This window comes from Ochlerotatus camptorhynchus, unplaced genomic scaffold (assembly GCF_037179485.1).
Source record: "Ochlerotatus camptorhynchus isolate MF236.1 unplaced genomic scaffold, CSIRO-AGI_Acam_v1.1 ptg000151l, whole genome shotgun sequence".
Lineage (NCBI taxonomy): Eukaryota > Metazoa > Arthropoda > Insecta > Diptera > Culicidae > Ochlerotatus > Ochlerotatus camptorhynchus.
This window is the reverse complement of record NW_027040641.1, coordinates 1,485,387-1,546,079: the sequence shown is the minus strand read 5'-3', so window position 1 is coordinate 1,546,079 and position 60,693 is coordinate 1,485,387. Positions and strand designations below refer to the sequence as shown.

At 39.5% G+C, this 60,693-nt stretch overlaps 1 protein-coding gene and 1 non-coding gene across 2 annotated transcripts; one reads left to right on the top strand and one right to left on the bottom strand.

The window, feature by feature from the left end:
- Positions 1 to 1,297: 1,297 nt before the first annotated feature.
- On the bottom strand, positions 1,298 to 1,370 carry TRNAF-GAA (transfer RNA phenylalanine (anticodon GAA)). The gene has a single exon. It is a non-coding gene; the product is annotated as a tRNA-Phe (tRNA).
- Positions 1,371 to 42,415: 41,045 nt separating this feature from the next.
- AsnS (asparagine synthetase) lies at positions 42,416 to 44,349 on the top strand. The gene has a single exon (XM_065221973.1). The coding sequence runs from the start codon at positions 42,550 to 42,552 to the stop codon at positions 44,233 to 44,235; it is 1,686 nt and encodes a 561-aa protein (XP_065078045.1). The 5' UTR covers positions 42,416 to 42,549; the 3' UTR covers positions 44,236 to 44,349.
- Positions 44,350 to 60,693: the final 16,344 nt, after the last annotated feature.

Genomic DNA, 60,693 nt, shown 5'->3' with positions numbered 1-60,693 from the left:
CGCCAATTCTCGGCAGTACTCCTACAAATCCAGCTGGTGTTTTGTAACACTAATAAAAATAACCAATCCAAACCAATTGTGGGATAGCTGTACCATACGGATTACTGTTCGCTTATGGTATTTGTTTATTAGGGAAGTTATTAAGAAAGTTAAAGAAATTTTCTTCCATCGACCTGATCCACTCAATTTATTTTAGCAGCTGAGTCACCCACCGTGCTCTTCGGGGTATTCCTGTAGCGCTATTCATCACAGAGAGAGAGAGAGAGAGAGAGAGAGAGAGAGAGAGAGCACAGCGAATGTGTTTTTCCGTTTGATAAGAAAGGCGAATCGACCATGCTAGAACGCCACCTGTGTCTATAGCTGAACTCGTGCAGCTCAATCGAGTGGTATTGAACTTGAGTGATAGCAGGCGGGAAAAGGGAATTTTAAACAAACAAGCAAATCCAATGAAGCCGGTTGGCTGTTGTTGCCGTAGTAGCATTTTTCGATCGGCGCAGAGAGAGAGAGCCAGAGAGGGATGGGACAAACTGAATATGATGATGATTCATTTTCGTATTGTTGCGTCAGATGAACAGTTGTGTGTGAGAAAGTGGAACTCGGATGTAGAATAAGAGCAGGTGTGTTCAAATTTGAACTGAGCATAAATCCTGATATCGATCGCATGAATCTTCAGATGTTTTGATGTTGTAAATGTTTAACGTGTCGTAATAACCCATGCTTTAATAGAACCAAACGCTTTCGAATAATCTTCTAACGGTTTATTGAAAGCCAATAAAACAATCGCGTTTATTTTCGTATTTAATGCAACTGATGTTTTATATTTTTTAAAAGGAGAAATCGTTCGAGCAGAAACAGGCATAAGGGCGAATCTTTTTCTCTTTTAACAATCTGCATCAAATTACTCAATCGACTCAATAATCGTACATTCAAACGGTTTAGCGATGTGGTGCTGGTAAAAGCCGGCCTGATCTGCGATTTCATTCGAGGAATGGTTGAATGATGCGAGTACAGGAATACAGATAGCCTTTGCCACTGTAGGGGTCATAATATACTAGCGCACACAAATGGGTTACATTTTCTCCGTAACAAAGGGAATTTGCACCCGTGTATGTAAAATACACTTGACCCGATTTATTTTTAGATGATAACTTGTCTCAGTCGCTGTGTACGTGAAAGTTGCTTATTGTTTGGATATAAAAGTGGTTTATATAGGACCAGGCCACTGTCATAGGCGGCGTGGTTCTGAATTTCCACAATAATTGATGTGGGATAAGAAATAAAGGTAAAAGAAAATCTCTGCCGAAACCCGGGATTGAACCGGGGACCTTTAGATCTTCAGTCTAACGCTCTCCCAACTGAGCTATTTCGGCTACATTCGCTTTTGTATTACAAAGTGATACTATAGACCTAATAGATCAAAAGAATCATCGATATTGAGGCATGTTTCAATTTGTGTTTATTATGTAAATGTAAACAAACTGCTATGGTAATTCGCTGTGCTGGTTTGTTCTTGTAAATTGCAAGAAGAGGTTGTATAGGATTGACACATTTTTTTTCCTCTGTTCGGGACATAAATCCACTGCGACCATTTATGTGATCACCAACTTTCTAAGGCCCTTTACACGCGAACGCCCACGCAAACCAATACCACTTTCGGAAAGGTGATAGTTGCCCCTATCCGACGATGTTCTTGGTTTGCGTTGGCGTAGTTTGTTTCGCGTGTAATGGGCCTTAGAAAGCTTGTTTACAAATGCTTTTGTGCCGTTATCAAATGTTATGCCTGAGTTCTCCATTGACCCTACTCACATGCAAAAAATCAGACCGACTGGTTAAAACCCCGCCGAGAAAAAGCGGTGGGTGCAACTCAGTGGGTAACGCGTTCTTTGGGGGATAGCTGTATAGGACAGCGAATAGAAGAGTAGGAATCACGTAGCTGAAAAATAACTACCAAGCTAATTTTTTCCTTGCTGCAAGATCATCCTCGGTGGAAAAAGCCGAGTCATGTCACTATCAACAACCCAGGTAACAATTTGATGCTTAACAAGTGTTGTTCAACCGATTTTAACTAAGCCTTAGTTTGAATAATTGTTCTACATAAACCACGTTAACCTTTGTCCAGCTTTTAAACATCTAAATTTGGTGATTTTAATCAGCCAAAAGCTTAACAGTTACATAAATCATCAGCTTTTTAAGGCAATAATTTAACAGTCTTTTCCAACCCTTGTTCAGCCTTCTAGTTTTATTCAGAAAAAAAAATTGAAGACATATCTTATATATATTTTATGGGACCGCAACAAGGTGCTGCCTAACTAATTGGATCTACATATTTATATTGTTATTGTCTAAAAATTACCTTTGCATTTTGGGATTTGAACTGGCAGTCGCTCATACCTACTGGACCTGTGTGGAAAAATGTATGATCATTAACTTGAAACACGTCAAATTTAAGTTGAATAACAGCAACCGGAAGAGTATTATACTGCAATCCAGAATTGTAAACAACAACTGGTGACAGTAAAACATTCCTCTCATTTTCAAGTGTAGTTAACACAATGTGGCTAAAAGTGCGCGATTTATTTCGATCGTCATGTGGATGCTGTTTTAGTGCCATAATTGAGTTATATTTTTGGAATGCTGTCTGAAAATTCAGTGCAATCTTCTTCTTCTTCTTCTTCTTCGCATTTCAAGCTTATTGCGTATGGCATATTAGCTTATTGCGTGCTCTCAACTTAGTGTTCTTGATGCACTTCCACAGTTATTAATTGAGAGCTTTCGATGCCTGTACCATTTTTGCATTGATATGATTATGTGGCAAGTCCAATCATACTTCTATGCCCACGGAAGTCGAGAAATGTTCCAACCCGAAAAATTCCTAGACCGAACCGGGAATCGAACCCAGCCACCTCCAGCATGGTCTTGCTTTGTAGCTGCGCCTTTACCGACTGAGCTAAGGGAGGCCCCAAATTCAGTGCAATATAGCAGTCAAAATACAGACATACACATGTTAATGCTTGCGACGTCTTCACAGCCTACTTCTACCTGGAGCTATTCCTAAAAAGCTCCTCTACCTTGTCTCTACTGCTGCCGCTGCTTGGGATTAGAAATGCCGGAAATGCAACGAGTAGAGCGTAACATTATTCACTGCTTACGCTGAGTGTGAAAGCACTGCACTATTCAATCCATTGCTCTGTGGAGACCGTTTGTACCAAACGGTAAAGGACGAGGCAATAAAAGAGCCAACAAAAACATTCAGTCACTCACGAACAGGCGACTCACACCGCTTGTCTTCGCTCACACAGCATGTAAGTGAGTCATTTTTCCATAGAAAATGTACGCTCAGTCATTTAAAACAAGTATTGAGTACCATCACGGCTAAATAAACGTGCTGAATGAGCTACTGACTAAGTGCTCGGCTGTCAGTGACTCGTTTACCTCTCAATCATTCAGACTCTCACGAGGTAGTGAATGATGAGGCAGATGGCAGTTCATATTCATACGAAAATAACTCAATGAACCTGACTGTTTTGCACACTGGCAACGAGTGACTAGAATAAGGCTTGTTCAATCTTTAGATCAGCTAACTTATTGAGGTTGAATTATGGGGATACAATTAGCTTCATGCACTACTAATCAACTATATATTCAGCCTGCTGCTAATCAGCTTTGTACACCTTAAATCAACCAATAATCAGCTTCTGTTCTTACTGTTAAGCTTGAATTGTTACTTGGGAAGGCATAAAAAGTAAAAAGGACTAAGATATGTTCCTTTGATTGCAGTTTGAAGTAGCTCGGACTAGGCTTCGGTGGTAGATCCTAATGCTAGTAACGCACCACGAAAAGGTTATCTACCAGGCGTTACTGGTTGAAACATAAAATCTGATGGGGATGTCACTGATGAAGACTGTACATTGTTATCGATATATGTATCAACCTGGATACAAAATACTAAGTGGAATTTAATGGAAAATAATCACATATAATTTGTCAATAGGGTGTTTTATTCTGGAAAAAGATTGATATTTTTGATAGGCCACCCCCTAGTTCAGTTCATAACACAAAAACAAACATCAGCTAAATTGGTCAATGTTAAGAGGTCGCGCCAACGATTTCAATATCGTTCGGGATTTTCATCAAATTAGTATGGGAGAAAATGATGACCCACTAAAATCATTCTAACTTTTTTTCTAATTCACTGATTTGCATGAAATTAAAATATGTTATACTTCAAACTATAATAAACAACTTTGTTCCAGGCTGCAAGTCGATTTGATGCTTCAGAAAACAGAAAGAGAGAAGAGAGAAGAGAAATCTGGCTCAAAGAAATGAATCAAATGATCGTGGGAGACCAGAACACAGGAGTGACCATGACTCCGATAAGACCCACGAGGAAACTGGTGATAACGGAATGGTCGTAGATCATTCAGATAAAATCCCAGGATCCAGTGGTGTCAAGGACATGGAAGAAAAACTAGATTCTGGTCATACTACAAATACAGTTAACGAGAGAACAAACGATGATCGAGTGACAAATACAGGATCAGCGCTGGGATACAGAGAAATAAATCTCCAGGCGAATATAAATCCACCTATCGGTAACCGCAGGACCAATGTTGGGGAGAAAGTTCGACCCAATAAGCGCAGCAAATCCAATCAACAACATGAAAAGTAAGCAAATAAAATGTATTCAAGTGAATCTGCACCATGCAAAGGGAGCAACCGCTGTACTTTACAAACGATTCACAGAAAGTAAACTGGACGTAGCGCTAATCCAGGAGCCATGGGCAAACAAAAGTAGGATTCTAGGAATTCCTACAAAATCATGTAAGTTAATTTATGATGAAGGGCAGCTATCTCCAAGAGCTGCCATTATAGTAAATGAAAAAGTTAAACATTTTCCGATTACAGAATTTATTAAAAGAGACATCGTAGCAATCATGATGGAGGTGCCAACAACCCACGGCAAAACGGAAATTTATGTTGCTTCAGCATACTTTCCTGGAGACGTGGGAGATGTACCACCACCAGAGGTTGCACATGTTGTGTCTTACTGCAAGAAACAAAATAAAGCATTCATAGTTGGATGTGACGCAAATGCCCATCATACAGTGTGGTCCAGTTCAGACATCAACAGCAGAGGTGAGTGCCTTTTAGACTTTATCTCAAAACATGAAATAGATATATGTAATAAGGGGGATGATCCAACTTTTATAAACACAATTACACAGCAAAAAATAAATTTTATTATTACATCCAAGAGGATGCACTTCAATTATGTCGAAAATATCATGTAATTTTTATGGCCACAAAAATAAACAAATGCAGTAAAAGCAACGTAATATGAGTTGATGCACTGTATTAATGATAATTTTGTCCTTTTTGGCAAGTAATATTAAACCATATTTTCGACACGTTTGAAGTGCATCCACTTTGATGTGATATCAAAATTGATTTTATGCTGTGTAGGCAAGAAGTTCTTGACTTAACACTATGTAGTCCAACGATTTCTGACAAAATCAAGAATTGGCACGTATCGGATGAAGTATCTTTGTCCTATATTTGATTATGAAGTTAATCAAAAAATCATTGAAACTATAAGAGATCCCAGGAAAACTAACTGGGAGCAATACAACTCAAAGCTTATAGTTGGAGTTAATATCTTGAGAGGATGTTCAAAAACATGCAATGAACTTGAGAAAAAATTTCATGAGCTTTCAAGCTTAATCCAACAAGTTTATTACGACAGCTGTCCTGCAAAGGAACGCTCTACGAATAGGGATGTACCTTGGTGGAATAAAACCTTAGAGAAACTTCGGAAGAAAACCCGGAAGCTATTTAACCGGGCGAAAATAACAAGACAATGGGATCAATACAGGGAAGCCCTCACATGTTATAATAAGGAAATCCGAAGATCTAAAAGGAAGGACTGGAGGCATACATGTGAAAACATTGAAAATACTCCAGTTGCTGCCATATTGCAAAAAGTCCTTTCAAAAGATCATTCAAATGGCTTAGGAACTCTTAAAAATGAAGACGGCACTTTTACTAAGTCTGTGGAAGAAACATTAGAAACAATGATGAAAACACACTTTCCATGTTCAATTACCAACATAAATGAAGACCAAAATACACGTGCAGCGCAAACTGGCTCTGGAAAAATCAGGACGGAAGTTCAGACACCAATGAATGAATCGACTGGGTTAGAGATTGCCAGGAAAGACGCTCGTAATCTGGCCAATAAAATTTTTACAGAAAAACGAGTCGAATGGGCGATTGATTCTTTTGCTCCTTTCAAATCACCAGGTAGGGACGGCATTTTTCCAGTACTACTTCAGAAAGGAAAAGAAACTTTGACACCCATTCTAACAGGCTTGTTTAGAGCAAGCTTAAGATTAAGTTATATTCCGATAACTTGGCGTCAAGTAAAGGTTATATTTATTCCGAAGGCTAATAAAAAGGATAAAACTTCTTCTAAATCCTTCAGGCCGATCAGTTTATCATCCATTATGCTAAAAATAATGGAGAAAATAATAGATCAGCATATAAAATCAACGTACTTGATTACAATTCCTTTGAGTAAATATCAATTTGCATAAAGGGTGATACGGTCAAAATTTGGTCAAGGGAAAACGCGTGTAAATCGGTGAAATCGTTTATTTAAAAAATCAAATTAAATTTCTTTTTCAAGTTCAATTAGTATAAAATTCAGGAAAAATATTCAGTTAGGCTTCCGCTTTTCCAAATCCGAATTGCCGGGCCTTACGCTTGACCCCTGCCATCAGATTTTGTACAGCCACCTTGTCCACCTTCTTCGCCGCAGAAAGCCAGTTTGCCTTGAACTGCTGCTCGTCCTTAGCAGTTTTTTGGTCTTCTTTAGGTTCCGCTTGACAATAGCCCAGTATTTCTCAATTGGGCGGAGCTCTGGCGTGTTGGGAGGGTTCTTGTCCTTGGGAACCACCTGCACGTTGTTGGCGGCGTACCACTCCATGGCCTTTTTACCGTAATGGCAAGATGCCAAATCCGGCCAAAACATTACGGAACAACCGTGTTTCTTCAGGAAAGGCAGCAGACGTTTATTCAAACACTCTTTCACGTAAATTTCTTGGTTGACAGTCCCGGAAGCTATGAAAATGCTGCTTTTCAAGCCACAGGTACAGATGGCTTGCCAAACCAGATATTTCTTTGCAAACTTTGACAGTTTCATGTGCTTGAAAACATCTGCAACCTTTCCCCTTCCTTTTGCCGTATAAAACTCCTGTCCCGGAAGCTGCTTGTAGTCGGCTTTGACGTAGGTTTCGTCGTCCATTACCACGCAGTCAAACTTCGTCAGCATCGTCGTGTACAGCCTCCGGGATCGCGCTTTGGCCGTCGTATTTTGTTTATCATCGCGATTTGGAGTCACTACCTTCTTGTAAGTCGATAGTCCGGCTCGTTTTTTGGCTCGATGCACGGTTGTAGACGATACACCCAGCTTATTTGCGGCATCTCGGAGAGAGAGGTTAGGGTTTCGCTTGAAACTACCGGCAACTCTCTTTGTCGTCTCAGCGGCTTCCGGTTTTCGATTTCCCCCCGATCCAGACTTCCTGGCTGTCGACAAACGTTCCCCAAACACTTTAATTACATTTGTAACGGTTGATTTGGCAACTTTTAGCGATTTTGCCAACTTTGCGTGCGAGTAGCTCGGATTTTCGCGATGCGCGAGCAAAATTTTGATACGCTGCTCTTCTTGCTTGGACGGCATTTTGACAACTGAAGAGTGAATTCCAAAATCAAAATAGGAGCAACATTCTACACACACACACCTTCAAAATGAGGGGTGTTCAGGTTTTTTAAATGCAAAATTGAAAGAAATACGTCAAGTTGATATTGACCAAATTTTGACCGTATCACCCTTTATCAAGCTGGTAAATCAACAGTAACAGCTCTTCACACGCTTGTTACAAAACTAGAAAAATCTTTTGAATCAAAAGAAATGTCACTAGCAGCATTCATTGATATTGAAGGAGCATTTGATAATGCATCTTATAACTCCATGAAAAACAATATGTTGAAGCGTGGATTCGACAAAAGCATCGTTAAGTGGATTAATGAGATGCTTTCTAAAAAAGAAATCTCAGCAAATCTTGGAAGCTCATCCATAACAGTTAGAGCTGTAAAAGGGTGTCCTCAAGGAGGTGTGCTTTCACCTCTTTTATGGTCTTTAATTGTTGACGAACTTCTCAGAAACTTAGAAGCAAAGGGCTTCGAGATAATTGGCTTTGCTGATGACATAGTCATAATAGTACGAGGAAAATTTGATAATATCATTTCAAATAGAATGCAAACTGCTTTAAATTATGTTTCGTCGTGGTGCGCTAAAGAAGGGTTGAATATAAACCCTTCTAAGACCACTATTGTACCGTTCACACGGAAAAGGAAATTTTCTATAAATAACTTAAAATTGAAAGAAACCTCTTTAGAACTTTCACGAACAGTCAAGTATCTGGGAGTCATTCTTGACAGTAAACTTAACTGGAATTCACATATAGAGCAGGTTGTTAATTAGGCATTAAATGCTCTTTGGATAAGTAAAAAAACATTTGGTAGGAAATGGGGCCTAAAACCAAAAATGATCCACTGGATTTATTTGACGATTGTAAGACCCAGAATATCCTACGCATCATTAGTTTGGTGGCCGAAAACTAATGAAAAATCGGCTCAGAAGAAGCTGGGGAGACTGCAAAGACTAGCTAGTCTCTGAATAACTGGTGCAATGAACAGCACACCGAGTATTTCACTAGATGCTCTACTTTATCTGATTCCGTTGCATCAATTTATCCAATTAGAAGCTGAAAGGAGCGCTTTAAGGATTCAACGAACAAAGTACTTCCTTGAAGGTGATCTTACAGGACACCTTAGCATTTTAAAAATGTTTGATATTGATTCTCTTGTATTAAAAAATATAATTTCGATCGTTTATACAATGCAGCAGAATTTGATCGTAATGTTTGGGAAACCAAACCAAACATCCGTCCAGGTTCAACTGTTTTTTATACAGACGGTTCAAGATTGAACAACCGTGTGGGAGCAGGGGTAACTGGTCCAGGGATTGATATCTCAATATCCATGGGTTACTGGCCAACCGTGTTCCAAGCAGAAATTCAAGCAATTCTTGAATGCTCTGTAATATGCTTGCGCAGGAATTATAAACATTCGAATATCTGCATTATGTCTGATAGTCAAGCAGCATTAAATGCTTTAAAATCAGCAACATGCAATTCCAAACTCGTATGGGAATGTGCAATGTCACTTCAGAAATTGGCCTGTCAAAACCAAGTAAACTTATATTGGGTTCCTGGCCACTGTGGAATTGAAGGGAATGAAAAAGCCGATACGTTAGCCAGGCTAGGATCATCACAGCAATTCATAGGACCAGAACCATTCTGTGGAGTTTCTACTTGTTCTCTTAAAATGGAGATCAAGAAATGGAAAAAAAAATGAAAGTGGAGACCAATTGGAACAACACTTCCATTGCTAGGCAGTCGAAACGGTTCATAATTCCGAACATTTCAATGACTAGCAAAATTCTTGAATTATCAAAGAAAGATCTCAGTGTCTATACTGGTTTGATAACAGCACATTGTCCATGTAAATATCATTTGAAGCTAATAGGAAAACTTCAAGAGGATATGTGTCGATTCTGTGGTATAGAAAAGGAAGACTCTGAACACCTGCTATGCTCTTGTGCAGCAATCTTCAATAAAAGGCGTATTTTTCTGGTTAAGGGGCTGGCAGAACCCTTTGATATTTGGAATGCAGGTCCCAGTAAAGTAGTACATTTCATTCGAAATGTAATACCTGGCTGGGAAAATGCTTTTGGTCAGTCTATGTCGGTCGCTTCACAAAATAGTGATACGACATAACTGATAAAGCAAATAAAAACGGGGAATATCACAATAGATCAAAGTAATGGTCGCAGTGATGAATACACCCAACATGGAAAAAAAAAAAATTGACGAAAATCCCGAATAAAATTGAAATCGTTGGCGCGACCTCTTAACGTTGACCAATTTAGCTGATTCTTTGCACAGATGTTTGTTTTTGTGTTATGAACTGAACTAGGGGGTGGCCTATCAAAAATATCAATCTTTTTCCAGAATGAAACACCCTAATGTGTCAATTTTGCCTTCAGATAGTTACAATCAGAGATTTTATGATTCATGAGCGCTCACTCTGAGTGAACGTTCATTAATCATAACATATGATTCTCTGAAAGGAAAATTGACAAGTTTTATGAGTCAAGCACATACATTTTAACCTCTTTTTGTAATTTACATGTATTAATCATTATGCTATCCGATGATTCCATAATCTCATAAAACATGTTTTATAGCTAAAGGCAGACTAAAAGTAGATTGATACGCCCTTCGCGCGCCGCTAGCACGTCTCTAGTGTTGGGAACCGAAAATCTTTGACAGTGGTTTGTTTACACTTTTATAGAGAACAACTGCTGCAAGTTTGATCAAAGTAGTGGATTGCGTTCAGAAATAACGTCAAATGGAACTCGATAGAAGAAGGTACAACGCCAACTTTCAAACGGTGTGGAACATCCTTGCAAGCGAAGGATACAAGTCGTACGAAGCCAGTAAACATCCGAACCGGCACATGAAGCAGAATTCCGTGGCCAAAAAGCGTGCAAGGCTCTTGTACGACCGTGTTTTGACGAAACACAAGGGCTGCACTTTGATCGATGATGAAACATACGTCAAACTCGATTTTAAGCAGCTTCCCGGTCAAAAGTTTTACATCGCGATTGGACGTGGGGATGTGCCGGGAAGATTCAAGTTCGTGTTTGCCGACAAGTTCGCGAAGAAGGCCACGATTTGGTCAACGATTTGCACTTTTGGCCTGAAAACGGAACCATTCGTCACATCCTCGACGATGACATCCCAAGTTTACATCGAAGAATGCCTGAAAAAGCGTTCATCCGCAAGCGTAGGGGCAAAATCATCTTTTGGCCCGATTTAGCCAGCTGTCACTACTCCAAGGTGTTTCTGGAATGGTATGCAGCCAAAATGCGGGAAAAATGGAAGAAATGCGCTGATTCCGTGTCCATTTCCACACTGAGCGCTGATGGGCTCCATCAAGAGGAAGGTTCGAGATTTCATTCAAACTGGAGAAATGTAACCATATAACTGCTGTAACTTTGAAGTTTTAATAAAAGTGCTGTAAAGCAACCATTAATGGACTTTTTAAACTTATTAAATAACGAATTACAGGTCTTTTTGTGCGTACCAATTAACTTTTAGTCAGCCTTTATGTGAGTGGAAGCAACCCACCTCATGATGGGTGTATGTTTAGGTGGCACAGTACTCATGGTCCGCTAGTGTTGGTGAATTATTTGCCGTTAATGCTCATGAAAAGTTCACTATTTTGCCATAAGGAATGCCAATAAATAAAAATACGGACGCATTTGGGCAGGTTTGGGCGACCGGAAGGTGTATGTATATGCCTTGCCAAATTGATTTCCTACGTAAGTGATCACGTTTTGATGAGAATTTCGCGAATAAACACGAGAAGAATTTCGTTCAGCAAAACTTGCCATACAAAACGGTCATAAAGGATGTCCACAGTCAAATTACATCTCTTTCAAATAGCTGTAACATTTTGCCCTTTGACTACAGGAATAGAGATGAACTAGCCTAAGGCTAAAAATCTCTTTAATAAAGCCTTAAAAAAAAAATGACTACAGGACGCTTCCGGGAGACTAATACCAATATGAAGTTTTTTTCTCAAAATTCCTTTGAAATTCTCATGCCATTTCTTTAGCGTTATCCTAAGTGAGGATGAGGAATCGTTTGCATTTAAAATCTTCCAGGTACTCCCTGTAGAATTTTCATGAGAAATATCTTGGAATTCTCATTAAAATACTTTGACAATGGTTTTATTTTCATGATTCTCTTTTTTTTGACGTAGGACTACGTCTTTGATTTCTATATGGGGGTACACTTTGTGAAATCCGAAAATGGAACATGTAACAAATTATGAAAGATTTTGAGCGTTAATAACTCAACTGCCCCTGGTTCAATTTCAATAATTTTATCACCAATTGATCAGAAATATGGCTACGCATCGATAACAATGATTCCAAATGTTGATTTTCAACAAGAAACTATTAAAAAACTGGTAAATGTCCAGCATTGTCGAAAAGCGTCGAATTAACTAACAAATCCACCAATTACCTACATGCATACGCTGTTTCCCCAGCACAGTCGTCAGAGAGTAGTAAGTAGACGAAACAAGTCAAAGTGGCATTCGCCTCCGATCCTCAGGCGCGTGCGAATAGGGAGGATGGAATTGCGTAATATTTTGCTTACTCAGAACCACACGCTCCCAACGACCGCACCACTGTGTGGTGGTGTTGGGTCGTCGAAATTAGTAGCAGCAGTAGCAGTGCTTTCGACGTGTGGCGTTGAAAATTGTTCTCCAGTAACAACGAAAGGCTGCCTGCAAGCAGCGAGCTGCAGAGCCCACATAAGCAACCATCAAAGGAGGAAGAAGCTGCACCGCTATGCTATGACAAGCGTGTCACCCTCGCTCCAAACGACATACAGCTCAACAGCCTCATCCGTGTTGAACACCCAGCTCAGAATTACTCAACCATCACTACAAAACGGTCCTTTTCAGGGCCACCAAAAATTTGTTAAAGAGTATTATTTGGACATTGATCAAGGTCATCAGTTCTCGCAAGCAGCTAGCTATCAAGGCTCAACCTGTCTATAGAAGGTGTGGAATTGTAGGCCTGAATATATTGGTGCAATTAGTTTTTCCTCGGCTTTCATTCTTTATTTATTTATTTATTTATTTCGTTTCGTTTCGTTTAATCAATCACCCTTGTAGTGACGTCGAAAAGATTGTTTCATTTGGCGCTTACATATGAAATTTAATGTGGATTATAGAATTTTTTGTAAGTTCCCAAAATTTATGAGGGGCTGTTCATAAACTACGTAGACAGTTTAGGGGGGGGGGGGTTGAGAATTATCCACGGCCCATACAAATTTTAAATTTTTTGTATGGACAATTGTCTACGCAGGGGAGGGGGGGGGTCAAGAATCCCAAAAAAACTGTCTACGTAGTTTATGAACAGACCCTGAATGGTTTGCCACTAAATGTTGAGATAATTGATTGATTATTGAATTATCACACTGTATACGATGAAAAAGCAGCCTGTTTGTGAGTTTTTGCCTGTTTTCAAGTAAGGAGTTATCATAATAAACAAATCGCCAGCTGGTATTTCCCGGCGACTTTACAAATAAATAAAATCATCATGCAGAATTAGCTAGGATTTGCTTTACTTCATATTTCACAAAATTGCTTTCGAGTGTTAAGACATCGTCTCCCGCAAAGTTTACATTTTTCCCTCTACCAACACATACATCAGGGCTAGATAGATCTCCACAGGATCTATAGAATCCACGCAATTTCAAAAAACCAAAATGCACAGCATTACGAAAAGAGGTCAGGTTTCGACCAATAGCAGATAGATTTTAATTCTAAACAAGCCAAACGATTGTAAATTTATCTACCAATCTGCTAAAATGAACACTTAGTTAATTTTCAATAAGTCACTATTGAAAAATACCAAATGTCCAACTGTTGCAATGGTGATCAAAATTATCACCGAATGTCTGAAAACAGCGCATTCCCTAACACAGACTTAAAAATCGAATTCGATGCAGTCCCACTGAACGGGGCTCATTCAATCACCGTAAGTGGTGGTGTCCAGTCCAGCACCAGCAGCAGCAGGAGGAGTGCTTTCAACAACAACGAAAGGCTGTCTGCAAGCAGCGAACTGCAGAGCTCATATGAGCAACCATAGAGAAGGAGGAAGAAGTCCCACCGCTAGGCTAGGATCGGAATCAGTAGCTCGTCGTGCTCAGCTCAGCATTACTCAACCATCACTACAAAATGGTCCTTTTCAGGACCACCATAAATTTGTTAAGAGTATTATTTGGACATTTTTCAAGGTCATCAGTTCCCGCAAGCAGCTAACTATCAAGGCTCAACCTGGTCTCTATAGAAGGTGTGGAATTGTAGGCCCGAATGTATTGGTGAGATTAATCATCGTCCGACCATTTTCCAGAACACGCTGGTAGGAAGTGTTAAAAATCCATATAGTATTTGAGATAAGTGGGAATAATTCGCTTTGGGTGTATATTCAGTCAATAAAATCAAATTTGTGAAAAAATTAGCTCTCACGAGTTCATTCTCTCGAAGTCCCTCCTTTTTTACATATTCTGCACAAACGATACTTTCCGCCCAGCCACATTCATATAATTCGGAAGGATATCCTGTGAGGGGTGAATTGAATACACTTTAATACCAAAATGCACGAAACTTAAAAATTCATAAATATCAAAAAATTCAAAATACACCTTTTAAAGTCGGGTAGATGAATCGAAAATACTCAAGTTGACAGTCCCTTGGATTCTTTTCATCAACTTTCTCTTTGAAATAAATACTACAAATTTGATACGCTTACAAATAAAAAACGGAAAGAGTTAAGATAATTGATGATTGATCAATTAAAAGAATTAAATATTCACATTTGTTCCGTCCACTAGCGGTCCTACGTCAAGCTTCCGTTCGTGCCCTTAGGTACAGACCCTTCTACTTTTTTCTTCACAATTACCGTGGCATTAGGGTGTCCCAAAATTGCACTATGTCTGGAAATCTGGGGGTTCACCCTCTAAATGATAGCTAAGGGTGTTACAAACAAACTTTTGTATGGCGACAACTCTGGGAAATGTCGTTTAGAGGTCGCCCCGACGAGATTTTTGAAAAAAGTCCATTTTTCATAGTTATTATCCAATAAATATTTTTAGTTCTTTAAATTTCAGTGAAATCTTTCTCTTTTATATTTTTCGCAGATTACCAAGGGTCAAAACTATAAGAGAAAAAATTGCTACGGCATGTTCTGTGCCCATTTTGTTAGTTACAATTTTTCAAATTCTCTAAAATGATGTTTTTTGTTGTACATCACTGCATTCAATCATCAAAAGTGGGTACCAAACATAGCGCTATTATCAATAAAATGATGCAGAAATATGGGAAAAGCAAAAACTTTGCTGAAGACACTTTAACCTCATTTTTAACCGTTAAAAAGTTATTCGTGATTTACTGTGGAAAGCAAAGTTCAGAATTTCAATACTTGCAGTATGTACACCAGCAAATCAAACTATCATTGAAATCGATAAATACAAATCACCTACTTTGTTGCAAATCACTTGATAACATTTGTTTAGAAGTTTCTAGAATTCATTAGGAGGACATATGAGCGGAGAGGGATTTGATTGGAATTCTCCACGGAACTTCTATGGAATTCTTATCAGAACTCCCTTGGATTTTTTCTTCTCAGAGTTCCCTTTTAATTCTCGTCATAATTACAGACTGTAGATTGTCTGTAGTTCTTTGAATTATTTTCGGACTTCTTCGACAATCTCCTCATTGCTCATTTGGAACAATCCTCAGAATTTGATTCACCAGAAAACCTTTCCTTTGAATTCTCTTCACAATTACCATGGAATTCTCTTCGAAATTATCTTGCAATGCTACTCCGAACTACTTTGGACTTCCCAAACAACCAGAAGTCGTATACCAGGGTACAAATAGAATCGTAAATTGGTTTTGATAAAGTCAACATCACATACAAGAATGAGATGCGTCGTATGAAGATTAAGTAAAGTTGCAAAGAATGCAAACTTTCGTCTTATTGACAATGATCCTTTTGATGCAGGACTACGTCTGTGATGACTATATGGGGGTACACTTTGTGAAAACCAAAAATTGGACCATGTAACAAAATCATGAAAGATTTTGAACGTTAATAACTCAGCTGCCCCTGGACCAATTTCAATAATTTTATCACCAATCGATTAGAAATATTTCTACGCATCTGTTGAATTTAAGACTTTGTGCCACTGTTGCTATGATAATTAAAATTATCACCTATTGGCTGCGAAAAGCGATTTCCTAACACAGATTTCAAAGTTGAATGCCATCCTGTCTCACCTAACGTTGTTTATTCTATCACCGCGTGGTGAGTGGTGGTGTTCTCCAGTACAACACGAAAGGCTGCCTGCAAGCAGCGAGCTGCAGCCCACATGAGCATCCATAGAAGGAGGAAGAAGCCTCACCGCTATTGATCGGAATCAGTAGCTCTTTGTGAGTCAGGCCATCTATGCCAAGCACGTCATACTAAAGAGTATATACAGAGAGAACCCCGCTCAAATTCCTATTCCTACACAAAACACAAGCTACTGCTGCAGTTAACAAATAAAATGTATTTTATTAGACCACGTAGTCCTACGTTACCATTGCGTACAACCGCATAGGGCTGTCCCTTGTAGTTTTTTTTTATCGTACCGTGTCACAAATAAACTCGGATGGAGACTAACATTGTTATAACAGATTAGATCGTAAATTATGTCTAATCAAATCGATGTAAATTAACTGTCAATTAACTCGTATATGGCTTTTCCAGATAACCACAGCTAGCAGAGGAATGTGCACACTAGATCACATTTGAGTTTGCCGCAAATTAAAATCCCATAAGACTATAAGAGATTTCGATTTTCTCAACTGCTCTTTGAAAGATCGGAGGTGCCGTGGAATCTAAACCGACTCAAGATCCAATCGTTAACATAATCTGATGCTTTTCATCAACATCAAAATCTTTCCAAGTCCAAGTAGGCTTTTTGAAGCGCATAATTTACCACTGATATAATCCTCCGTACTTATAAGTATTTATTTGATGTAGTGGATTCAGTACTGGTTTCTGAATACGAAGGTAGGGTATCGAGACTAGCTCCAGGAAATGCTTTTATTGTTTAATTTTATGGACACTTTGGAACGTATATATCAAATCTGTGCATCTTATACGACTTGTATGTGTATGTCACTGTGTTTATCCAGAATTATACGGACTAAATGGTTGTATTTCAACATCACCAGGAGTTGTCCCTACTAATTCCTCTGATTTTCAGAATTGCCTGGGAATAATCCACATTGAATTCTCCCCCAAATCACTTATGTCTACTAATCAAAACCTTCATTGAAATTCTTCTAGTAAAAGGACTGCATCAAAAATTTGTTTTAATCGTAATTTTCATTTCAAATCGATAAAACATATTTTAAAATGAAGAAAGTTTCTAAAATAGTTTATGTCAATTGTTCTTTTAAAAAAACTTAAGCAAAACAAATACCTCAATATCCTGTAACGTACTCTTATGATCCTAGATTTTGCTCCTCTTAAAGAGTGTCCACGATGAAATTGCCACACACAAAATTGATTCGCAAAATTCGAGTTTTCATCCGATTGCCATCAAATTTTCAGGGATTGAGAAATAACTATTAAACTTCATTTTACCATTTTACTCGTATTTTATTTACAGTCCATACGCAAATGCCCGCACCTTGGCCTTAACCCCGGCCATAAGATTCTGCACAACCTGTGAATCAACCGTTTTTTGCATGTAAACCCATACTTTCTTCAGTTCCTCGACTGTCTTCACTACCTTAGGTCGTTTAAGAAGGTGCTGCTTCATAATCGCCCAGTACTTCTCGATGGGGCGGAGCTCCGGAGTGTTGGGAGGGTTGAACATTTTCGGCACGAAATTGACCTTATTGTCCGCATACCACTTCAGCACGTCCTTGGAGTAGTGGCATGAGGCCAAATCCGGCCAGAAGATTGTTGGGACGTTGTGGGCCTTCAGGAGAGGAAGCAGCCGCTTCTGGAGGCACTCTTTTATGTACAGCTGTCCGTTCATCGTGTCCTGGGTCACGAAAGGTGCACTCCGCTTCCCGCACGTGCAGATGGCTTGCCAAACCAGGAATTTCTTCGCAAATTTGGACATCTTCTGAGTGCGGACATGCTCCGGAACGCTGAACTTATCCTTGGCCGTGAAAAACAGGTTGCCGGGGATCTGTTTGAAGTCGGCCTTCACATATGTTTCGTCGTCCATGATGCAGCATTCAACTTTCGTCAGCATGTTGAGGTACAACTTCCTGGCACGGGTTTTGGCGGACTTGTTCTGCTTCTCGTCGCGATTAGGGGCCTTTTGTACCTTGAACGTTCGAAGCCCAGCCTTAGTTTTGGCCTTCTGGACAAAACTTCGGCTTAGGTGCAGCTTCTTAGCCACATCCCTAACGGAGGCGTTCGGATTTCGGTTGAAGGCCCCAACTACGCGGTTGTGATTTTTGGTGTTGTACGGAATACTTTTTCCTTCACTTCTGGGCTTCCGATCGGTGGTCAACCGTTCCTCGAACCGCTTAATCACTCGCGACACCGTGGAATTCGCGATTCCCAACGTTTTAGCGATGGAACGATGCGAGAGATCCTTGTTCTCGTGATGAATGCGCAAGATTTTATCACGCACGAGCTGTTCTTTCGACTCCATTTCCGCGAGTTTTTATCACAGGACTTTAAAACTTGCAGGATGTAAATAATGCACTATGAACTAAATCCACCCAAATTTTCATTAAATTCTACCCAACGGTTAAAAACTTAGAGCAATTTCATAGTGTGGCAATTTCATCGTGGACACCCTTTATAAATTTTGCAGACTGTGACAAAAAAGAATTTCGTACTTTCTCTAAACATTGGACACATTTTTTAAAGCTATTGCATGATCTGAGTAGTCTTAGTATCCATGGAAAAAGTTAGGAATGAATTGCTTTGGCATAATTTGATATCAATTTATGAAGTCCTGGTTTCTAAAAAATAGAAACCAAATGATCAATTTTGATTTTTCTGAAAACGACATCAATTCAATTTACTCGCAACTAAGATCTATAGGCTTTTTTAATGCACCACCAATTAGAGGGCGCCAGGCGGGATCGAGAGTAAACGTCAACCAATCCGTTTGTTTACAACATAATAAGGATGTTTCACAAAGCAAATTAAAGCATTTTTCATTGAACATCTTACCAATTTCCATCTATAATTGTCTTATTTTACGATTTTCCGTTGATTTGAACTGATTTGCACCTAAACTATAGGTTTTTTTCTATGCACCATCAATGTAGAGTGCGTTAGGCGATTATAGAGCTTTTTGACGTTTAATGTGTGCTAGATAGAGAAAGACGATTAAACGTCAAAAAGGTCTATGAGAGGAAACGTCAACCAAACCTTTTGTTTACATCAAAATTACATTTTTTTATATCTCAAATTAACGCACATTTTTATGCATATCTTGCATATTTCCATCGGGAGGGGTCTAATTTTATTATTATTATCAGTCTAGTAATCATTTGGGATTCTCAGGGAAAAACATAATTGATGGGATTTTTTTGAGTGTGTCGTGTTGGCGAAAATGGAGTAGGGATAAAAAAATAGATATGAATAGATCAGGTAATGGATGTGATGTGAAGGGTGCTAAAAAGTTTCAGAGGGATACGAAGCCGAACGCGAAGAGGATTAAAGCCCTCTAGTTAAAGTATGGACGACTGTCACCACAAAACTGAAAAAATCTGTTCCAATCGAGCAAAGCGGTGCATTTTGACGGTTCGATTCGAACAACTTTTGACAGACGTCCATTCGCCTTAACACCAGTCCCGAAGTGACGTTTCTTCACACACCTTTTAACAGTTCCTTGTAAGGTTTTGCTTTGGAGTTAGTGAATAAGAAAAAGTCCGCCATGTTTTACATATAGACTGACAGTTACATATGAGATTTCTTCATAGGAGTAAAGAGTTACAGAGCTCTCGTCAACGCCAATACTTTTACTGTAGGGTTTTAAAGAGGATAGTGTAACCTGCGTGTTACAATTTATCCCGTTTTGTGTAGTTTTGCCGCCGAGTGTAATATTTCCGTATTTTACACGAGTGTGTGCCGTGTTTGTTATGCTTTGTTTTTGTTGTCATGGCACAGCCGGCGACATACTCACCACTTTGCCTTCGTGAATAATTTTAACTTGTAAATTTTGCGCGTTATTTTATTTATTTGTTGTTGTTATTAGTTTAGTTAGATAGGAAAAAAAATTATCGTTTTAGAATGTATCGTGTCTCAAATAAAATTAGGTCCCGTTTCTCCTCCCGCTGCAAAAGAAGGCGAATCAGATCAACAGCATAAAAAGTCGAGCGCGGTTGCAGGAGCGATGGCGGTTTTGTTTTGTTTTTGTGACGTTGGAAAAGGAGAACAGTTCGAGCCACGGTGGAGTCTACGCGGGTTTTTCGTTCGGAGACGTTTTTTTTCTTAGTCCCGAGAAAACGGACTGGACCTGGGAAAAGTTTGCCCAGCCGCGACGCGAGTGCCAGTACGCATCTTCCCAGTGCACCGCGAGTGGAAGCCGGCCCCGTGGCTGCGAAAATTAGTGTTGTTGAGTGCAACAGAGTGTCGGATCGCCATTGTGGGAAGCTAAACACTAAGGAGCTAATCGCTTCCCCGGCTAACCACAAAGGATCCGGTAGACACTCGCCGTCCTGACTGCGGTGGCTCAGCCAATAGAGCCAGTCTCGCCACCGCAGTTAATCGTCAAGCAGGACGAAGCAGGCGATACCAGAGGTGAGTTCGCCTGGGCAGAAACACTGCGGTGTCTGTCGGGGTTGCCTACGGCGAGTAGGCAATCCGGTGATTCGTCACCAACGTCGCCGGGGGGGTTCCAACAGACGAGCCCAGCTTATCCCCCCGCTAAGTGTCAAGGACAGCTGCTAAGCAGCCGAATAAGCAAACCGCTCAGCACAGTCCGTGCTTTGTAGCAGCAGAACCGCCGCCATACCGTCGTCGAAGGGCCCCACCGAAGAGCAGCAGCAGCAACAGCGAGGAGGAGAGGGCAGAGATAAGTAGCGAATAGACGTCTAAAATTGCATTTCTTTTTGTTGTTTTGTCCCACCCAAATCCGAACGTCTTTGGGGGAAGTACCCTTGCTCGAGGCCGCCCCGCCGGGGTAAAATCGGGCCAGCTATAGGCTGGCAGGTAAGCCGTAGCTTACAATAGGTGTAAAAAGAAGAAAAATCTGCTGCAATGCAGTGTCCATAAATTACATAACGCTTATAGGGGAAGATGGGGTCACCTATATCGTTACGAATTATTACATAGGGGATGAGTAGTAAAACTTTGCGTTACGTAACAAAGAGAACATTTTTTTTTCTTGATGCAAAGTTTGAAAATACAGGTCAAAAAATTTCATTACTAAATGTTGCTTGCAAAATGGATGTGTTTTTATGTTATATGTAAAGATTTTTGCTATCCTTAAACTTTTGAAAAGCAGGTACTAATATAATTATCTAGAAATAACAAAGACATAACTAAAACAAAAAATATTGAAATGAAAAGCCTGGGGGGTATTATAGAGCGTTACGTAATAAATAGATGGGGATCAATTTCAGTGTAACGTTTTGTTCCATAGAGGGGGGGGGGTCGAAAATATTGATTTTTAGCATAACGTAATTAATCCCAAGTAACCAGCAAGCCCGCTAACTACCCGATAATCGCCCTTTTGGCGATATAAGGTAAATATAGGGTTTCCGAACTTTATATCAATCGTAAAGCAGCCTTATATAGCAAAAAGGGCGATTAACGGGCTTGTTGGTTACTTGGGATGGACACCGCCCAACAATAATAATCAAAGCTCACAGCTCAAGCACAGAAAACGGTTCCGTTCGGAATAGGTCGAAACTGCACAGTAGGAGGAATGGGTGGTGGCGATGGATCAAAATATACATAATACATAATACAATACGATGAATACAAAATCCATCGGCAACAATACTATATTGCTGGTTTAAATTAAATACCCTCAACAATAGATTTTTGCTAAAAACAATTTCATTTAATGTTACTGTTATTTCTATCAAAATAACTTCGCAATTTGAGCAAGCATAGTAGTTTTGCCAAAGTCATAGTAAATGTGCTTATATTCATTGTAACGTTACTGAAATCAAAATAGATTTAACGGTAATAAGCGTGGTTATATTGAAAATAAGTGTTTTCTGCAAAATAGAATTCCTAACTATAGCCCTTGTTTCAGTGAAGGTTCCGGTTAATATTCCCAGCTGTATTTGGACGGGAATTTGATTCGCAATATTCTCGTACAGAAGCTCCATCAGCCGGTCTTACTTCCCCATAATCTCCTTCTTATCCAAACCCTTCTCAACAAACATTGAATAAGAGCTTATTCAGGCAAAAAGGCTTCTTCAGATAAAAAATGGCTTATTCAGCTGTTTTTAAACTCAGATTGTTTGTTGGGTTGGCCAGCAGCAGCGACGAGTAAAATTTGGACCGAGTGGAAAAAAATGACATGAATTCCTTTTCCACCTGCTTGTCGTAGGGGGTTTCATTGGTGTGGCTTTTCCCAGGGCTACAATCATCAGTTCGAACGAAATCAACAGTTGCTTCGCGCCTGTTCGGCAACTTCCATGCTACAAAACACAGACAGCTGGGCTCTTATCCGTCGAATTCGATCGGTTTGAGTCCGGGAAATGGATGTGCGTTGCCGTCTCCTCCGTGATGGATTTGATGTTTTTGCCCCCGAGACCGATTATAGACAAGTGGTCCGTCATCTTTGTTTAGTTTTCGCACTGATTTTTAACCGGCATGGCCAGCTGACATACGTGGTGTTTGTTGTGGAGATTGTTGAAAACTGACAATGAGTATGGCAGAGTGCTTCGCGGTCGACCTGAAAACTTCGAGAAACTGCACGGCTTGCTTGACAATTTGAGTGCATGCAGAAGGGATAAGTTGGGAATAGAAAGAATAGATAGGATGGATTGAAATTTTGTGCACGTTGAAAATGTTATGAGAGGCTGGGGTAAAAATGGGATAATCCTGAAGTGTCGTTCCCCCTGCTCTCATCACTCCTTTGATTGTTCCCCTATTCACCACCAGAGGCTCAAACGATTGCTTAGTTTCTACTGGATTCTCCTATAGGCTCTTTTCATGCACCATCAATGTAGAGTGCGCTAGCCGATTTTGAAAGGAAATGTCTTCCAATCCATTTGTTTACATCATAATGACGGTTTTCAATACTCTACATTCTTTTGCGCAACTTGAAAATTTCCATCGGGAGTGGTCGTATTTTTCGATTATCTTCAGAGCTGAACTGATTTCCAGCAGAAATAGCAACACATTAAAAATCCGGAAGATCATAATCGCTGGGACAATTTAATAAACCTTAATTTTTCTCATCAAAAATATATGGAAGCACCAGCCGGATCACTGCAAACCCGATACGGAAAACAAAATATTCCACGTGGATGCTGATTTCAAGCAGTTGCGGTGGATAAATTAATCAGGAAAGGTGAAAATATGTTCCTCTTCCTATGCTTCACGGTGAAAATTTCCACGCTCATCACTCTTTTGAGGGTTCCCCTATTAACCACCAGAGACTGAAACGATCGCTTAGTTTCTATTGGATTCGCCTACACAAGATATCCGGAAAATCATAACCATTTAGGTACTATTGGAATTTTCCACTTTCCTAAAAAAAAAATATATATATATATATATTACTGAACACTAGTAGGATCCTTGCAAAAATGATACAGAATTATTTTTTTAACTATAGATCAAGCTTTCGAACATCTCAGATGAATCAATTTATCAGAAAAAGTGAAAAGGTGTTCCGCTTTCTATGTCTCGCGGCAGAAATTTCTGCTCACAACACTCTTTTTGACGTTCTCCTATTCACCACCAGAGGTTGAATCGATCGCTTAGTTTCTATTGAAAAGGTGTTTTGAATTCTGACTGAGTGGAACAAAATATGATACTTGGCGGCAGTTCTAAAGAGCGTCTACAAAATGATATTAAGACTTCTAAAATATTGAAATAGTTAACTGGAATGATGCCTCAAAATATATGCAAAAATACACTACCAAAATTCTCATAAGAGGAACTAAAAGTAAGATGATACCAGTACCTTAAAATAAAATATTTTTGTTTGATATCGTCAATTTGAACGGAAATCCAGGACATAATAAATCGACGAGGATTTGTTTTATTGAAAATATTTTTTATTGATTCAGACGAGGGGCGATTCACTTGTGTATTTTCGATTCATGCCAACGTATTGATGAATGTATTAATGTATTTTTTATCGAATAAATGTGTATTTTGTGTAATAATGTATTATGCTCGGTATTATCACAAACGAAGTGACAGACGGAGCGGCTCGAAAACTTTGGTGACTAACCTGCTATTGCAATTTTTCAGTGTACCACATGGCAACACTACTACTAGATTGAACTAGCATTTTCATCAAATGTACTAGAATGTTTTGGTTCTATCTCTTTCACTCTACTCAAAACTGAAATCCATAAAAAAAAAATGACAAAATGATACGCACTCTTTGCACACTGTCAAAGAATCATTGTACACAAAATCAACTTTGTTCAAATCAAAACAAAAAAACTAACCCATCTGGTGGAGGATGGCACAAGCTTCCAAGAAAATTCTATTACAGTGAACCACATTATTTAAATGGATTTCTTCGCCAGTTAGTCGTCTGTCACTTCGTTTGTGGTATTATAGTGTATTTTAAGAGGAAAAGTTATTTTGTGTGCATTAAAAAAATAATAGTGTATTTTCCTAGATTTTTCTTGCATGAATGCATTGAAATCAGTTAACTCCAACCGGTACCTATTATCCTCTAATTAAATCCTGATCCAGAGTGCAGGGTTGATTTGGTGTTGAAGTCGGTGTTGATCAGTTTTATCTTAAACCAACATTTGGAAGATCTTCCAAACAGAGACGGTATTAAAAGTTAATCCACCATTAGAGTGTATTCTCTCATTTCAGTGCTTGTTTACATTTCGACCGGTAACTAGCGGCTTGATATGCAGTGCAGTGAAGAATGTTTATTGTTTTCCGCGAGGTAATTTTCCTAGTTCATACGATTTATAGTGTTCGGCGCAATGCTCGGTGCCAGCTGGTGAAGGTATGCATGTGCATTTAAGAAACCGCAGCTGAAAAGCCAGCTACTACAAGTGAGTTTAAAATGATAGAATATAGTGATGGATATTACCTAATTGACGAGAAGTTTTGGGAGACATTGGAGTTATTTTATAAATTTAAACTGCCAGTGTACATAAAAAATGTGTTATCTGCAAATGGGTATGGATCTTTATCATCCTTCCCTAGAATCAGAAGCAGTAGTTTTGATGAAACCGAGGCCACAATCCGTTCATTTTATCGGTGTGAAGAGAAAGGCTCACCCGACACTCTACATTTGTATCACGATTCGCCAACACTATTCAAAATAGTTCCAGGGCATCGTGAGCTAATTCTGGAATACTCCGCAAAACTAGGATGTCAGCAAAGTGAATTTCGTCAGGTATATTGCCTTAATTAATGAAGATAAACACATAATTATTACTTTCTTATTAATTTCAGTTCCAGTTATCACGATCTTCGGGACCTTCATCCCAGCCCTCGCAGTCTATGACATCTTCACAACTGGGAAACCAAGTGCAAAACTACCATGACGCAAGTCACATTCGGATTATAAAAAAACTCATTACTATGAACATGAACATTCCGGAAGATGTCCGGTTCAACGTTAGGATTGTTGACAGCGATTTAGCCACGGTTTCCTGCTTTCAATGTGAGCAGGAGATTGAAATCAAAACAAGAAACTTATCATCAACAAACCGCCAATGGATGATTGGAAAATTTGTCAACCACGTCGAGCTGCATTCTTCATCTCAAGGTAAAACTAGTGTTTTATACTCTTCTTGCCAGGAAGGATACTCGAAAGCTAGCTTGAAAGGTACCGCTTGCAGAACCGACTTTCGATGCGAGGGCCAAAAGGCCAACCGCTCTCTATTCATCGAATCAGATACAATGTTTTGTGTATGGAGGATCTGATTTTTTTTTCGGAAACGAGAATAGGGATGCAAATGTCATACCATTCAACTCAACTCGACGAAGTCGTTAAATGTGAGTCCGTGCTTAAGATGCAATTTACTTTGGAGCGTTTTTTAAAAAAATCAGAAGCTGTTTTCTCTGAAGCATCACTTCAGATTACAAAAAAAAACTCGCATCATGTTATGTAAAATGAATAATAAAACGAATAGAATGACGCGTGCTTTTATCAATCGGAAGTGATGTCGAGGCGAAAACTGCTTTTGAATTTTTCGGAAACACTTGCACAGTGACTTGCACCTTAGCAAATAAAAAAGATCATGTGACACCCCAAATCACATCAATATTTAAAGCCAAGGTGTGGTTATACTGAGTGCCCTGAGACGCATAGGCCACATCCGGACATGGTTCGGAAGTGGAGTAGTTTGTAAAGAATCAAAATTTCATAACCATGGTGTAAAAATTTATATTTTTGTTTTTCTGAAAATTGGTTTCACACGTTATTCATACTACTTTCTACTTTCTTCTTCTTTGCATTTCAAGCTTATTGCTTATCGCATATTAGCTTATTGCGTGGTCTCGACTTAGTGTTCAAGATGCACTGCCACATTTATTGATTGAAAGCTTTCAAGCCAACACCATGCACGAATTTTTATATTCCTCTTTATTCTGTGCCGTGAGTGAGGTGACAAATGTTTTAGTCACCTGGTGAGGTGACAAAAGTCACCGCAAGTGACGTGATTCTCCATGCAATTCAAATAGGGAGTCACCTCACTCGCTGCACAGAATAAGGGGGATTGTGTGGTAAGCTCAAATATACTCTATGCCCAGTGACATTTATATAAGGTCCGGGCCTGTTGGCTTGCTGGTGTTGGAAGCAAAAATATTGTAAACATTGCTGAGCACTCAAGTGACGACGTCACACTACCATAACATTCCATACTGCGAACAGTGAGATTGACGTCACTGCCAACAGCTATGCCGTGTAAAAATCTCCTGAGAGATTCCACTGCCTCTCGACCTCTAGCTTTCAACCAAAAATAAATAAATTTATAAATAAAGTTAAACAGGTAGTATATTCTAAATTCTAATCAAGGTTTTATTGTTTTATATTTCAGATAATAGTTTGATTGATAAAAGCGATTCAGAGGATGAGCTGGATTTCTTAGACGAGCTAGATCGCCGTGTACTTGAATTGATACACAGGCCAAATGCTATAAACTCTACAAGCAAACCTACAATGACCCGATCCATGAAAAGAAACGTAAAAATGACCACAGAAATTGCGCACGACATTAAACAACAGAAGATAACAAACTTTTCACCTCAACTACGGCAACACAACCAAAAGTTGTTGGGTACTTGCCAAAAGTTGCAGCAAAAGACGACAATCAATATTTCTTGGCCTTGCTTGTAAAACTACCTCTGACTTTCATGGTTAAAACGATTTTAACAGAAACCATTAATAATGGTTACAAGAATATTCTCACAACAAAATCAGAAGCAAAAGGGGCTCGTTATACAATAGAAGCTAAAAACATCGGAGCTTACCTTTATCTTATGGGAGGCAAAAAAGACTACGAAGAACTGGTGCTTAACCTCGGTCTTCCTTCTCTAAGTACAATTTTGAGACATATTCATAAATCTTGTAATAAAATTGTCGAGGGACAAGTACGTATTGAAGAGCTCTTGCGATTTCTAGAAACAAGAAGCCTACCAAAAGTAGTTTTTATTTCCGAAGATGGAACAAAGATCACATCAAGATTGAAATACGATATTGAAAATGATCAAATCACCGGTCTTTGTCCAAAATTAAACGAAAATGGTATTCCTGATGTCAAATCGTATCCTGCTACAACTCCGGAGCTCATCAAGTACCATATGGACAACAACCCTAAAAGCTCAATTGTGTATGTCATACTAGCGACACCAATGGCACCAAAAACACTTTCTTTCAATCTGCTCAGTTTTGGAACGGACAACAAGTTTACTATTGGAAAAACAAATGCATGAGAAAGGTATATGGTGCAGACGGTGATTCTAGACTAATTGGTAGCATGAAAGTTCGAATGGGATTGCCTAGAACCGTTTCAACGCATCCTTCTGAGATTCCCAGAACCTGGAGTAACTGGTATGCAGCTAAGGGACCAACTGGAATTATCTATATACAAGATACAACTCATATAATCAACAAACTTAAAAACTGTTTGTTGTCTTACACTAGAAGTCTTCAAATTGGTGAGTTACCATGTGCGTAATAAGAACTGTTTTTCAACATGGTTACCGTAAATGTTCAATTTAACCTTCGCGTACTCAACCTTTTCCACCTAAAATCTCGACTTTGGCTTCCATTTTGTAATTTATTTACCGAATTTTGCAAAATAACTTTCAATCAATCGATTTTTTTTCTCTGGCTATTGATTTTATAACGGTTATTCTTGGTTTTGGCTTAGTGTGTTTATGTTTTCTTCATTAAAGTTCGTCATGCTGTTATTTTGTATACATATTTTTTTTTAATGTTGAAAAACTCTGTAACATGTGAATCGCAATATATATTTTTTTTATAATCCTTACCATTGACTCCTGCTAAGATCGATGCTGCTAAAATTTGGACATTAATACTTTGTTTTTTATAAAGTTTAGTAAATTTTAATGACACCTAAAATTTCTATGTGAAAGAATAGTCTAGACCAGGCCAGACCTAGAATATATAACCACAAACAAACAGACATAACTCTCGCAAGTTGTTCATCGAACAAGCATTTAACGGTCAATTTAAAAGTATCATAGTTGGTAGTACCGTCACCTGTGGCGCGCATAGTCAATTCCTTTGCGTTTGAAGTTTGCACACTACCGCCATCTGTTCAGTGTACTACCCACCACAGTGTACTCAACAGATGGCGGTAATGTTTAAGCGATAATGTTTTACAGTGAGAAATATTCAATGTGTTATGTCTGTTTGTCTGTGATATAACATTCATAGAAATAGATCTTAAATAATGAAAAAAAAAAATGATCTCTGTAGAATAGAATCTGATTAGTTTGGCATGCGTTTTATACTTCTTAATGAATAAAGATCTGCAGACCTGAACTTTAGGATTTTTTGGATATCCTGAATGGTATGATTATTCCCATACGTTTACTCACTTCAGTGAACCTATTAAGTAAGTACATATATGCTGGTATATATTTTATATATTATATATGCTGGTATATATTAATACTGGCTGACTTTGTTCAAAACATAAGAACGTTTTAGGTGACCTGAAACATAAAAAAAATATATTTTTACACGTTATCGTGGTTTTTTACTATATTCAATAGGATCTTTTGAGAAAGTACGGGCATAACGTTGGATATGTTCCCGAAAAAGTTAAGGTCCAAGGAGCTAGGCAACCCTAAAAAACGAATATTTTTTTAACTATTCAAAAACAAAGCACAACCATCATAAAAACTAAAACAAAAGAAAGTTTGATCAAATAGAAGCTTTTTTTAATCGGTCCTTAAATGACAAAAAGAGTGCAACATTATTTTTATAGGCACGATTTGCACATCAAAATAACAGCAAATCGAAATCATATTTTGTTATTTGTGGAAACGGAATCTCCTTGCCTGCTGTTTTTACATATTTAAATGAACATTACATTTTAATAAGTTTCACATTACTTTATATCGCTGTAGTTTTGATATTATTGGTTTAGCTGAACATCATACTGAATAATCGTATTATTATCAGCAGGCAAAGAATAAGTTTTCAATTTGTTCTCACCAACAGCAGAAATAATTTTCGATTTGATGTCATATAGAATTTTGTTGTTGCTGTCGATTATAATATTTTAACTGTTAAAAAGACAGCATTTTGAGAGCAAACAATCTTCCAATGACATCAAATTGATAACAACTTCTGCTTTTGGTGAGAGCAAATTGAAAACATAATAAGATATTTATTTTACATAACGATAACGAAACGAGTATTCAATTCGGTGTTCAGCTATGGTAATATAATCAAAACTCGAATTGCATATGATGAAAGTGTAATGAACTATATTTTGATACATAAATACAGTAGCCAAGTGTAGCAGTAGGTTAACTTTTCAATAATAACATATTTCTAAGTACAGCAAAATGAAAACAACATTATTGTCATTTGCCAATTGCAAAATAAAACCAAATTAAGATTCTAATTTGCTAAAGACGTCACAATATGATCCTGATTTCCTCGGATTTGCTATCATTAAGATGTTGAAGTTTTCTCGATTATGGCTCGTGTCCTCAAATTCAGGATGGCAGCCAAATCTTGAACCAGATTTGGTGAACTTCGTATTCGCACGCTATGCTATTTCACCTATTCTCGTTTCACCAAAATAGAAACAGCTGCAGTAAATAGGCACTAATAATTTATTTCTTATTTTACCTTTCAACAGGAAAGTTTCCTGCATCTCGAGGACATCTGGAAATAATAGCAAAGGATGGAAAAGAACACACAGGATTATTGGAATCCGATCTGGAACAACTTGATAAAATGAGCGTTAGAACATTTCACAAATTAATCGATCCTCGGGTATCATCGTGGCTAAAGAAATATCCAGGTACCAATGGTACAGTAGCTTACATTACTTTAATGGATGCAGTATTTAAATCATATGAAAATGATTCTCTAACGCCATTAGAAAGAATCGAGGAAATATGGTACGCCACATTTTTTATCAGAGTTTGGCATCATTGGATTAAAGGAAATAAAAAGCTAAGGTTGAACGAAAACTTCATAACAGATAACGCAGAGCTTGGAATTGAGATTAATGCACATTCATTGATAAACTATTTGTATTTCTGTAGAGAATTGAATCAACCTGAATTATTCTTACCAACGCTTTTGAACTCGCAGCATAATGAAAGATCGTTTGCAAACGCAAGATCCATGACTGGTGTCCAAAACACGGTGATTAATTTTGATATTTTGGAATATTTGAGCAAGGCAACGCGATTCGAATTCTTGGATGAACTGAGGATTATGTTAGAAGGCAAATTTTCTTTTGCAAGAGGGAGTTTCAAACACGTAAAATTCAATGACTTCAGTTTTCCTTCGAACGATGAAATAGCACGAGCTGTCGAGAAAGGCAGAATAAGAGCTAAAGAACTTTTGGATTACACAGGACTGGAATGGGAAGAGATGGATTTCGAATGCGTGATTTCGGCTTCAAATCGTAATGATATTTTGCCAATAAATGAAGTCAACGTGGCTGCATTCGACGAGCACATGGAACTTGGAATTGATGAAATAAGGGACACCACTGGAAGTGAAGATCTCGGTGAAGACCTAATCTTCGAAGCAAATACACTATTTAACCAGATAGGATCAGACTTCAACAAAATATGTAAATACACACCAGGTAATAAAAACGCTGAAATGACATTATTTAACATTATTAGTTTTTTTTTATTCAGGTGAACAGAAAACACCACGCGGATTCTTCAAAATACTGACTTCTACAGGAGAAGTTATGTTGGCTCGTAAGGGAACCGTAGTGTGGCTACTTTTTACGAAGCATGCAAAGATAAGCAACGATAGACTAATGAGATTTCGTGATACCGGTGATTTGAAACGACCTCTGATCTCAGATGACAACCAAAAGTTTGCGTACATTACCGTTGGTGATTGGTTTATATTTAAAGAAAATCAAAAAATTCTTGCTGCTCAGGTGCTAGGATTTGCATACTTAGATGGAAAATTCAAAAGAGAAAGGGAGTGCAGCCTTAAATCTGTTCCAATTGAAGTTCCAGCTCACGTACGCAATCCTAAAGGAATAGGTATTGTTTGTAACAAGTTTAACATTCTTTCTAATAATAAGTTAAGCATTGAATCAGACTGGTCAAAGATAGATATTAGTAGATATGTGTCTCATATGGGTCATTCCGCGCCAAGTGGTCACAAAAAATTGCAAAAGTGAAATTGACCTCTTCCGATTTGGACCAAATTTGGAGGGAATGTTCATTTAAGTTCGAATTCTAAAATTCCAAAGTTGTATGCTGATCGTAGCACCCCTCGATCAAGGGGTGCATTTTTCATTTTTCATTATTTTTAGAAACCACTACTTTCTTTTGTTCATATCTCCGGAACAAATAAAGCTACAAATTGCATTAGGTATTGTTTTAATAAGGAAATTAGACAAATAATGTAAATCTGTAACTTTTGTTTCTGTACAGTGTTGCCAAATATTTTTTATTTTTGTTTGAAAACTTTAAATGCATTTTTCTCATAATACATGTCGTTTAATTTTCATTTTAATGACACCATCGTGTTCTTCATCCTTTTTTACATAAGAAACACTTAACGACAAAAAGTAATTTGCGTAGTTCCTGAGATATTGCATTTTGAATGAACGAAAGTCATAAATTATGAGGGTTATTTTTATAACGTTTCCTCGTAATAAGATTCATTCTCATGACTTACTTTGTTAAATAATACTTGATGGAAACAAAATAGGTATGATAAGACCAATAATAGTTTTTATGCAGTGTTGACAAATTTAAATATTATTTAGTGGCTGAAAACTTTACACTAGTAATAATCTAAACGAATTGCATTATAAATTAAGACATTCCAATAAAATGTTGTATCGAACACTGATCGATTTGTTTCTTACATTTTATTATAACAATGTAAAACATAAATTACAATTTACTTATTTTTTTTCTCAAGGCTAGCACTTCGTGATGATTTCTTCCCATTATTATTCGAATCCACTTGCTTTGCACGTTTCGTTGCCACAACTCTAAAAGCTGAACCAGTTGTGGCACCTGGAACAGTTTTCATAATAATGGTATCAATACCAGAAGGAGCTGCTGCATTTATTTAACGAATACTGGGAATAGATGCAGCTGATGCAAAACGGTGGAACAGTATTTGTTTTTCTTCGGAACAGATCTCAGATGACACAAATCTAACGTTTGTATTGCAATTCTTCATTGCCCAGTCATAGAGCTCCTTTGGCGTGTGAATAGTGGCTCCTTGTAAACTAGCTCGCGTTTCCAATCTCTTCAAACTTCATCCCAATCCGTCGCTTGGTCCTTTGCCATGTGCCGTAACAAAGTAGTGCCACTGAGTGGGCACCCCAAATTTGCTTTCGTGGAAAACCAGGGTACCGCACCATCGGAGAAGAACGAGATTTTGGACAACTGTGATACCTAGGATTTGAGATACTATTTGAAATGGCGCTGGAAAGCATGAAATGTTGTTGTGCTGTGGTCTAGAGTATCGGACATTATGACGCAGTTCAATGGTACAACTTTATTCTGGTGTACAGTGTAGGCATCAAAAGTGTGAACGGTTGCCAGCAAATTATTACAATGAATTCCCTGTACACTTTAAAAAACAAAAGAATAGTTTTCAGAAAAATCTGCCACTACAACGACTTCACCTTCACGTAAGCTATGACAAGTGAATTTGAAAAACTCGGATTGTTTCGCTACAATATAGACGTGCTTTCGTACGGCTGGGATTGAAATGAATAATTCAAGATGAATTTTATCTGCAGATGGCTGGTCATTATCCATGTTTTTTTTAACCGCCAGATGACATTGCACGCATACTTTCCGACCTTCGATAATTTTTGGCAAAGTTCTTATTGTACTCGTCATGAAACCGTGCAGAAATTGGTTTCAAACTCTTGCGACGAATAACTGTATGCAGATTCAATGGGTTGCAGCACTGCCGTTGCATTGTCGCATACAGGTCTCCATATTGCTTAGCATGGTCATCACAAACACTTTTCAGTTCCGTAACACCAGGACGAAGATTGTAATTGTGTTCCACTGTTCGGGACCTAACACCACTGCGACCAGTAATTTGATCTATTGTAGTATTTCCCATGTCCTTAGTTTAGTGCATGTCGCATTACTCCGTCACTATTGAGAAATTATGAAGTATTTGATTTTTTTTACAGTTGTCATTCTTGCATTTATCTCAAGGATCCGACTCTAATTGAAAGGTCCCGCTATTTATACCCTTCGGAGTGTTGAAACACCCTCCAAAGGCACGCCCCTTTGTCAGTCAAAATTGGATTCCTTAGCAACAAAATTAAGGAATGACACCGATATTGACCATGCATCAGAACCCTAGTCTTAAGCACTTCAAATTATGGAACAACGAATATAAGATTAGGAATCACATAGATGAAGACTAATTAACCCCCTTTTTCTTTGTTTTTCAAGATAATCCTCGGTGGACAAAGTCGAGTCTTATCACTATCAACAAGGCATAAAAAATAACAAGGACTAAGATGTGTTCCTTTGATTAGGGTAGGATGGTGCAAAACGCACCGTTTAAGCAAAATCGTCAATGGCTGGCGAATGGAAGCTAAAATCAAGAAGAAAGTAATGGCGTTTGGTTGATTACCATGTTTTCTACAAAGATCAAGTGATTTAGAACTACAAAAGGATGATTTTCCATGACTTTCAAGGTATTTTTTAAATTGCTTCCAAAATGATATCGGGGCAAAACGCCTGATTCATGATGCAATATGCACCACAACATTGGGACAAGACGCACGACAACAATGGCCAAAACGCACCACAACATTGGGGTAAAATGCACCCCATGGTAAACAAACCATAACCCCTGCAAGTAGATAATGCAAAGGGATGCGGTATTTCAAATGATTATTTCTTTATGTTACATCAGAAATAAGGTCTCAAAATCTCAATAGAATGTTAAACTGTGATTCATCAAGTAAAATATCTAAAAAATATACGAAACGTAATTTTTTTAATTTTTTTTTTGTGGTACATGATGATAAAAGCTTAATTTACAGTCGATGATTTTAGCAACTGTGTCCTGTTTTGCACAAAATGCAATTTTTTTAAGGAATCAGTAGGTCAATACATGATTTTATGATCAAGAATTATTTGTTAAACCTCCAGTTGAAAACAATCACAAACCGTTACCCGGAAAATGCATCTGAGGAAAAGTTATCGCTGTTTTTCTATAAGTGGGCATTTTACCCCAGGGGTGCATTATGGGCTGTTCTCCCTTACTGAAAAATCCTGTTCCCCTAGTTTGAAGTAGTCAGGACTAGGAATCGGTGGTAGATCTTACATCCCTTATCGTACCACGAAAAGGTGATCCACAAACGTTACGGGGGGTAATTGTGTTTCTTGTGTGTTTTAGGGTGTCGGAAGGTGTTTATGGGTGTTTCTGCATGTCGACCTAGCTGTCAAAACGTTTATTGAAAATTAATGCTTACTGGCTAGCATTACATCCACTTTTGTTTATAATCAGAATTCTTTTTTTTTTGCTCTCCAAAAATTTACCAATTTAATCATCCACTTTTGTTTATAATCAGAATTCTTTTTTTTTGCTCTCCAAAAATTTACCAATTTAATCATGCACAGTGAAAGCACGGAATTTCAGAAATAATGCACACGTCTATGCAAGCAACTTACAGGAATTCAAATTCGCATCCCTGATCGTCATCCGCAACACCTATCTAAAAGAATGTGCTGTGTATGTATGTCTGGAGTTCCACTCCGATCTCAAAAAGTACTCCCTCAGCCGTCGCATTCTTTTGTCATGATGCTTGACATCCTGGTTCAAACCAGTAAAGTCTTCTCGAATCCATCCCAACCGAATTCCAGTCGCAATCAAGCCCAGATAACCAAACCGAGCACGCCCCTTGCTAAGCAATCTCTGGATCTAAATTTCGCAAAAAAAACGAACCTATTTGCAAGCGGCAGCTAGTAGGATGGATCTCTCTGATTTGGTATTGTGTATATGAAATCCACGATGAAAGGGCATCAAACACATTAGAAAGAAATATCTGTCTTCAGCTATCGATCAATAATTGATATGATAATTACTATCCGCTTCATTAATATACAGTTACAGATATTCTAGCTCGTTAGAGGTTGAAATTGTCTGTTTTTCAATGTTGAGCTTGATATTGAATCTTCTTTTCTAATTGCGGGGGTGAGGGCTACTTCGGTGTCCCGATCAGTTTTTTTTTTGTGGAATCCTACCGATTTCTGGAGGTCCCTCCTAAAGAAAAAAAAATCAACAAAAACGAAAAAGGGCATCAAATGAATGGCAGTGCTGCCAGAAAAGATTGAAAAATTGGTTCTCATGGTGGTTGAAGGGTGTTTGAGTGTGTTGAAGAGTGTCGAAGAGTGTTTTTGATGTGTTTAACACAAGGTGGCAAAGTGGCTTACCCCCTGAATAGAACACACCATTTTCCACTCGGTATCTGCAAACTTCTAATGTACTAGACAAATGCGCCAGAGATGCTTAAAACATTAACGCCTAATTTATGAAAAAAAAAAATCAAAAATGTCATATTTTATACGTTAATAGATGACATTTTCAAAGACATCTATTTGATCTCGAAATTCTGGATCGTATGCAAAACATGAGCAAATTACAGTTTTGTCCTATATTTCACATTTTTGTCTTGTTTTATGGCTGACCATAAATAGTTATTTTGGCGTTCTTGTACCAAAAAATATAGATTTAGGTCCGTTGTGTACTTACCTTCTGAAAACTTTTAAAATAATAGGTTTGGATATTAATTCAATTGCTTTAGAAAATGCATCAGAAAAATAAAAAAACACTTTTCTTTAATTTGTTTTCCGAAAATGTTACATTGCGTTGAACTTTGTTTTAGATAGTCTATCTCATGTAAAAATGCTGTGGGACACGATGGGGCATCAAACCAAATATTTAGATGCATCAACTTAAAAAAATCACGTTTAAAGTTTTTAGTTGCTAAATAATATTTAAATTTGGCAACACTGTTCTTGGTAATGTAATCGATTTTTTTTTCTTTAAATATTATTTCACACAATAAGTCATGAGAATGAATCCACTTATTAAGAGGAAATGAAAAAAAAATTAAAAAAAAAGTTTTACCCTCATAATTTATGACTTTCGTTCATTCAAAATGCAATATCTCAGGAACTACGCAAATTACTTTTTGTCGTTAAGTGTTTCTTATGTAAAAAAGGATTAAGAACACGATGATGTCCTTGAAATGAAAATTAAACGACATGTATTATGAGAAAACTGCATTTAAAGTTTTCAAACAAAAATAAAAAATATTTGGCAACACTGTACAGAAACAAAAGTTACAGATTTACATTATTTGTCTAATTTCCTTATTGAAACAATACCTAATGCAATTTGTAGCTTTATTTGTTCCGGAGATATGAACAAAAGAAAGTAGTGCTTTCCAAAGAATCACGAAAATTGGAAAATGCACCCCTTGACCGAGGGGTGCTCCGATTAGCATAAAACTTTGGATTTTTAAAATTTGAACTTAAATGAACATTCCCTACAAATTTGGTCCAAATAGGAAGAGGTCAATTTCATGTGCTGTGTACACTTGGCGCGGAATGACCCATATACAAAAGCCAGAATTATTGGAAACTACTAAATCGTTTGAAATAACACAAGAAACACGTGTATATCTTGGAACTTTACTAAAATAGGCATACTTGTAGTCGCGTTTAAAACTAAAAATGGACTGACTTTGCTAGGAAAAATTCAAGACAAAACGTTCAAAAATGACCAAAGAACTGAAAATAAAGCATCACTTAATGTATTTCCCAATCACATGTTTGTTAGCAAATAAAAGAGTAACCCTAAATGAATACTACGAAGAAAAAAACTTGTTAAGTTTATGCAAACTGTTGGTATAGAGTCGACCGAGGCCTAGACAAAACATTTAATGAATTGTTAAAGAACAATGCCATTATCAAAAACTAACTGTGCAGAATTGAGGGAGTGAAAAAAAAGTGTTGCAAGTGGTTTTGATCGATTTTCTTCATCGAATATCTCTTTCGTTATTAACTCAACTACAAACACATTCCTTGATATGTTCGCCATTCTGGATGCCAGATGAGAACCTCCTCCTTGAAAATGGTGTAATAATATCCCTTGCGTAATTAATGGATGGATCCTTATGAGTCGTTTCCTAAAAATGCTGAAAAGTTACTCAGTGTTTTAAAAGCTGATTAAAAGTTATAAGCATTGGCGTAAATAGAGGGGAGCCAGGGAATGCCTAACCCTCCCCAGACCTGTTCGATTATTTTATCATATTACCGGGAGGGGGGCGTGTCCCCCTAACCACAACATTCAATTTACGCCAATGGTTGTTTGCTTATAGGATTTTGCAGATGTTACTCAATACTGAAAAATAGTGATACGTGCTACAATTAAGTTTTAAAAAGGGTAAAAACTACAGGTTTAGGATGGCACATATTTGTTATATTGCTCACAGGTTTTATGCGTTTTTAGTGACAATGTAGATGGAAGTAAACATAAAAACAAGACATTTTAAAAAACAATTTAAAAGCAAACGTTTCCTTCGATCAGAAGGTAATTAAAAACAACTCTCGATTATATTCTTCCTAGAATTTTTCCTCGTCCGACTGCGGATCATACTCGATGAAGTCCTCCAAGTTGTAATGGCCTTCACCATTATCAATCTGTTCTTCAGTCTGTATCTCGGATTCTCCTTGACTTGAGAGGTTTTTCTCTTCCTCTGCTACGCCCTCTGATCGGTCCTCAGCTACGTCTTCCGGCTTCTCATTGTATGTTACTAACTCCCTCTTAGTGTGACCAAAAAAATCGTTTATGGTTGCTGTTCGTTTTGGGCGTTCATGCTCCGCCAGGTGTTGTGAATAATTTGAAATTATCCATCGACAAGACCCGTTCTTGTTTATACGGGTACTTAAGGTGACCATTTTAGGACAAAAGCAGCATTTAACTTTGCTTTGCCGTGGTCCGCATATAGTCACCTCTGGATGTTCCAACTTAATGTTCTTTGAATCCGCCCAACGTATAATTTTTTTTAGCAATCGAAGCGGCCTGGACTGCGGATTCAGAATCCATCCCTGTATACGCTGAAAGGACATTGAACGGAGGCTGCGAGCGATGTTGTGAGCACGACTGTGAGTTGACAGCGATGTCGCTGGAATGACTGGATCCAACGAAATCAGTCGGTTTCACAGAGGGTGTGCTGTCGGGTTTCATAAACCGAGGACAGTTTTTACGATAGAGCTGAAATTTATATAAAGATTTGTTTTTTTTTTGTATTTCAATCAACTTTTATGTATGTGTTTCATAATTTACCTTTATAGTACGTTCAGACTGCAGAGTTATAACATGTTATAGCGCTAGCTTGATGGTGGTTTCTGTGTTGCAATTATTTGACAACCGTTATAACATGTTATAACTGCTCAGTCTGGCCAGCGTTTTAGGAAAATCTTATCGTCTGGCAATTTTCCTGCCGCTTCCTTCAGCAGCTCGATATGTCCTGGGACGATTATAAACTTTTCGGGATTTTTGAACTAGAGGTGGAAGTTTTCGGATGATGCTTCACAAAGAAGTGGTAGCTGTTCCCTGGCAAAATTTTCTAGCGACGTTATTAATCGGTCATCAACAGATTTTAATGCCGAATATCTCGCGTAACCCGCCGCGGTTATCAATTTTTTTTTAGATATTTGGGTATGATTTCGCCGGTGACATCTTCATACGACACCCAGAATGCCTTCGTATCTGAATCATTCATATTATTGCTTTGGCATGCAACTTACACTCGCGCTTACTTCAAAATTATGTAGCTAATATGCAAATATCGAGGCTCGTGTCAAGGATATAACCGAAACTTTTCTGACGTCCTGGAACCAAGGACAACAACTCACAAATGTTGTTGTGTTGATGTAATTTAATGTTTTGTCTAGCGTTTTGTTTGGCAAATGCGTCAATCAAACGCTAACTTTAAAATACCCAGTGATGAGAAGAATTACATGCAGTTTGAGAAATTATTATATCACACATAATCCATTAATAAGCTCGTGAATTAGCATGTGTTATCCACTCGGTTATCCATTGATCAATAAGTTTTACTTATACAGTTACAGTTACTCATTAATAGGCAATTAGTTACTTATTAAATTAATAAAGGCGTTTTTCATAAAATGGGAGAAATCCTACACATAAATGGGTAGTAAAAATTAAGCAGGTAAAGAATGAACACCAATAATGTATTTTTAATGCATTTTTGGTGATTTGTGCTTGAATATAAATACAATGACGCATTTTGTCTGTATTAGGCAGTTGTATTGCATTTTTGTATTTTTTGTGCAGTAGCGCGTAGCGTTGTGTATTTTTTTTTACTCGTCGAATATTTATGTATTTTTTTTCGAATTTTGTATTTTTTTTTCCAAGTTATGTATTTTTTTCGAATTTTGTATTTTTTTTTGCATTTTTTAGCAATGACGAGTAATGATGAATTTTTGTGTATTTTTTTTCATTCACGTATTTTCGATTCATTCATCAAGAGCAGTGAATTGCCCCTCGGATTCAGAAGCAAAAATTTGCTTATAACATATTTTCGATACAGTCCTTAGCTAAAGGAACTTAGCAAAGCGCAAAGTGAAAATAGTTGAATGCCCGTCAAAAAAGCTTCTAAAGAAACGTTACAAACCATAAATGAATACAATAGAAGCATAGAGGTAACTCTAAGACCAGAAGGTCCCGAAAAAACGTGCTCAACTTTTTGGCTCAGCTCTGGTACTATCTTCGGTCCCAAGCTAATCGATTCACCCCTCGAAACATAGGAAAATCCAATAACCCCTCATTTTATCTGTCAAACTTTCATAGCGAATCAAAACAAACATTGTGTAGTACTAGAATTTTGACTAGAATGGGGCACGTTAATCGATTTGCTTGGGACCAATAGGCTAGTCAAGTAGTGAGCCAATTTAAAATCGTTAGTTTCGTATTGATTGTTGATAGAAGCTCACACCGTAGCTTAACTACTCTAATAATAAAAATCGCTGGCAGGATAAAAATCCTGAATGGCGACGCACCTGAACACAGCATCCCAACAAACAATTTGAACTGATTAAGAGCTGAATAAGCAATTTTTCAGCTGAATAAACTTGTTTTTGTATGAATAAATTCTTATTCATTTTTCAATGTTTGTTGGGATTCCACTAATGTTTATTGACCAGTTTTCCTCCTAGTTTGAAATTTTGAGTATTTATTCTTAGTCTAGGATGATCAAATCTTACTAGATCTGAAATTACAAAACATTTTCCATGATCCAGTATCTATGGGGTTATACGCAATGGTGACGTAGGACTACGTGGTCTTATATAATAAATCTTATTTGATAACTGCAGCAGGAGCTTGTGTTTTGTGTAGGAATGTGAATTTGAGCGCGGTTCTCTCTGTATATACTCTTTAGTAAAACGCGCTTGATATAGCTGGCCCACAGCAACTCACGAAGAGCTACTGACTCCGATCAATAGCGGTGCGACTTCTTCCTCCTTATATGGATGCTCATGTGGACTGCAGATCGCTGCTTGCAGGCAGCCTTTCGTTGTGTACTGGAGTACACCAAACACCATCACTCCACTCACCACGCGGTGATTGAATAAACACCGTTTGGTGAGACCGGATGGAATTCAACTTTGAAATCTGTGTTAGGGTAATCGTTTTTTGCAGGCAATCGGTGATAATTTTAATTATCATAGCAACAGTTGCACATTCGTACAATTTTTAATAGTGACATTTTGAAAAATGATACATATAAATATATCTGATCGATTGGTGATAAAATTATTGAAATTGGTCCAGGGGCAGCTGAGTTATTAACGTTCAAAATCTTTCATAATTTTGTTACATTTTCTATTTTCGATTTTCACAAATGGTACCCCCATATAGAAATCACAGACGTAGTCCTACGTCAAAAACAAACATCCAAGACACATAATGTTGAAAACCGTAATTATTACAACAATTAATTAATTTAGCTTTATTTAGGGTATTATTACAACAATTAAAATTATTAGACTGTAATCAATATTCATAAACAAACCCTACTCTTACCTATTCAGTCCAGTGGCCTTCGATAAATGTTTATGGATTTGATTCTAAGATGCATGAATAAATTCTGAGATTTACAAAAAGTATCTCAATTCTGGGACTTTTAGAACAACTTTGTTGTGATTATAAATTTAGCTTTCATTTAAATTCGCCCCCTGACACCCTCTTGCAACGCCCATGACCTGACTAAAAAGAACTGGAGTAAACGCATCAATAGTGGAGGTACGTTAGTGCAATGTGTTCTTAAAGTGACTTATAGAGCCTCCATAAGCCACTATAGGAACACATTGCACTTACGTATCTCCACTATTGGAGCTTTTATCTCTGTAATTTTTTTTTTAAAATTTTGTTTATTTGCAAAAGCTGCTCCTCCGCACCCTGCCTCCGGCCTAGAATACATTCACACTTGACGGTCACCCATATGTAGGTATAAATAACCGCAAATTGAAACGATACACGATCACAGCACTCGAAATCCACACAGGCCTAGAACTTGGAATCAGACATATTTCTTCAAAGCATTGGGTATTATTATTTCATGCACCAATCACCGACCAACCGTAAAGCGCGCGCGCTCTCAGCTAGAACCCTCTCGAAACGAAATCACCCCACCATCCGGTCGAACCAGTTAGTTTATTCGATAGCTCTCCCGCGCCCTCTCCGAAGGACTTTATAAATGCATTGAGCGTACCACTGACCTGCACTAGTATCACCTTAGCCGTTCAGCAGTATCATTCGAAAGCAGTTCATCAGCCGCTGCCATATCGGATGATTGCATTCAATAAAGGCATTTCATCAGATTAATTTATCAAACGAAACGGAATCAAACATGTGTGGCATCTTTTCGATATTCCTCAACACCGAGTACGACAGTGCATCTCCGTTGTACCGGTATGGTAACCGCTCGGAATCACTTCGAGAGTTGGCATTTCGGCAGTCGGCCAAGCAAAGACACCGCGGACCGGACCATACCGGCCTGGTGGTGGACAATGGCGCTGGGTTCGTGATGGTCCAGGAGAGACTGTGTGTGATTGGCGTTAAAACGGGAAGCCAGCCATTTTTGTCCCAGGATGGGCAGATACTGCTGGCCGCTAACGGTGAGATTTACAACTATCTGCAAATGGCTAAGGAAATCAACGGTGCGCTGAAGCCGGGCGAGGAAACATACATTCCGAGAAGTGATTGCGATGTTATAATTGCGTATTACGAGAAGTTTGGTGTGACAGGACTGATGGAGACGATTCGTGGCATGTTTGCTTTCGTACTGTACGATAGGAAGAATGGAAAAGTGCTGGTGGCACGAGATCCTATCGGGATTGTACCGCTGTATAGTGGAACGGACTGCGAAGGAAACATGTGGGTGGCAAGTGAGATGAAGTGTTTGGTGGAAAAGTGTCCGGAGATTGTCATTTTCCCACCGGGTCATATGCACTACGGTACAAGGCAAAAATTAGAACCATTATGCTACTATGAGCCCCAGTGGATGTTTGAGATACCTCAGATGCATGTGGATTTGGAGAAACTGAAATCCTATCTGGAGGATGCTGTAGTTTCGCATCTGCAGTGTGACGTCCCCATGGGAGCTCTACTGAGTGGTGGCCTGGATTCAAGTTTGATCGCATCCATCGCCACCAAAGTCATGAGAAAACGTCACGGCCCAGATTATCGCTTGAAAACCTACAGCGTCGGACTGGTCGGTGGTCCAGATTTTGCATTTGGACAAATGGTTGCCGACTACATTGACAGTGACCATACCGAAGTTTACTTCACCATTGACGAAGGCTTGAACTACATTCGCAACGCAATCTTACATGCGGAAACCTACGATATAACGACCGTTCGGTGTACCATCCCACTGCTACTGCTCTCGAGGTTCATCAAAAGCGAAGGCATCAAAATGGTCCTCTCCGGTGAAGGCGCAGACGAACTATTCGGAGGTTATCTGTACTTCCATCAATCTCCAAACGCAGCGGAATTTCACAAAGAAACGGTTATGCGAGTCAAGAACCTGCACTATTCGGATTGTCTCCGGGCCAACAAAGGCACTTCCGCTTGGGGACTTGAGTTGCGCGTCCCGTTCCTCGATACCGATTTCGTCAACTACGTGATGAACATTCGACCGGAAGACCGAATGCCACAGGTCAAAGTCAACGGAAAGGTGCAATCGATGGAAAAGTATATCCTGCGTCAAGCATTTGCCAGCGATTACCTACCGGCTGAAGTCCTTTGGCGTCAGAAGGAACAGTTTTCCGACGGGGTCGGATATTCATGGATCGATACCATTACCGAGTATGCAGCGTCGCACATTAGTGATGTCGAATTCGCAACCGCCACCGAGCGATTCCCTATCAATCCTCCACCGACGAAGGAAGCTTTTTACTACCGGCAGGTATTCGAGGAGCTGTTTCCGAGCCACAGCTGTGCAGCTACCGTCCAACGATGGTTACCACGGACCGACTGGGGTTGTTCTGCGGATCCATCCGGTCGGAAGCAGACCGTGCACAAATTCAATTAAAGATGTCGAACACAGGAATTCTAATGATTCTCAAAATAGAAAGTAGCTGTAGTTTTAGTTAATTGCACTCCAACCGGAAAATGTAGCAGATTTATATTAAAGATAGTCAGAATCTGTCATGAATCACCGATAAAATTAAGTTTCAAATTATTTTTAAATATTTAATGTTAGCTTAAAAAAAATATCATTAATTTATGTTTGGTATTTTAATGAATAAAATAGATTTACTTTGCAACTCTGAACCTATGAAATCTTCGAAAAAGTCCGGACACATTAAAAACGCTGTCTAAGGGGAAGTTCACCGCTCAAAAAAAATAACGTTTTGATTTTTCTAAAAATATTGGAAAATATACCAAAAATCCAAAAAAAAAAAAGTAGAAGGGTCTGTGCCTAGGGGCACGAAGAGAAGCTTGACGTAGGACCGCTAGTGGACGGAATAAATGTGAAGAGCATTAAGTTCTTTTAATTGATCAATTATCTATTATCTCAACTCTTTCCGTTTTTGAATTGTTGGCGTACCAAATTTGTAGTAATCTTTTTCAAAGAGAAAGTTGATTAAGAGAATCAATCAAAATCACTTGCACCCCTGCTTCCAAGTTTGGTTACAAGATTACAACTCTGGAGAGCATTTTGTGTGGTCGTTGGGGGCTTGTAGTTCTGAATATGGACAAACAAGCACAGATAAATTCTATTCCAACTGATGTAAGCTTGATGGCCCTGAAAAGGGTCGTTTATTGAAGAGGACATCCATGGCCACTTACGCTTGGCGTGTTTAGTGTAGGTGACAGCGTCACGGACCTCATTTTCCAGGAAAACCTTCAGCACACCTCGTAGATCAGACCGGAGATACGTTTGACACCACCACGGCGAGCAAGACGACCGATGGCGGTTATCTCGAAGAACTTTGCGATGACGCTTGGCGCCTCCTTTACCAGACCTTTTCCTCCTTTGCCACGACCAGTCAATTGTTGCTTGTTAGGTGTGAAGGAGTGGACTAGCCACCACCTTCCTACAGCTGCTATTGCTGTTCACCACGCCGTCCGAAGCGAAAATGAGCTAATGCCATTTTTTTGCCATTTAAATGATCTTTATTTCTTGTGTTTGTGTGGTTTACATGTATGAATTTTTCAAGTGACACAGATGCGTCTTTTCAACTTTAGTCCATTTGAGATTTTAATTATTATTTACAGTGCCTAGTTCTATCAGGCCTATTTTAAAGTATGACCACCTTCGTGGGATTGGTTTGATTTCAATTGGAAAAAGGAGACTACTTATAACTACTATTTACAACTACAACTAATCTACAACTACTATATACACCTAACCTACTATATACAAATTGTTTATCAAAGCATGTTCTGATAAATTACATTTTTGTGAAAATTTAGTCTTAATTTCGTTAATTTTGGAATCTATTTTGGCAATGCCTGCCTCTTCATGTAAATTTGTTATTCTAGTGTCGAAAGGACGATCAAGAACCATCCTCAGCACTCTATTCTGAGCTACCTGAATTTTGTTCCTGTGAGTCTGTGCACATGATTCCCACACCGGAGCTGCGTAGAGGATCGCAGGTGCTACGATTTGTTTTTAGACGGCCAGTTTGTTCACCCTTGAGAGGCGGGATCTGCGGCAAATCAGCGGATACAGACACCTAACCAAGGCGGAACACTTGACTACGGTTTTCTCCACATGCGAGCGGAATAGGAGCTTTTCGTCAAACAACATCCCGAGATAGGTTACTTCGGCGGACCACTGAACCCTTGTGCCATCCATGATTACAGTACAAGAGGGAGCCGGTTTTAGTTTGGGTGATTGTCGATGGAGGAACATGATTGTTTGTGTTTTGGAAGCATTGATTTTGATTTTCCACGTGGTGGCATAATCAGCAAAGGCGTTAAGGCATCGTTGAAGTTTGTTCGTTATTTCGCGAGGCATCCTTCCTTTGACGGCTATTGCGGTATCATCTGCGAACAGGAAGAACACGCAACCGTCTCCAAGGGGAGGAATGTCGGAAGTGTAAATGCTGTAAAGCAAGGGGCCCAGCAGACTGCCTTGCGGGACTCCTGCTGGGATGGAAAACGTGTCTGAAAGACAACCATTCAACGATACCTTAAACGACCTTTGCTGGAGGTAGCTACGGGTGATTTTAACCAAATGTAATGGAAAGTTGAAGTTACAAAGCTTGTATACAAGCCCATTGTGCCAGACATTATCAAACGCTTTCTCAACGTCTAACAATGCCATGGCTGTGGACTTGGATACAGCTTTGTTACTTCGGATGTTATTCATCACCCGCACTAGCTGGTGATTGGTGGAGTGCCCCTTTCTGAACCCAAACTGTTCCGGAAGGAGAATGTTATTTTCCTCGACAAACTTGAGCAAACGATTGAGAATGAGTTTCTCGAACAATTTGCTCAGCGCTGAAAGGAGGCTGATTGGTCTGTAGCTTGAAGCTAGCGTTGGGTCCTTCCCGGGTTTGCGGATAGGTATGATTTTCGCTGTCTTCCAGATACTTGGAAAGTAGTGCAGTTCCAAGCATCTGTTGAAGATAGCAGTCAGCAGAGAGTGAACCTTCATGCTGAGATTTTTCAACACTAGGTTGAATATTCCGTCAAACCCGCGGGCCTTCATGTTTTTGGTGCATTTCAGCGCTGAGCAAATCTGTTCCACTGTGATTCTATGCTCCGGAGGGATGGCACAAGGGGAGGAATCAAGGTTGAGTACGCATTGCTCAACCTGAACTTCGAGCGGACTTTGGATGTTGGAGCCAAGCAAGTGCGATTTGGCAATATGCTCACCAATCGCATTTGCTTTCTCCTGAGGGGTGATTATGAGCCGATCGTCATCATTTTCATCTTTTAGTGGTGGAATGGGTTTAGGGTGCGTCTTTAAGACCTTGGCAACTTTCCAGAATGGTCTGGAGCGGTCGTCCAGATTCTGGACAAGCCGCCCGAAACTTTCGTTCCGGAGTGAGACCATTCTGGAAGCAATCTCCTTGTTCAGATCGGCCATTAAACGTTTCCTCGCTTGATCTCCAGTCCTCTGAAACTGGCGTCTACGAACATTTCTCAGGCGAATTAAGAGTTGGGTGTGGGAATCAATAGCAATAAACTTACCCCTCACAGGAACTCGTCGGACGCACGTCTCGTCAGCCACGGTTATGGATTGGTGGAGTCCCTCCAACGCTCGGTCGATGTCCTCCACGGCGTCAAACGGCGGGTTGTCGATGATGTGCTTGTCTACCATGCGTCCAAACTGGGCCCAGTTTACGTGATGATAGTCCTTGCGCAGGCTTGAAGCAGGAGCCACGTTGCATCCCAGCTCAGACACCACCGGTTGGTGGTCGGAGCTGAGTTCGTTCAAGGCTACCGGCTTGGACAAGCCGATATTTGTCAGGAACAGGTCTAGCGTCGATGGGTTGCCCGCCGGTGAGATAAATGTTGGCTCATCCGAAAACCAAACGGAGTACAGCCCATGCTGTGAGCTGGTGCGATCAAGCCGGATAATGTTGTGGTCAGGCAACCAGAAGCTGTCGCCGGACTTTAGATGGGTCTCGGTTAGAAGGCCCACGTCGATGCTGTGCTTGCGGAGGAAGTCGGCAAGCTCAATCTCTTTTGCTCTTACAGAGCAAGCATTCCAGGTGACGATACTTAGCGGTTTAGACGCCATACTGGATGATGAACTTACCGAGCACTTGGATCTGTTCGGGCTTATTGCGGCACTTACGAAGAGCACCGGACATGTTGACGAAGATTTCCATCAGTTCATCCGCTGAGAACAGATCAGGGTTGTTGTTTTGCGCTGTTGGTTGTCTCCAGAATCCAGGGGGGATGGAGAGCTTTGGCCAGCAGAATCACCGGAAGTTGCTTGAGCGGAATGCACCCGCGAATTCACTTGCCTTTGCTGAGGAGCACGAAGGGGCGGGAAATCCTCCGTCCGAAATGCCGGGACTTTGTCCTTCTTGCGTCCTGGTTGGTTGTTAGTTGCCGCCTGTTTTCGGATGCGTTTGAAGTCCTCGTGTTTGGAGCACTGTCTGTCGGAACCTTGATGAGCACCACCACAGTTGGCGCATTTTAACGCCACGGCTCCATCCGCAGGGCAGTTGGAAGTGGCGTGTTCTTGAGCGCAGTTGCTACAGCGTGGCTTGATGTTGCAGTTGCGAGTGCCGTGTCCAAAGTTCAGACATCGTTGGCACTGGGTCACATCGCGATGGCCTCCACGGTATTGCTCCCATCGTACGATTATGGAGCAGATTGAGCGGATAGCCTGCAGCGCATTCAGTATCACCGTTCCCTTCTGGAAGTGCACCAGGAAAAGACAATCCGGGTACGTCTTCACGTTTTCGTCTCGCCTCGTCATTCGAAAGACAGCGATTGGGGCCAGCTTGTACCGGTCCTTGAGTTCTTCTTCGATCGCCTTGGGATCAACATCCGGTAGACCCCTGATGACTACCTTGAAGGGCTTTTCACCGGGGATGTCGTGCGTGAAGTATTCCGCATTGGAATCCTTCAGGAATTTGACTGCGATTTCGTATTCCGCTTACGTCCGGAGCATCACCTTAGTGCCGATCCTGCTGATCTTGTACTCAGCTCCGATGCCCAGCGATGCGAAATCGCCAATGAGCGTCTTGAGTAGCACTACCTTCACCACCAGTGGAGGAAGCTTGACTTTCGCCGTACTCGGGCCGGCAGAATTCTCGGTTTCGACGGCATCGCGTCCGCTCGTACCATTGGCCTGTCCTTGGTTCTTCTTCCTCTTTTTCGTCCGCTTCACCGGGATTGGGTTGGTATTTCCAACATCGGTGGGCAGAGTAGCGTACCTATTTGAGGTAGGTACCGAGTTACCCTCACCACTGTTCTTCTTCTCCGCTTGGTCACGAAGTCGGCTCCGAGAGCGCTGTCTTCCCATCACGCGATGCGACTGACACTACTGACGACGCGACGTGCAGTATATCTGCGAACGTTTGTAACAAACTATTGATTTATCGAACAACTCGACAAAGCGAGCAAAGACCGAACTGAACTGCTTGACGTTCAAGCAGAGGAAGAGCTAATGCCATACAGCAGCGCTCTTTTATATCTATTCAGGTTAAAGCAGAATGATGTGCAACCAAGTGGTATAAAAGCTACTCCCATTATGAGTAGTTTGCTATCAAGTAACGACACTGGCTCTTTTCCTTTTGCGTACACGGCGAATGAGAACGACCCAAATTTGAGTTTAGTTCACTCATAATCGCCAATAGTGCAGGAACTCAGCGATGAGTAAATTTGTCTCATGGTTTCCTGTGGAAAACCTAAAAAATCTGCAAGAAAATGAGGAAATTGACGAAAACTTTATTCAGTCTCAGAGTAGTACCAATAGATTGAGTGAATCCAATCTTTACTTTTCACAAATTCTGGAATTTTTCCCTGGAAAATCCTGGAAAAAACCTGGGAAAACATGAGGCAAATGTACTCATCGCTGAGTTCCTGCACTTTATTATTATTTCTGAGATAACTAAACTCAAATTTGCGTCTATCTCATTCACCGTGATGTCACCTTGAAAGATATCGACGCCGGTGGTTAGCGTGATTACCTCTCACCCCAACAGGCCTGGGTCCAATCTCAGTCGACGCCACCGGCATGTTCTAAGGCATAACATCTCTGATCACGCCTTCCTTCGGGAAGTAAAGCCGTTGGACCCCGGTTGAGTTGATGGGTCGATTGGTAGGGTCCTGGTGCGGGAGCTGCCTCCCTGGCGTCGGGAGCATTGGAGCTCAGTACTGAAAACAAATCTCGCGTCAGTTTTCAGTAGCTCCTATCTACATTGATCGATTATCTTCATCGACACTCTCTTTCGTAAATAACTCGGCTTCACAAATGTTTCCTGCCGTCTTGGTCGAATTAGATGCTAAATTGTTGCTTCTTCCGTCGAAAATATCCGGCCGTGGCGAAATCAAGGTGGATCAAAATAATTTGTACACCTGCTTCCAGTTTGATTACATGAGCATTTTGTGTAATCGTTGGTTCTGAATATGGACAAACAGGCAGATGAATTCTATTTCTACTCTTTACTGTAATAAGCTTGGTGGCCCTGAAAAGAGCCGTTTTGTTGCCAAAGTTGGTGATGATTTAACCTCCGAAACCAAACAGAGTGCGTCTCTGTCACTTCAAAGCGTAAATGACATCCATGGCTGCTTACGCTTGGCGTGTTTAGTGTAGGTGACAGCATCACGGATCTCATTTTCAGGAACACCTTCAGCACACCTCGTAAATCAGACCGGAGATACGTCAGACATCGCCACGGCGAGACAGGCGACGGATGGTGGTTATCTCGAAGAATTTGCGTTTGGTTCTGAATATGGCGATGAGTGTTCAAAATATTACGCAATTCCATCCTCCCTATTCGCACGCGCCCGAGGATCGGAGGCGAATGCCACTTCGACTTGTTTCGTCTACTTATTACTCTCTGACGACTCTGCTGGGGAAGCAGCATATGCATGTAGGTAATTGGTGGATTTGTTAGTTAATTCGACGCTTATGGACAATGCTGGACATTTACCAGTTTTTCAATAGTTTCTTGTTGAAAATCAACATTTGGAAGCATTGTTATCGATGCGTAGCCATATTTTTGATCGATTGGTGACAAAGTTATTAAAATTGGACCAGGGGCAGCTGAGTTATTAACGTTCAAAATCTTTCATAATTTGTTACATGTTCCATTTTCGGTTTTCACAAAGTGTACCCCCATATAGAAATCAAAGACGTAGTCCTATGTCAAAAATTCAAATTTTCTGAAGAAATTAGTATGTTAGTGTTAGTGTTGTTATGATATACTTCGTAGATTGGATACTAACGACACTCACGTCTCTTTTGAAATTCTCAGTTAGACTACTTTTAGGAATAATGCTGGGGAGTAAACATTGGTTCCAATCTAAACAAGAGTAACAGAAGCATGACTGTCGCTATTCTCGGCCACGCCCATCTTTACCATACCTAGGGATAGGGAAGGAAATGTTGATGTAGTACTTACTTAACGAGAGGCCACCGACTTAGCGACACCCTCATAAGTGCTACGGAGTTGGAGGGTTGGGAAGGGTATTCGGTTAGGATTCACCTCAAGTTGGCGATGCAACCAAAAGTATGTATTTGCTGTTTATTTAATCTCTCGATAGCCGGCTATCGAAAGAACATATTCATTTTGTTTAGTGATCATGAATTTTAAGAGTCATGACGGAGAGCTTGGGATTAAAGCCATGATTTTCTGCTCAGTAAGCAAAAAAGATCTCTCCAGGGTCATCGAGCATCTTAGCAACAAACTGGGAAAATTTTCAGATCACAAAAAAAAAAACTTTCAAAGGTTATTCCAAGTAAAATAAATATTGATTATTTTACGCAAAAACGAGCAAGTAATATTAAATCTCTTTTAATGCTAATCTAATGCTAATTGACTGTAACAAAAATAATATGTTTAAATAAAATAAAATATTAATAAAATTGTACACAAAATTTACTAGAAGATCATTACTTTATTGGTGAGAAGTTTCTAATAAGCCCTCCCAGTTCTTCTGTATACAGAACAAATCTGATACTATAATCAAAATTGCTCAGTCTGCATGAAGCAGCTGATTTCATCAAGGAAGTTCTATTAACAACCAAAAATTAATCGTTTGAGGCATACTGAAGTATTAAGAAGGTGATATGTGTCACTATAGGAAATCATCATCTTTGCAAATATAAAGAAACTAAACATAACCCTTTGCTTCAGTACCGTCAACCTTCATGTCCATGGGGAAGGTTCTAATTTTCTAAAGAAATTTTACGTGCAAAAACATTTTTTGTAAGTCATCATGGCATAAAGTTGGACTCAAAAAAACCACAAAATTTCGGTTTTGATGGAAACAATATGTGTAAATTTTCCTAGGGGCAAGACAGCTGTACTCAGAGTAAATATATTTGCTGCGAGTAAATTTGAGTTACTCACATTTACTCAAAAATTATCAAAGTAGTCTCTATTTTCTGATCAAATAAAATATGATATGACAGCATATTTGGTTTTCAATATAAACACAGTTTTCAAACATTAAAAGATTCAAGGCAGACCAGGGATCGATTGGTTAAAGTGTTGTTGAAGATTTTTGATGTGGTGGTGTTATTTCAGGACTATACATGTTGGTACTTGACCAGAGATTTGAGAAGTTTCTGCCCTGCGACTGCGAACATAAATTCCTTATCTTGCACAGTCTGTAAAAGATCCCTCTCATCTTGTTGAACTTATTTCAGACATGATGAAATCCAACATACATATTGAGGTATATCGTGAAAAGTACAACTAGGTTCTAAAGTTGTAACGTTTAACTATTCCTTCGTACCGGCAAGTGCAGTAGCAAGAAACTCCTCGAGCTGGGTCTCAGGGTTTACTTATTACTTGGTAGTCCAAGGGACTTATTGAACAAGATGTGCAGTGTACGGTCACCTAAATAGAGATCATTGCGGAGTATGAACTGAAAGATAAGATATGAATTGGCGGGAAACAACTGTTTGTTTTTGTTGGGATTTTCCTTGGTACGTACTACCGCTACCTTGCTGCTGATGCCGACGATCTGGCGACGTACTGCAATTACTCGCTGCTACTGCTGTCGTGTGTGGCTTGGAAGCCTTCCAGGCGTCTTCCCTCGTTGGCAAAACTTGACACGCCCTATGACGGAGTGACCGTGCCAAAAGGGGAATGCTCCTTTTCGGTTAGGGGTAACCTCCCCGAGTTTCAAACCACCTTGGTGGTCAGTCGGACCAGAGGTTGGAATTGGTCCTTGACTGTTAGGCGAAGTGAAGCTTGATCTGAGGTCCTGACTAGTCCAAAATGGAGGTATCTGGTGTATAACACACGAACGGCTGATACATGTAACCGTGCTGTTACGAACCTTCAATTCGATGTTTTCTTAATTGTACCATGTGATCGATCCTTCAGGTAAATTTAAACTACAGCGATAAAACCCACTGGGAAGACGACACGGCCATGTTGTTGAATAAGGCGTGCATGGCCACAACAAAATGGTGACACGGAGTCATGGGGTGATGGGGTGAAAGGTCCTGCGATGCTCATCGAACGGCCATCGCTTTTAAACAGGTGAGCGTGTAGACCAGAAGTTAGTGGAGTAAAATTAATACCTAGGGAATCTAGTGCAAGTAGTGAATCGTAGTGACCTGAATCCTGATGAACGTGGGCGTCTTATGTCGAACACCGAAAAAAATCAGGGTTTTAAGCAGTGTTAAGCAGTTAAGCAGTGTCAGATTTCCTTTTTTTTTATGAGTTATAACGCCTTATGAATTAAAAATATTGTTTTAGTTTATGCCGAGACATTGTAAAGTCAATGGTTTCGCAGTATTGATTGTAAGAGGCCATCATGCGGTTTAATGACCCATATTTTGCATAATTTGTGCGATGATGTTTTATGGCAAATAAATTTCGATTTCGGAGTTGCCGAGTAGGTGCATGGTAATTTAATTTTGATAAAAGTTCTTTTGTCGTAGTTATCGTAAAAGTACTAGTCCGAGTATCCAACACACCATATCTACTACTCACTCCTAAGTGTATTGAGGAATGTTTGGACATTATAGTGGTTAAGTTGATCCGCTCCGGGTTTTAATTAATTTGAAAGCTTGAGTACGCAAAGTCCCTCCAGTTTTCGCGGTAGTGCGCCGACTCTGAGACACAGTTCGCTGAGTTTCATGCTGCTGAGTCGTTGTCGGGCAGAACATTAGTTTCATACAGTATGAGGCAATGGTGGCTTATCAAGGATTTTCAGGCCATCTACACCGTTCCTCTTCTCCTCATCCCACTTCATGGATTGGGAGTTTGTTATCAGTTTTTTTTTTTTTAGATTCTACCAACCAGGATATAGTTCTTTTTCTATATCAACTGTTACACACATTCAACTGGCTTGCATACAACACCCATACAGTCCAAAGTTATATCTCTGAAAGATTATACATTATAGATTATAAGTTTCCTTTTTTAATTAATACTTTCATCGAGGTTCATCATTGAAAACTGGAAAGCACGTCAACTTACTTTGCTTGACAGCATCGGTATCAACCTTGTTTTCAATATAACAATCAGGTTGCTATGTGAATATGATATTGAGCATCGCGAGTTACTCAGAGTTACTCAAAATTAACTCCGATTTTACTCATGATCGAAAGCTGTCTTACCCCCAGAAATTTTCTCCAGAATCTAAGAAACAAACGGATTTTCTTGGATTTCTGATAATTTTTCCCGGCGAGTTTGTCATGGTAGTCGTAGCAACCGTTTTGTCTATATCGTTGGTTGCTTGATGTGCTTGGATTCGCTGATAGCGGCATTGACTTCTCGACGCAAGATCTCACTAATTCAGCCTAGCTAGTGTAGGCGTGTAAAATCAATTTGTTTATTATTTTCAACCACGAAATCAGCTGTCAAAGTGTTCGAATTGACAGCGGTTTGTATTTTATTTTCAACCAGTAAAACGCATGCATTAGTTAAACTGCCCACTAATAGCATAGAGGTAACTCTAAGACCAGAAGGTCCCGAAGAAACGAGCTCAACTTTTTGGCTCAGCTCTGGTACTATCTTCGGTCCCAAGCTAATCGATTCACCCCTCGAAACATAGGAAAAGCCATTAACCCCTCATTTTAACTGTCAAACTTTCATAGCGAATCAAAACAAACATAGTGTAGTACTGGAATTTATACTAGAATGGGGTACGTTACTCGATTTGCTTGGGACCAGTAGGCTAGTCAAGTAGTGAGCCAATTTAAACTCGTTAGTTTCGTATTGATTGTTGCTAATACTAACTAGTGGAAATCCGTTTGACAACCCACAATGAGCGCGTTGCGGCAAAAGCTGCATTGTACTAAAATGCGTATTTTTTCAACAACTTGAAAAAAAAAACGTGGTGCGGTTGAGCCGCAACCTGAGAAGTGCTGAATGTTTTCAGTTGTATTTGTTGTAATTTTGAAAAGAACCAGAACCTTCAAGTCGTGAACTAAACAATCATCCAAGGTCGTATTAAGTAGTCAGAACCATGTTGCCACATCCGGGGACGTGATCAGATCCTTCTCGAACCAAAATCCTCATGTTACTCATCAAACTACATCAGAATTCATAAATAAGATCATTGGTGGCCATATTAAGTACTCAGGACCACGTTGGGCGCATCCGGGCCTGTTCCAGAGAAGTAGTTAGATTTTTCTTGAACCAACACCTACATGCGAAACACCAAATTACATGAGAATTCAAAAATATGGTGATTGGTGGCCACATTAAGTACTGAAGGCCACGTTGGCCACATTCGGATATGTTCCGGGTACCCCCGGGGAAGTAGCCACATTCTTCTCAACACATTTATTTGAAAATTTACGTACTGCAAATATTTTAAACATTTTTAACTATTATGTACATTTGTTAATTGGGTGGGGATTGTTAGAATTTTGAGAAATGTAAAATTTAAATTCTAAAAATTAAGCTGAATTGCAAATTATTAGTACTGCTATTATTTTGAACAATTTTACCTGTTGTCTTACTTTCCGGCAGGTGCTTCCAAAAATTTAATATTTTGCAATCGTAAAGTTGAACATATTTGTAGTTCTTTGGCGAGCGTTTCAGCTCAATTGATCATAAGTTAACAAAGTTACATCATGTCAAAGTTGACCATTTTGTATGAAAATCGGCATGCATTGCTATTTTATCGAACATAACTGTAACTGTAACAAAAAATCAAATGAAATTCTTCAGATAGGTATTAGTATATGCATTTGAATTACATGAAAATTATTTTAATACTGTATTTCCCGTGTTGCGCTTCGTAGTCCACCTGCTTGAATTTTAGGCTGCTGCAATAACAGTTAAAGCGAAGACAACAAATCAAGAAGACTGGCAACTCTTCTATTTTGTCATACGAACGCTATGAGACAGGTACAATCGCGTCATCTGCCGCTCAAAGGTAAATGCTTCGAACGAATTTGATAGCAAAGATTACATCCTCAGAAGAAAGGTTTGTGTATTTGATGTCTTCGGTTAAAGGGTCGGTCAAAAATTGGTCAGTCATGATTAAGTGCCCACTGTTATTGTATAAATTATCAAACTTTATTTCTAAATACAGGAAAATATTTGATTAGGCTTCTGTTTTTCCATATGCAAAATGTCGGGCTTTACGTTACACACCTTTCAGATTTTGTTCCACTGTTGTATCCAAGGGGAGGGGGGGAGGGGTGGGGAGGGCGTGCTGTCAAATCAGCCTACTGATCATTTTTGAATGAAATTGGTTTCAAACGTAAACAAACCCTGTAGGTTTCTTATGGCTTGTTTACGTTTCGAACCAGTTATGCGAGGTAGACGACGATTGTTCGTATTTGATACCCACCTCCCCCCCCCTTGGTTTTATCCACCTTATTTGATTCTGAACGTCAATTTGCTTTGAACTGTTTCTCATATCCAACTGTTTTGTGAGTTTTCTTGAGGTTCCGCTTAACGATTCGATTGGGTGCAGCTCCGGCGAGTTTGGAGGGTTTTTGTCCTTGGGTATGACTTGCACGTTGTTGGCGGTATACCCTTCCTGAGCCATTTTTCCGTAGTAACAGGAAGCGAGGTCTGGCCTGTGTTTCTTCAAAAAAGGCAACAATCGTTTTTGCAAACATTTCTTTTCATAAATATCTTGGTTGTCAATGTTAGTTGTCACGAAAATTTTGTTTTTCAGCCCACAGTTGCAAATCGCCTGCCAAACCATGTATTTTTTGGGGAACATTGACAACTTTTTCTGCTTGAACTTATCTTGAAACCTTCCTTTTCCTGTAGTATATTTCATCGTAACGCAATCAAATTTCTGACGCAATCAATATGCGTGGGATTAATTTTGATTTCACTCTTGCTTCGACGCCAATGGAACTCAATGGATAATAAATAGCAAAAACAAAATAGACACAACATTCCATACACACAGATTTACAAAATAAGGGGTGTTCAAGTTTTTAAATGCACGATTAAAAAAATGGAAAAAATGGCGTCACCCATAAAGCAACGTTGCGAATTGATTTTGCGCAAGCTCCTGGAAAATCCTCAACTCTCTCATCGGGACATCGGAAAACAATTCGGAATAGGCGAATCCAATAGAAACTAAGCGATCGTTTCAGCCTCTGGTGGTGAATAAGGGAACCATCAAAAGAGTGATGAGTGCTGAAATTTTCGTCGTGAAGCATAAGAATAGGAAAATATTTTTACCTTGTCTGATTAATTTATCCATCGCAGGTGCTGTGTAATTTCCTGTATCGATTTTGGAGTGATCTGGCTGGTGCTTCCACATATTTTTGTTAAGTAAAGTGAAGATTTATAAAACTACCCCAGCGGTTATGATCTTCCGGATTTTTAATGCGGTGTTATTTGAGCTGTAAATCCGTTCAAATATGTGAAAAATAATAAAATAAGACCCCTCCCGATGGAAATATGCAAGATACTCATAACAATATGCGTTAATTTGAGATGTTTTATTTTGTTTTGTCTTTATTATAGAGACTTTCAGCCTTAGGCTGGTTCACCTCTTCACTGTTTGAGATGTTAAAAATGTCATTTGGTTGAAGTTTCCTCTCATAATCGCCTAGCGCACTCTACATTGGTGGTGCACAAAAACAGCTTATCGTGCAGTCAACGGTGAGTCGTGTGATTAAACGTTACTATGAAACTCTGAGCATGGAACGGAAGAGAAATGCGGTCAGAATGGATGTTCTATTAGTGATCAGGATCACAAGCGTGTCGTGAAAACGTTTATGCGGAATCCCAATGCTTCGGTCAGGGATGTGACCAAAAAGTTGAATCTGTCCAAGTCTTTCGTTCAGAAAGCCATGGACCGGGAGGGACTTCATAGTGCTGAAGGCTCCAAATCGTGACGAACGGCAAAATACGGTGGGAAAGTCACGAGAGCCCTACGATCTTCTGGCCGGATCTAGCTTCGTGCCACTATTCAAATGTTGTCCTGGAGTGGAAAGAAGCCAACGGGGTCACTTTCGTACCCAAGGACATGAACTCCCCAAACGCACCGGAACTAAGGCCCATCGAAAAATACTGGGCTATTATGAAGCAGGCACTACGGAAGCATCCCAAGGAGGTCAAATCTGAGGAAGACATGAAGAAGAAGTGGGTTTCCGTACAGAAGAAGCTGCAGCCAGATGTTGTACAGAGCCTAATGAGTGGATTTAAGCGTAAGGTGCGAGCGTACGGTTATGGTATTGAAGTTGAATGAAATGAATATGCCAAAAGTTTACTAATGGGTTATATTTTATTGTCGGAAAGTTTGAAAAGGATCGGTCTACTAAGTAATTTTCTACAGCGTTTTTTTCGTGATGCATGTGGAACACCCTTCACTCCTACAGCACAGCTGGCACAATATCACCAACAATCAATACGAAACTAACGATTTTAAATTGGCTCCCTACTTGACTAGCCTATTGGTCCCAAGCAAACGATTAACGTATCCCATTCTAGTCGAAATTCTAGTACTACGCAATGTTTGTTTTGATTCGCTATGAAAGTTTGACAGATAACATGAGGGGTTATTGGTTTTTCCTATTTTTCGAGGGGTGAATCGATTAGCTTGGTACCGAAGAGAGTACCAGAGGTGAGCCAAAATGTTGAGCACGTTATTTCGGGACCTTCTAGCATAGAGGTAACTCTAAGACTAGAAGGTCCCGAAATAACGTGCTCAACTTTTTGGCTCAGCTCTGGTACTCACTTCGGTCCCAAGCTTCACCCCTCGAAAAATAGGAAAAACCAATAACCCCTCATTTTATCTGTCAAACTTTCATAGCGAATCAAAACAAACATTGCGTAGTACTAGAATTTCGACTAGAATGGGGTACGTTAATCGTTTACTTGGGACCAATAGGCTAATCAAGTAGTGAGCCAAATTCAAATCGTTAGTTTCGTATTGATTGTTGCTTCTAGTCTTAGAGTTACCTCTATGATATCACCCTCAATTTGTTTACCTTGTATGAAATGATTATGGCTTACCAAGCAAGCTGCCAACTTCCGCAGAAAGTTCGGGTGGTATAGTTACTGAGTTCCGAGACGACGTTTTAAAGGAAAAGTTGTTCCAGGCTTTACTCTGTTTGTCTGTAGTAAATCCATTTTGGATTTTTTTTTCTGATTTGGACATTTGGTTCCGGAGATACGATAAAACAGTCAAAGTTGGCCACTCATAGTCACGCAAAGTAAGCGTGAAAGGCGCATGTCATCGCTAATAGATTGCTTTGCACAACCAACCAATGTAATACCAATTAGTGACCGTTGCCATGTGGTTGCAATTCAATCACAGTCAGTATTCCATCATTGATTGATTTCAACCCTTGACGACATCCCATCCATCCTAGCAGAATAAGATTGCGCTCACACGTCATCTTGCTGCAAAATCAGCCACCTGTAAACAATTAAGCGCAAACAGGAATCTTCCATTTCCCTGACGTTCATTCAAGATTATTTGCGAAATAATTTCTGAGGGATTGCCAGAGTAGAGTGACGTCAATCGGATCTAAATTAGGTACGGCGCAATCTATCGTCACACCCGCAATGCATGCAGTCTATCTAAACAAGACATCTTCCTTATTCAGACAATCCAATCGAGGCTCGTCCGGATGAAAGGTGTGTCTCTACACGTTCGCCGAGTTTTCAACGGTTTTGACATGTTTATCTGGATCATGGTGGGAATTTCGGCATTTGTTTGCTTTGAGTTTCGAGGAGGTAAATACCTCCCACAGTTGGCTGTCACAGCTTCACAGCAACCGATAAAAATAAATAATATTTTCCTGTTTAAAATTAGATTGAAGTTTATCTTTAGCTCGTTGAATGACATGCAAATTTGAAAGTTTGCCTCGTTCAAGGACGTCGAAGAGATATTGGATTTATTTTATTGCGGCGAATGGCTGTACTTATTGGCTCCAAATTACTCAATCGTGCTCTCATGGAAACGTCATTGCCTCATATTCCATATCCGTTGACGTCATTGATGTGAACCTTCGTGAATCTTCGGTGAACTAAACTCAAACAACCGACGACTGACTGGTGTGAGAAAAACGACGCACTAGCGAATGACGTCAGTACATATGCCATCATAGCGCAATGACGACGGGAGACGAGGAGGTGGTCGGGGCGGGAAAATCGCTTTCACTTTTCCCTCTGCCCAGTCGATGGAAAACAGATGACACCAATACACAGGAGCATGGAAATGGCATCGAGAGCACGTGGTGTGTCTCGGCGCAAACGCCGACGCGGCGGAGAATGTTGTATCTGGATGGAATAAGTGCTACTGCATGCACATCTTCCCTGGCGGCTGCTAATATAAATGGACGGTTCTTGGTGCCGTTGTAGGACTAATACATACTTTCCGAACCGACGGTGATGATGGCGCCCTCGTTGCTATCAAGCGTGGCGGAATTTTGCTTTGGCGTTGGGTTGAC

Bases quoted from the DNA above. Each gene is read 5' to 3' on its own strand.
- AsnS (XM_065221973.1), top strand. From the start codon at position 42,550: ATGTGTGGCATCTTTTCGATATTCCTCAACACCGAGTACGACAGTGCA.